At 34.5% G+C, this 72,089-nt stretch overlaps 5 protein-coding genes across 8 annotated transcripts in view; 2 read left to right on the top strand and 3 right to left on the bottom strand.

The window, feature by feature from the left end:
• LOC131661398 (protein translocase subunit SECA2, chloroplastic) overlaps positions 1 to 9,800 on the top strand; it is a 21,506-nt gene extending 11,706 nt beyond the window's left edge. Inside the window, exons 24-32 of one of the 3 annotated variants that reach the window (XM_058930933.1) lie at positions 150 to 229; positions 6,803 to 6,857; positions 6,956 to 7,025; positions 7,154 to 7,346; positions 7,427 to 7,550; positions 8,794 to 8,868; positions 8,942 to 9,136; positions 9,273 to 9,424; positions 9,506 to 9,800. In XM_058930933.1, coding sequence (XP_058786916.1) covers positions 150 to 229; positions 6,803 to 6,857; positions 6,956 to 7,025; positions 7,154 to 7,346; positions 7,427 to 7,550; positions 8,794 to 8,868; positions 8,942 to 9,103 — 759 coding nt within the window. In that variant the 3' untranslated portion in view covers positions 9,104 to 9,136; positions 9,273 to 9,424; positions 9,506 to 9,800. Of the gene's footprint in view, positions 1 to 149; positions 230 to 6,802; positions 6,858 to 6,955; positions 7,026 to 7,153; positions 7,347 to 7,426; positions 7,551 to 8,793; positions 8,869 to 8,941; positions 9,425 to 9,505 lie in introns of all 3 variants that reach the window. The other 2 variants (XM_058930934.1, XM_058930932.1) reach the window with 2 other exon arrangements.
• A 25,093-nt stretch (positions 9,801 to 34,893) lies between these two features.
• LOC131658044 (uncharacterized) lies at positions 34,894 to 35,709 on the bottom strand. The gene is made up of 2 exons (XM_058927380.1): positions 35,587 to 35,709; positions 34,894 to 35,509 (listed from the first exon to the last, which is right to left on the bottom strand). The coding sequence occupies exon 2, from the start codon at positions 35,506 to 35,508 to the stop codon at positions 34,894 to 34,896; it is 615 nt and encodes a 204-aa protein (XP_058783363.1). The 5' UTR covers position 35,509; positions 35,587 to 35,709.
• A 9,523-nt stretch (positions 35,710 to 45,232) lies between these two features.
• LOC131661397 (1-aminocyclopropane-1-carboxylate oxidase 5-like) lies at positions 45,233 to 46,850 on the top strand. Its single transcript, XM_058930931.1, has 3 exons — positions 45,233 to 45,438; positions 45,561 to 45,787; positions 45,952 to 46,850. The coding sequence occupies exons 1-3, from the start codon at positions 45,337 to 45,339 to the stop codon at positions 46,547 to 46,549; spliced, it is 927 nt and encodes a 308-aa protein (XP_058786914.1). The 5' UTR covers positions 45,233 to 45,336; the 3' UTR covers positions 46,550 to 46,850.
• Positions 46,851 to 48,561: 1,711 nt separating this feature from the next.
• On the bottom strand, positions 48,562 to 54,605 carry LOC131661396 (NAD kinase 2, chloroplastic-like). Its single transcript, XM_058930929.1, has 8 exons — positions 54,378 to 54,605; positions 52,287 to 54,188; positions 51,403 to 51,524; positions 51,155 to 51,296; positions 50,835 to 51,059; positions 50,620 to 50,694; positions 49,508 to 49,609; positions 48,562 to 49,197 (listed from the first exon to the last, which is right to left on the bottom strand). The coding sequence occupies exons 1-8, from the start codon at positions 54,549 to 54,551 to the stop codon at positions 48,994 to 48,996; spliced, it is 2,946 nt and encodes a 981-aa protein (XP_058786912.1). The 5' UTR covers positions 54,552 to 54,605; the 3' UTR covers positions 48,562 to 48,993.
• An 8,505-nt stretch (positions 54,606 to 63,110) lies between these two features.
• LOC131661395 (ubinuclein-1) lies at positions 63,111 to 71,063 on the bottom strand. 2 transcript variants are annotated; one of them, XM_058930928.1, is made up of 13 exons: positions 70,473 to 71,063; positions 69,864 to 69,950; positions 69,617 to 69,709; positions 69,429 to 69,505; positions 68,312 to 68,870; positions 67,563 to 67,662; positions 67,347 to 67,453; positions 67,186 to 67,269; positions 66,401 to 66,526; positions 64,997 to 65,131; positions 64,866 to 64,913; positions 64,592 to 64,693; positions 63,111 to 63,961 (listed from the first exon to the last, which is right to left on the bottom strand). In XM_058930928.1, exons 1-13 carry the CDS (start codon positions 70,650 to 70,652, stop codon positions 63,521 to 63,523), a joined length of 2,139 nt encoding a protein of 712 aa, XP_058786911.1. In that variant the 5' UTR covers positions 70,653 to 71,063; the 3' UTR covers positions 63,111 to 63,520. The 2 variants fall into 2 exon arrangements, with proteins under 2 accessions (XP_058786911.1, XP_058786910.1); XM_058930927.1 differs by having other exon boundaries at positions 63,111 to 63,967; positions 70,473 to 71,058.
• Positions 71,064 to 72,089: the final 1,026 nt, after the last annotated feature.

The raw sequence follows: 72,089 nt of genomic DNA, 5'->3' as shown, positions 1-72,089 counted from the left end.
ATTTAATTGCCTTTGTATATCTAGAAAAAATGGTATAGTTGAAAGAAAATATAAGCATATTGTCTTTTAATAATTGAACTTTTGGACTTTGTCTTCAATTATGCAAATAGTCTCTATCAACTAATTGCTTGTGTTTTTTGTTTAATTAGGTGCAACGAAAACATGTCTATGATCTAAGGCAGTTAATCTTAACCGGAGACGATGAAAGTTGTTCCCAACACATATTACTGTGAGTGCCTTTGAATTCTATTTTTGTTAGAGTTGATTGTTAATTTTTTGCATGTGTATAGTGAGTAATATTAGCTGTCATTTACTGCTTCACAGGTGATTAGTACCTATTAAGTCTAATTTAGGAGGTCTTTCCTTGCATGATTTTTTTTAAACCAAAAGTTAAAAGTGAAGCAAAGGATGAAGGCACAAACATCTTAACTATGCTGGCACCTCAGACACTCACATCCAAACTTCTCAATTCTAACCAAATACTATTAAAATAAAAAAGAAAAAGTTTGGGGTATTAGGCCAAAACCCAAGGTAACAACAATGTTTTATTATTTGGTGCACTCCTGGGATGTGAGCAACAGTAATAGTCTTGGCTATAACTTTCTCCCGGACAAAAAAAAGATCAATTTCCATGTGCTTGGTTCGAGAGTGCAGAATGGGATTATGGGCTAACATAACAGCAGACTGATTGTCACAGAGCACAAGAGGCTGATGAGTGGGAATGCCAAGTTCATGGAACAAGGTTTGAAGCCAGAGTAAGTCTCCAGTAGCCTGAGCCAAACTCCTGTACTCTGCTTCTGTGCTGGATCTAGCCACAACTGGCTGCTTCTTTGACCACCAAGAAACCAAGTTAGCACCAAAGTAAATGGCAGCTCCAGAAGTGCTCCTTCTGTCATCTGGATCTGATGCCCAGTCAACATCACAAAACACCTTGACAGTGGGCAGCTGACTTGAGGACAGAGGAGAAAGATGGAGACCATGAGATTTTGTGCCCTTAAGGTATCTGAGAATTCTCTTGACTGCAACCCAATGAGCCTCAAGAGGGTGAGACATGAATTGACACACTTTGTTAACAGAAAAAGCAGTATCAGGCCTGGTAATGGTAGCATATTGAAGAGCTCCTACCACAGATCTGTACATGAAAGGATCAGACAGTGCAGGAGAACCAGTTTTGGTGAGCTTACAAGAGGACTGCATAGGAGAGTTGACAGGACTGCAGTCAGACATCTTGGTTCTGTGCAGTAAATCTCTAATGTATTTAGACTGTGAGTAACATAGAGCCATTGGAGGCAGCTTTGACCTCTATGCCTAAGAAGTAGTCTAGAGCACCAAGATGCTTAAGAGTAGGGGTGTGCATGGTTGGTTATTTTCAAAAACCAAACCATAACCATTTTAAAACCATTTAAATGGTTTGGTTTTATAACCATAACCACATTTTAATCAAAACTGGTTATAAAACCGGTTATAAATTTGGTTATAATTATATAACCGGTTTTTTAAAAAAATCCAATTTTGAAAATTATTTTTTCCGAAATATTTTTTTTCAAAAAAAAATTAATATTTTGAGAATTAAAATATTTGGATTTGGATAATAACTGGATTATAACCGAATCCAAAATAATTTAACCGGTTAATAACCATTTAATTATATCCGGATTATATGAATGGATAACCAAACCATTAATAACTAAACCGGTTAATAACCATTCAATTATATCCGGATATTTAAAAGTGGTTTAAGTTTGGTTATGGATTTGGACATCAAAACCGGATATTTTGCACACCCCTACTTAAGAGAGAAGGCAGTGTTGAGTTTGGCAATTACCTGCTGCAATAAACCCGAGTTACTATCAGTGATGATAATATCATCAACATACACCAAGAGATAAATGATGTGCCCATTGGAGGAGTAGATAAAAAGTGAAGGGTCACATTTGCTAGGTTTGAAATGAAGATGAATCAGAGCCTGCAGAAGCCTTTCAAACCATTGCCTAGGGGCCTGTTTCAAGCCATATAGAGCCTTGTGTAACCTGCATACAAGTGAGGAATCAGTGGAAGCAAAGCCAGGAGGCTGCTCCATATATACCTCCTCAGTGAGTAACCCATTGAGGAATGCATTGTTGACATCTAACTGCTGGATGGACCATTTTTGAGAGAGAGCAACAGTTAGAATAAGTCTAATGGTAATGGGTTTAACAACAGGAGAGAATGTCTCATTGTATCAAAGCCCTGTTTCTGATGAAAACCCTTGGCAACAAGCCTGGCCTTGTACCTATTCACAGTGCCATCAGGATTCTCTTTGACACGGAACACCCACTTACAACCAATGGATTGTCTATTTGGAGGAAGAGGGACAAGGGACCAGGGTTGATTCTTACACAAGGCATCAAACTCAGCCTGCATAGCAGCTCTCCATCTATCATCTGCAAGAGCTTGCTTGACAGTCTTGGGCTCAGACTGAGTTAACAGTAAAGTAGGTTGCAGTTTTGGTTGAGCAAAACCAGCTTTGGCCCTAGTGATCATTTGGTGATGATTTGTAGGGATTTGGGCAACAGGAACAACATTATAGGGTATGGTGGAGGAAGTGGAGACACTCTCATGGAGTGCACTAGATGAACTTGAAGAGGTAGAGGAGTGAGATAAAGATTGAGAAGAGGAGGAACCCTCGCTGACATCAGTGGTAGGGGAAACCAGTTTATTAGACAGATTAGAGGATGTAGAAGCAGGGGAAGTAGTAACTGGACTTGAAGAAACAAAGGAAAAGGGTACAACTGTGAGAGGAACAGGCATAGGCAAATTGGAAGGCTGTTGAGAGAGGGAATAGGGAAGAGAGAATGTAAGGGAGACACACTGGAAGACTTGGTGGAGGGATGAGAATTGGACACAGTTGTCTTTGAAAACAACTCTAGAAAAGGGAATCTAGACTCATTGAAGAGTACATCTTTGGAGATGTACATTCTGCCAGAAGGTGAAAGACACCTATAACCCTTGTGAGAGGTGGAATAACCCAAAAAGAGACATTCATGAGATCTGAATTCAAGTTTGTGAGCATTATAAGGCCTCAACAATGGAAAGCAAGCACAACCAAAGACTTTCAAAAACTTGTAGTCAGGTACAGTCTTAAATAAAAGGGTATAGGGCACTTGAAACTGGACAGGAGAAGAGGGAAGTCTATTGATGAGATAGACAACTGTGGAGAAGGCAAATTCCCAGTAGGTTAAGGGTAAGGCAGCATGACTTAACAGGGTAAGTCCCATGTCCAAAATGTGCCTGTGTTTCCTCTCAACTACACCATTTTGGTGGTGTGTATGAGGGCAGATAACTCTGTGTTGAATTCCTAAGTCTGCCAAAAATTTGGAAAAAGGCCTGAACTCTCCCCCCCAATCAGACTGGACAGCCTTGATAGGATGACCAAGTTGCAATTCTACTAAAGCCTTAAATTGTTTAAAGACATTGAGAGCTTCAGCTTTGGATTTCAGCAAATAGATCCAAGTAAACTTGGAAAAAGCATCTACAAATGATATATAATAGGTAAATCCTTGAGTAGAGGGTTGAGGGGAGGGACCCCAAAGATCACAATACACAAGTTCAAGAGGATTATTGTCAGTAGTGTGTGAAAGAGGTGAATGTAACCTATGAGCTTTACCAACACAACAAGCAGAACAGAAAGTATCAAGAATTTTATTAGGATATGAGAGATTACAACTTTGTAATACAAGTTTCAAAGTATTAGCATTAGGATGGCCTAGTCTTAGATGCCATACATTGGACAGGGAAGGGGAAATAGTAGTAGCCTGAATACTAGGTACGACATTATTGAAACCGACTAAGGACTTAGTAGACTTAGAGACAGCAAGAGGAGGAAACTCACAGAGACCATCAGAGCCAACTCTACCAACCAGAAGAACAGCATTAGACACCTGTGATTTCACAAGACAAGTATCAGCAGTGAAAAGAAAATAGACTTGATTATCTTTACATAATTGACTAACACTAATGAGATTTTTGGTAATTGAGGGAACATGTAGAAGATTTTTAAGTGTGAAAGGTGTGTGAGGTTGACAAGTAGAAAGAAACTGACTAGAGCCAGCTGAATTGATAGTCAGACCTTGACCATTTCCTATAAAGATTTGGTCATGTCCCTCAAAAGGAGTGTGCTGTTGAAGATTGTTAGCATCATTTGTGACATGAAAAGAGGCACCTGAATCAGGATACCATGTGGCAGCAGGCTGTGCAGGAGCAGCATTGGCAATGAATGTGCTGGGAGTCAATGTGATGGCAGGTCTGGCTTGAGGAGTAGCAGTAGGCCTGGTCCACACATTAGCAGGAAGTTGAGCAAAAGCAACTTGAGGTGTAGTCCACTGAGCAGGTGCATAGGGAGTGCTAGCATAAGCTATCTGAGGTTGAAACTGTTGGTTAAACCTGTGCCAACAGTTCAAGGCAGAGTGACCAACTTTGGAGCATACCTGACACCGAATACCAGAGGTTCTGCCACCTCTACCTCTACCACCTCTATTAGACCTTCCTCCTCTGAATGTGGAGTGATCAGGTTCAGGATTAGATGAGGCAAGAACATAAGGAGGAGATTCTGTGGTGGTAGCTGGAGGAGTATCAGATGATGGAGGTTGAGACGTGGCTTGAGTAAGGTTCAAAGAAGCCAAATCAGGAACTGATTGTTTCTTGAATTTGTTCAACCTCAGTTCATGAGCAATGAGAAGAATCTCAACTTCATCTAGGTCCATATCACCAAACTTATTCTCTACAACAGAAACAACTGAAGCATACTCACTTGGTAAACCTTCAAGGATAACGTCAATGTGATGCGTAGCTGGAACAGGATCACCAATCGAGGCTAGGGCATCAACAATCGTACGGATCTGCAGCAGATAATCAGAAATTGACTGCGAATCAAGAGTAGCAGCACGTAGCTCAACACGAAGTTGTCTTGCACGCGCGCGAGTCTGTTTCTGGAAGTAATTGAACAAACGATCCCAAAGTTGATGTGAATGAACGCATCCAAGGACGCGAGACATGATTTCGCTCGAAAGCGTCGATTGCAACCACGACAACAGCAACTGATCCTTCTGAAGCCACGACGAGTACACAGGATTGACGGTACCTTGGCGGCGATCATCATCGGAGAGAAATTTGGGAGGAATACGCGAACACACAACGAGATCTGTGAGGTTGTGTGCGTTGATGTATGGCTCAACTTGTTGACGCCATAGGTGAAAATTCTTTTCATCAAGCTTGTACGCGATTTTCAACGCGAACTAGAGACGGCGAGATTCGTCCATCACCGCCGCAGACGGCGTCGCCGTGGACGTAACATGAGCAGAAGAAGGGGATCCCGGCGGTGAGTCCATGGATCGGAGAAGCTAAACTGATACCATATTAGAGTTTGACTTAACTCATCCTTACAAAACCGGTTGGTAAGGTGAGGAGTGTCCCTCTATATATACTCTTTCAATGCTCTATCTCCAACCAATGTGGAACTTTAGGATCTTCCTAATACACCCCTTCACGCCCAACACTCTTTTGGGCTTGGTGCGTAGATATTAACGGTGGGCGGCCCATGGTCCGATCGATAGGTTCTAATACCATAATAGAAACTAAAAACAGTTGAACTTTCATTTCAATGTAACTGATTTCTGTTTATGAAAAGTTAGTTACACAAAGAGTTCACAACTTGTTTATATAGCTACAAGTTGTGACTTACAATAGCAAGTTACTGCAAAGGGTAACTGCCAGCTGTCAGTCTAAAAGCTGACTAGCATCTATTCTAAACTATCACTCTAATAGTTGTATAAATTTTAACATGTGTGGATTGATTAGACACTATAATATGCCCTACCTTAGGTTGATTTATCTAGAAATGTGTGCTGAATATACTAGGTTTTTCAAGTCACAGATTTTTTACTGTCAAGAACTAGACCAAAAGTTGTTAGTGATCGTGGTACCTCACTTGGAAGTCTCTGCTCTGTTAAAGATGACACTGGTGGTGTGATATCTAGCTTGTTTCCTTGTTGAGTTGGAGTTTTAAATGTTTGGGCTTGCTTTTGGTTTTGTTTCGTTTTGTCTTTTCAGCTATTTGGGTGTTTTTGTTGTATCTTGTGTTATCTTTGTTTTAGTGAGCTGTTAAGTACATCTCGTGCTTTTTGATATCGCTATTATTGTACTATACTGAGATCTTTATTTCTAGATTTTATTAATATATTATTTTGCCATTAAAAAAAAAGAACTAGACCAAAAGGAACATGGTTATACAATGAAGTTCATATGGATGAAACTTTTTTAAAAAAAATATGCAGCTAAATGATGTCTTTGTTGCCATATATTCTATTCATGCGGAGGCTTAAGAATAAAATTTGACGTGCTTAACATGTAGAAACGTAAATGCTTCATTTCACTGTCATTTTTCTTTACTTGGGTTAGTCTTTAATGGTTTTGCATAAAAGAATGCACACCAGCCTGTTGCAAATGCGTGCAAGACAAGGTGGCCTACAACATATCTCCAATGGTCCAACCCTTTTTTGGACTATACCACGACAGAAGCTTTATGGCACTGGGTTGTTATTTGTACTATATTTACATCTACACGTTACACTATACCTAGATGTTTACATAGTAATACAGATTTCTCACATAATATTTGCCCTTACCGATATGCAATTTTGGTGAGAGTAATTGGTTTTTGTCCATTTTTCATAATCTAGGTGTATTACTTAGTTGTATATCCTCTTCTACTTTTGTTTTTTGTTTATTTATTTATCTCTTAAATATTTACTTGTACTGCTCATAGGTACATGCAAGCTGTGGTGGATGAGATTGTCTTCAATAACATTTATCCATTGAAGGTGGTTCATTCCCTCCTGCAATGTTTTTTTTTTTTTGCTTAATTTAAAATTTCTATCCACCATTTCCTCCTATTTATTGCTTTAAATGGGTTTTGTAGCATCCTCATAGTTGGGATTTGAGTAATCTCTTGAAAGAGTTCAAGACAATTGGTGGAAAGCTGTTGCATGGTAGGCTCATTTGCATCAACTGTGGTCCTTCGATTCTATCTGCACAAATGTTTTATTATTGTCTTCATTTTCTCGTTTTGGCTACTCAGCTTATGTTATCATTATTAATATGCTTAAATGGATTCTAGCAGAGTCATTTGGAGGGATTAATGATGAGACTTTACTAAATTCACTTGGTCTATTGAATGAAGTGAATTCAGTTGATGTTGTCAACGTTTGCCTTCCAAATTTGCCTGCACCTCCAAACGCTTTCAGGGGAATTCGCAGGAAGAACTCTTCATTAAAACGATGGCTTTCTATTTGCTCCGATGATTTAATCGAGTTAGTTGACTGAGTTCATTGTTTTACTGAATATATTAGAAATTTGATAGCATTCTAAAACTCATTGACTGAACATGTAGGAATGGGAAGTATCGGACAATTTCGAATCTCCTTCGCAAGTATCTTGGAGATTTTCTTATTGCTTCGTATTTAGATGTTGTTGAAGAGTCTGGTTATGATGAGGAACATGTAAAAGAGATTGAGGTCAGACATTCTCTTCAACTGCTATTTTCTTAATAGTTGCCCTTCTAGATTTGCAGATGTCAAGGACAGCTTCAGACCTACAAATCTAATGCTAGTATTAGATGTTAATAATTTAATTTGACATTATAATTGCACCCAAGAATTTCAAATCAAATACAAACGAAAAAAACATATTGCCATGTCTAGAGCTAAGAGGACCATATTTTATATGAAGATAAGAGAAAATATGAGTGCTTCAGGTTTTGCACTATTTGTGGCTTCAATATTGGCACGGCAACAAAATCGGACCTGGCTGAACCCGACTGAATCTACCCCGAGTTTAGTGGGGAAAAACCGGTTAAACTGACGGCGGGCGTGGGTGCTGGCTGGGCATCAACACCCCCGGCTCCGCCCCAACCCCTGTTTATGAAATTTTGGGTTTTCCCGCCCCGCCCCCACCCAGTCTACTCAAAATTGCTAAGTTACTCTTTTATTTAATAATCTTATTGCACATTTACTCATTTTAAGAGAATAAGCTGTTTTAATGATTAAATATTTAGAATTTTGGTTGTTAAAAATATAAGCTGTATGATTAATTTATGTTAAATGCTGCTATGAAATATAATACTATGAAAAATGAAATGCAAAGATTTGAAAACACGTAACCACGTTTTATTTTGATGAAAAAATTAAGGTTTTTGGGGGCGGGAAAACTGGTCTCCCATTGGGGGCGGGGCTGGTAATGCTGAAAACTGCCCCTGCTCAGCCCCGTTACAATACCTACTTCAATATGATATACAGATTTTCCAGTTCCACAGAACATCCACACTCGATCACACAATGAAATCTTGTTAGTTGACAGTCACTGGGTAATAGTAATCTATACAATTATGATCCAAATTTTTAATCATGGCAAAATGATTCTATGATGTATTTCTACTGTCCTGTGCAGTAATGAATATAATTAGCCCAATAGTTACTGATAGATACAGCTTGTTGTGGGAAATTCCCCTCTCCCTCTCTATTGGTTTAAGGGGATTAGGATATGAACATGACTCTCCTTTCACTGTGGAGAACCTTTGATGTACATTGTTCAAATGGTAAATCATGCATTGATACCATGTGTGTGTATTGATATTTTATGATTTTTTGGCTTACTGTATTCTAATTGCATCTTATTTACTCATTTTTTCATAGCATTCAGCTTCACCTTTTGTTTTAATAAAATTGAGTATTTATTATTTTAAATATTTGTTAACAACAGAGAGCTGTTCTTTTGAAAACTCTTGACTGTTTCTGGAGAGATCATCTTGTAAACATGAATAAGCTCAGCTCTGCGGTAATGTTTCCTTTTGCTCTGATGAATCTTTTTGGCTTTGTTAACCACTAAAGGCTTATCTGAGTTGTGGCAGGTGAACGTTAGGAGCTTTGGCCACAGGAATCCTCTGGAAGAATACAAAATTGATGGTTGTCGGTTTTTCATCTCAATGCTCAGTGCAACTCGAAGATTGACTGTAGAAGCACTCTTACGCCATTGGACATCTCCATTAGAATCCCAAGAATTATTTTTTTAATAAACATTTGAATGCTTTGTGCATTAAAGTTAGGTAATTCACCCACGAGTTTTCAACTTAGATCACAGTCTATTTCGCCCCCAAGGATTTATATGAAGCGGTAAATTTGGGGCCAATTTTTTGTATAGTGTGTTATTGATGTTTCACTTAGTTGGTTTGCATGGTCTAGATATCACAAAGGGGGCCTGTAGAATGGTTTTAAGACTCAAGGTTACTTCATCTCTCAGTAATGTTTATCATTTTTCCTGGTTTATCAAAGTTACGGAGAAGATACATATAGATGCTCACAAAAATGATTTGTATATTTGCTTCCTATTACAGGTAAAGCACTACAATTTTCAGCATCTCCTTTGATTGAGGCCTAGAGAATGGTTCTAACTTTTGGTTTTTTCTTTATAACAGGACAATCAAAGTAGCTGAACCAGTTTATTCTGGGGTTTTGCTTAGATTACATGTTTTTTGGGCTCACATATTGATAGTGCCTAGTGCCTAGAAGAGGTTTAGTAAGGGCTACACCAAACACATCCAAGTAAATATCCTCTCCGTGCTCTTTGTTCTACTGAAAGAATTTGTAGCCAATTTAGATGTACATTGATCTCTCGAAAGAGTTAAGAGAGTTATGGCCAATTTAGATGTACATGTAACATATGAAACATATTTCCATAATATATAATGAGATGTGATTGCTGTCTTCCTATTTCCAAATTTATTGTTCTTCTATGCATAATAGAGGATATTTGATCTCCTTTGTATAATTGTAATTTGTATCCCTATGTTGAATAATTCTTTGGATCCTTTGATCAAAGGAAAAGTAGAAAGTTTGATACTTTTCTCGTTCACTCTGCAATCGATTAGACAATAGTGATGCACTTTTTCAGTCAGAGATCTAACAATAGTACATAATTCTTTTACAAATATTGTCTAATTACTGTGACCCTGGAACTTTTGTAAATTTTCTCAACCATTTGTCTTCCTCTTTGTTTGTTGTGTGTCTGCTGGTGGTGTGTTTTTTGCAGTAATCTGCATTGAAGTTTTACAAGTTTCCATGGTATGGTTGGTGTTTGTTGATATGTGTAAATTGCCATGTGGGTCTAGTTTATTTTGTGGGAGGTTCATGAAAAGAGAATGGAGTTTTGTGAGTTTGATTTGGTGTTCTTTATCATAGTTTATTTGACGAGGGGGGATAATAAATTGACCAATCTTTTTGTATCTGACCGCCCTATTGTATTGTGGATTCCCTTTTTTTTCCGTTCTGTTTTTTAATTTTAGTTTCGAGTTTTGTTACAGGAATTACTGCACTGTAACTGATAGCTAATCTCTCTTTGCAATTTATCTCTTTTAATTACTCCAATTTCAGCTTAATTATTTGAAGTGTATCTAGAAACACTATTGTATGTGATGAGGTGCCTAGTTTATTTGAATTAGCACTGTCGAGAAAAAAATTCCACGTAGGCTGTTAAAATCTTGACAAATCTTGTTGAATAATGGAGGTACACACAATTTCCTTGATTTGGAGATTGCCAAAAAACTTGGTTGTAAACTAGAGGTTGTGCCACCCAAGCCTGTAACTACTAAAAATGGGAAATTTAAGTTCCTTACTAGAGGCTTTACCTTTCAATTGCTGCAAACCACTTTGTAGCTAATGTTGTGTTGTTGCATTTAGGTTGTTATGACCTCATTTTTGGAGGAAGAACCACACCAGGCAATATAATTGTTTTGCCACACCGTATCTGCAAATGCTAATGTTAGGGTACATTCACAAATTGATCAACTTCTTGCTCTTTATGCTTTCATCTTTGAGGAATGGAGGTTATGAGCGAACACCTTTCCAATCGTGGATGAATGAATCTTTCGCTCTTCCTTAAAGAAGTTTGTTATCATTTTCTTTGATGATTTACTTGTTTACAATCATCCTTCAACTCAAGAGCATACTGCATACACTTCATCTTGAAGTGGTTTTCAAACCCTCCAAGATAATCAACTATTTCTTAGAAAAGTAAAGTGTCATTTTGCCAAAGATGGAGTGTCTACTGACCCTTGTAAGATTCTAGCAATGGAATCTTGACCAATAATCAACATCAAGCAACCAAGAGGCTTTCTTTGATTAGCCGGTCATTATCGTCACTTTGTAAAGAATTATTGCAAAGCTTTTAATTGTTTTATTACACAAAGATGTCCCGTGAAATCAGTTTAGTTGATAGTTGTGTAGAGACATCAGATACAGGAACGCAGGTTCAAATTCGCAACAAACTAATATCCAATACGTCTTTTAATGAGCTCAAGTATGCTTTGATGCATTTTAAAAAAAGTTGGTGCTGGATTGTTACTTTTACTATTAAGTAATTCCTATGAGAATCTATTTGAGTTGATTAAAACTTTTATGGTCTCTTCAAAGAGAGTCTCTTGTGTCCAATTCCAATTTATTGTTTCTGAAACTTTTATTGGCATATAGGGGAAAACTTTTAACAAAAAGGCAAGCTTGTTGTAGGTATTATTTCTGAACTAAAATGCTTTATTTTGAAATGGCTTCATTATTCCCACTCTAGTGGAGATGCTACAGCTGCACACATTTAAATTGCATTGTCTGTACAAAAGATATTACTAACAATTGCAACTATTTAAAATATGATAGATAATACAATAGTATTTTAAATAAATTTTATGAATTAAAACTAATCATTTTTAGTAATGTTTAACTTCATCTTTAGATAATATCTAAATACATTTTAATAAACTCTAACAATACTAACTAAAACCTATTTAAATATAATAACAAAACCATACTTAAAACAATATGCACAATAATTTTTAGAAACACAGACAACAATTATATTTAGATTTACAAACAGCAAATATATCAAAAATATGTCAACAAATACTTTTATTTTAAATATTTATATATTTGACAATTTCATGATTAACAAAATTTATTTTAATAAATAATTCTAAATGAAGTAGTACATGCTATAATCGTGTTTCAATAATTGATTAGCAAAGACAATTCAATGTGGCATATATTTCTTTTAGAAAATTGGACGCCAAGTTTTTTTACTTTTGCTTTTCAAATGTCTTTTCCACATGTTTCTAAACAATATTTTTTAAACCAAAAATCAAATCTAATAAAAACAAAATGTCAAGAACATGAGTGACCAAACCATGACCCATTAAGAATAAAATCTTACCTTAAAGATATAAATCATGTCTAATAAGTAATCCTTTACAATACTCCTATAAACAAAAATTAAACTAGGAGAAAGAACTACAAAGGAGACCAATGTTAGTAAGAGAATTCGTGCGTGCGTGTGCGTGTGTGTGAAACCATGAAATTAATGGATTGAATAAAAATTATACAATTGAGTCATCTAGATTTAAGCTTTCACAACTAGGGAATAATCCGATTCAATCCAAATTCTCTTCCAATTTCTCTCCATAGCCAGCTCCAAAGCTAATATAGCAGCATAAAACTCAACCTTCAAAGCACATCCATAGCTCAAGAAAACACAAAAATTACCAACATGAAGATTTTTCTCTTTTTTGGATATACCACCACGAGTACTTAAAGAAAGAGTTCCCCTAGTCGTCAGACCATCTATGTTGCATTTGAACCACCTTGTCAAAGGAGGATGCCACAAGAACTCCTTTGTCTTCAAAGGTTTATGAGGATGGATTATCATGTCAAACTTTTTCAAGATATTAAAGTTTGATATGGAGGAATTGGATAGGTTAGAGGTGTGATTCCAACAATCTTGGCCTGAGAGGAAATGATAATGATGCAAGACTTCCAATGTGTAGACCTATCCTTAAACCTCGACATGTTCTTCGCATTCTAGACTGGATGGAAAACATTGATGATGCAGGACTTAACAAAAATTTAACATGTGAAGACCAGTCTATGATAACCACTTTCTTGAAATCCAATAAACTACATATATCTGAATGGATATTGAAGGATTCTATGAACCAATTCTAGATTTTATTTTCACAACAACATTCAAAGAAAAGATGGTTTGAGGTTTCAAATTTTTTCTTGCAAAGGGAGCAAACATATGGAAGATCAAAGCCTCTTATGGACATGTTTTCATCCGTAGGGAGTTTGTTGTGCGTATATCTCCAAACCATGAGAGATTTTGAGGGAGAAATATGAAGGTGAGAAAAATGCACAAGAATTGGGGGGGGGGGGAGGGTTGAATTATGTATTTGGTAAGCTTTTGTTTCTAAGAAAAACAACTTCTGAATCTGACCAAGTTCATTTTCTGAGCAAGGTAAGTTACAACGGAAAGATTAAATGCATAAGGAATAAGTAAAAGCACATACAAAAATTATCCTGCTTCCTTTCCATCCGAGATTAGTTCAATCCCCTTGTCCCTCAAAAGCTTTTTCACTATAACGAGAACCTGATTACAACCTGTTTAGACAGACCAGTCCAAGACTTCCTTGCTCAATCAAACCTGAAAGAGACTTCCTTTCCTAAACACACCCGTTCAGGACATCCTTACTCAATCAAACTTGAAAGAGACTTTCTTGCTCAAACACTCAGTATGAGTAAAAATTCTAAACAAAATGATTAGGATTTACAACAAGATCTACTTGATATACAATGAGAGGTACAAAGAATACGATACAAATAAAGACCTTGCTACTTGAGATTTCTAAAAAATACAAGTGTAAGAATTCTCAAGTCTATGGGCAATACAACAACTATGTACAAAAGCTTAGTGATCAAATCGATTCTAGTTCGTTGTTGTAGTTTCTTGTTGTTTGATGGTGTATCTTCCTTTGAATCTTCAATTTCTTATATAAGGGTAAGAAAAGAGCTGTTGGAGGATAACTTGAACAAGTGTCTTTGTTGAAGAAGCGATTTTCAAGGGAGAGAGACGTTGAGAGTTGGTACACTTAGGATTTTCAACATCTGAATAGTCTCTTTATGCATTGTGTCTTTCTCAAGTAAGGCGTCCATATGCATGTTGGAGTGGAATGAAGAAATCGTGTCAAACAGCCCGAGCCTTGCGCTAGAACCCCTAGTTGACTTTTCCCCTAATTCTGGAATTTGACAAGATGGAGCTGCTTTACACAGAGTAAGAACCAGAGGTGTTGTACTATGTTTCCAGCTCAATAGAGGTTGATTCACTAGACGCTGAGGTTCTATGTGAAAAACACATTCTGATCCATTAGAATCTGAGTCAAATGCTTCTTCTTCATAAGCTATTTTGACTGAGTCAGTACCAAGTTAATTACTAGCTTAATGATCACGCACACTTAAACAAATGTTAGTATACCTTATTGTTCTTTAAATACTTTGTTATCATTAAAATCCAAGCAATATGAATAGATTTTATTCCAACCATCTCACCCTTTTTGATCATGACAAACATAAGTATTTGAGAATAATGGTTGATCAGTTTAATAACTTTACAACTTTAGAGTCTGAGGTTTTTAAGCTCCCCCGAATCTAATAGTTCATAGGTTGAGTTTTGTAAGCTCCCTCTAAGTTCTATCCGAATTACTTAAACTTAATTTCATCAAAAATAATTAATCAACATACTTCATCATATAACATAAGTTACTTAATGGGTTAAGGTGCTAGTAAAAACATAGAAAATATTTTTATCATATATTCTTTAAATACTCTCATATTTCTCCCTCTTTTGTCATCAACAAAAAATAAAGAGTGGGGAGAGAAAAAGATACTGAGCAGAAAGTATATATAAACAGTTTAAAACTACTGAACAATAATCCATAATCATTTCAGCTTCCTAGAAACTGAAGAGACCAAAGGAAGAAAAACGCAAATAATTACTTCCCAAGGTAGGAAATCAATATTTTGTAATCTTTCACAAAATGGAAAATGAGAAGTGAAAAGATATAATAATGATTAGGTAACATGCGTTAATGACTATTGGTGTTTAAACTTCTAGAATCAAAGATAACAACATACAACATGATTAATATACCAACGTGACATTGAAAAAGCGGAACTCCTCAATTGTAAACCACAAAAATCATCTCCCAACTGCCTCTAAACCAAAAATGAGTACTTCAGCTGAAAACTCCAAGACCCGAATCACTTTAGAGACTACCATGGTCAAGGAGACCAAAGTAGTGAAGCAATACATTGAGTAGAGGCAAGGAGAGATCAAGCCCGCTGAAGAAAGCATAGCTTTTGAAGCTTTGATGCGTAAGGAATCTCTAAAAGCATTAAAAAAGGAAGTCAAAGAAGAGGAAGACCCCCGTGGAAGAAGACTATTTTGGTTCATATGGGCATAATTTTAACTAGGGAAACTTTCTAAACGTTTCAGATATTCTCTGTAGGGTGTTGTATCTGAAAAACTTATGTACTTCATTCTTCTATTTAATGAAAGTTTAATCTTTTTCCATTAACACATATTTACTCCCATTTCCACAATTTTCATAGTACTGTTTAATAAAATGCATGGGAAAAAATTGTAAGCAAATGTGATAAAAATCAATCTTAACTCATGGTATCCAAACAGATTATGACAGAAAATAAGTACATCTTCTCAGTACAATCAAACTGATTTTTACAACTAGAGCACAAACGTAGGAACCAATAATAAGTGGTTGAAAAGGATTACCACACCAACTTGTTTACAAAAACTGATTGGTCATAAAAAAAATAAGAAAAATAATATGTTATGTTAAACATGTTTATAAAGCAGGCTTTTCATAACACAAGAAGGACACATTTCAAAACATTAGCTTATCAAAAAATGATTAAGCTAACAAAAGAAAAAGATAAGAAACCAATAAAAAGTCTTCATCAGAAGCACATAATTGAAGACGACAAAGAAACTGAAGTATGTGAAAGTACTCAGGAGCTAACTACAAATGAGAGTGTCAAAACAACTGATAATACTACTCAAGACACAAAGAGAAATCAGAAGCAAATTTCACCCAAGAAGAGAACACAAAAGATGATGATTGAAAGTCCTTTTTAAGGTTTCATGGCTGGGAACAAGATCACTCATTGAGGAAGTTTTAATCGTAGCAACTATAAGAGAGATAGAAAAGTGTAATCTTCCTATATGGATGCTAAAAATGGGCGTTTTACTTGTAATAGACTCAGTTTGAGACCAATAAATTTTATTAGCTTCAGTTATAATAGAATTAATACCAAGATGAGTTAAATAAGATTTTTGATTTACCAGAAGTTAAATGTTCAATCCCAATCAATGTATCAGAGCTTAACACTAAAAATAAAGTCCAGAGCTTCAGAAACTGAAATAATTTAGAGGTTGCCTGATATCATATACTCTCTAATGGCTTCTTGATATGGCTACCCCTGATAATTTCTAGAGACTGCTACTCCATTCAGAATCAAGCACCAATATTTGATAAACACCATGTCATGATTATTTTTTGATAAAATTAAATCTTTCAACAATAAGGGGCTTGGTAAATATATCATCCCATTGATGATCAGTATCAATGAATTAAATATATATTACACCCTTCTGAACATAGTCTTTAATAAAATGATGTTTCCGTGGCCATGATGAATCCTCTACTTCTCTAAATAAGGGAAATTTTAGAGAGATGGTAGATTGGGTAAAATCTCATAACGAACAAGTGAGGGATGCTTTTGACTGTGGTAGAAAAAATCGCACAATGACTTTCGATGATATTCAAAAGGAGCTTGCAACGTGTTGTGCACATAAAGTGATCAAGGTGATTATGGAAGAGCTTGGTGATAGGAAATTCTCCGTGTTTATTGATGAGTCACGTGATATATCCATCAAAGAGAAAATGACGGTGATGTTGTGTTAGTAGTATTTTCTAATTTCCAATTTTCATGATCTATTATTCTCTATGCCGCCAAGTAAACTTGTTGAATTTGTTTTAGGTTTTTGAACGATAAAGATAATGTTGTGGAACAATTTATTGCTTTACATCATGTCAAAGATACTACATCTGATTCATTAAAAGATGCTTTTTATGGTATTCTTGATAAGTACACATTTTGTATTTCAAGGATACGAGGGTAAGGATATGATGAAGCTTCAAATATGAGAGATGAATTTGATGGTTTGCAAAGAAAGATTCTAGATGAAAACTCTTATGCTTTCTATGTCCATTGTTATGCTCACCTTTTGCAATTGGTTGTTGTGTCTGTTGCTAGTAGTTGCTCAACTATTCATGATTCCTTTGAGTACATCTCCTTGATTGTGACCACAACAAGTGCATCTTTTAAGAGGATGGATGCTTTGACGGAGGCACACCACCATGATATTTTGAATAAAATTGAGACTGGTGAGATATCTAGAGGAAAGGGCTTGCGCCAATCATCTAGTCTCACTAGACCCAGAGATACTAGATGGGATTCACATCATACTACATTGCTTCGTTTGGATCAAATATGGTTCTCCGTGTTAAAGGTTCTTAGTATGGTTCATAAAGATGAACATGAACAATCTTAAAAAACGGGATTGATAGAAAAAATGTAGAGCTTTAAATTTGCTTTTATTTTGAAGTTAATGTTAAAGTTGTTTGGTATCAGAAATGAGCTTTCAAATGTCTTGCAAAGAAAAGATCTTAATATTGTGATTTCCATGGAATTAGTTGATGATGTCAAAGCTCGGTTGGCCACAATGAGAGAGAGAGAGAGTGTGGCTGGGATGATTTATTTGTCGATGTCCTAGAATTTTGTGTTGCTAAAGGTGTTCAGTGCCAAATATGGTTAACAAAATACCGGTTCAGGGTCGTTCAAGGGTAGAAGGGAGGACTATCACTAATCTTCAACATTACCGTGCAACGATTTTTTATGTTGCTATTAACAAAATATCCGTGGAGATGGATCACCGCTTTAGTGAAGGAAGTAATATTATCCTTGATTGCTTCTCATGTCTTGACCCCAAGAACTATTTCTCTTAGTTTGATGTTGATAAGCTTGCCCCTCTTTCTGATATTTATCATGCAAGATTTTCAGATGATGATCGTGGAACAATAAGGGATCAACTTGAAACTTATGTTTTCAATTGAAAAGGCATGTTTCCTTTTCAACTTGTAAAGATGTTCAAAGTTTGGCTATGAAGATTATTCAAACTAAGAAACATTTGGTATCTTCATTGGCTTACAAACTTATTGAGTTAGCTTTGATATTGCCGGTGTCGACAACATCCGTTGAAAGAGCTTTTTCAGCAATGAAGATTATCAAGTCTAAATTGCACAATAAGATCAACAATGTGTGGTTCAATGACTCGATGATATGTTACACAGAGCAGGAGATATTCAAGTCACTTGATGATATTTATATTATTCGAATATTCACTGCAAAGATGTCCCGAAAAGGATTTTGCCTCCTGATTTTATTTAATGCACTATTGTAAGGTTACGTTTCATCTCTTTTATTTTAAATTATGCTTTTGTTGACAAAATGAGGAGTCTCTTTTATTTTAATGATGACTATTCATATATTATAAATAATGTGAATTTGCAGTCTTTAAATTTTTGTCTAGACTTCATAATTTTTCTTGTCCCGCCACTGATTATAGGTAACGCTAGTCCGGTTTAATTTATAAAACTTTTTTCTTCTATTTATATGTTGTAGGGTCTAAACTCTCGAGTATTTGATTGTGTATCTTTTGTTCATGTTCATAAGCAATATCGAATTAAGTTGAATTCTCGTAACTTAGACGTGTCTTCGTGGATTATTCTCTTAACAGAAAAGGATATAAATGTTATCGTTTTCTCTATCGGAAGTACTTTGCTTTAAAAATATTACATTTCACAAAAAAAATATGTTTTACTTCACTTATCTTCAGCCTCAAGAGGAGAGCATGAATGACTTGGAATCTGAATTTTAGATCCTAACATAAACTCTCATATCATCCTCGCCATTGTGTGTTGGTGGGTTTTTGTTTGGCGATGGCTTGCAAAGTCGACTGTTGAAGTTGATTCTTGGATATACTTGACTTTCTAGTTGCTTCCTTTGTTAAACAATGAATGAATAGTGTGGATGGGACAGACACTCAACCACTGAATTTGACCCATCAAATATAACAACTTTGAAATGAAACTTCATGCCAAAAGTAACGCATCATCCAAATGAAATACATTTTAATGCAAGTTTCAAGTTTGTTGCTTTTGCAATGACAAAGATATAAAGAATTTTAATGTCATTGTTATTAACCAACTAAATTAAAAAGTTGAAGAAGCAACCATAACTTCGTAAGCCGTGACTTTTTTTTATCCTATAGTAATCTACTTGGATTAATCTTATCAATATATGTCATTAGGCTTAATCAGAATGAAGATAGATTTTTATACGCTATTGATGTCACTGTATTTGTGATACTATTGAGTAATCAGAATGATTGACACAACACTTGGTTCATGAACAAAGAGTTTGTTATAAGTGGAGGAAAAATGGAATGTTGTAATAAAAGAAAAGGTGAAAAAAAACTCAAACAACAATCCAAGTGATGGAGCAAACAGTGCATTAATTGAGAATTTAAATGTAACAAGCGAAAGTTATATGCTTAGAAAAAGACACTTAGGTTAGGTATGGCACAAAACGTATTTGGAAGCTTTTGTGGCTCACTGTTTTATGGTGCATCGGGCTACAAATGAGAAACGTGTTTCTTTTAATTCTTCTCATCACAATTTAAAAGAAAGTAGTGCAAGTGATTATGGACTTAGGAGTGTTCGTGGTTGATTTGAGTCGAATTTGATCAAATTCAATATTTAATTTAATTAGGAGATTTTTTAGTGTGCCCTGTGAATTATTAGCACATATCGGAAAAAGATAACAATACTCCTATATTTTAGTGATGCACCTTCGATGGACCCCATTTCAACACATTTCTGATTTAGGCCCTAAGTCAATGGGAAAAAAATACGGAAATGCATCTCTGAACGTTGTTTGCTCAAAATCGCTCTAAAATCATTTTTTATTCCTCACTTCTAAAAAAACAACTCTAAACCAAAGTTTCTCAAACTCTCTCAAATCACATTGTCTCAAAATCATTCAACCAACTTCAAAGCTTCTTCCATCAATATCAAATCCTTCAAAGAGCTCATTCAACATTGATATCAAAACCTTTGGAAGAATTCATTGCCTTCAAAGTAACCACCATTGATAGAAGTGATATATTGCCATTTCCCTTTGTGTCATTCCTCTTCTCTAATGCTGGTATCTTTTCCCTTGACACTGACAATAGTTTCAGCTGTTTTCTTGAGGGGTTTCCCGCTCTGTGATGAGCGCTTCTTCTTTGAGGAGTCTTCTCAGTCTCTCTTTCTATCCCAAGTGTATTCAACTAACCATCCCTTATTAATCATCCATTCAATTGCATCATTTAGTTGAATGAAAACATTTGTGTTATGGCCATGAAATTTGTGGAAAACGAAAGTACTTGGACTTTTCTATCCAGGAAGACTCTTTGATTGGACACGTGTTCATGATCCTGTCTTATTTAAACTATGCGTTTTCAATTTCTTTCCAAAATTTTTCATGTGAAGGGTTTAGGGGAGTATTAGCACCAAATCTGGACCGAAGAGTGAACTGTCATTCTTCTTTATACCGAAAAACATCTTTCTCTAATGGCGGAGTGGGTCTGACGTTCCTTGATCCTCGGTTGATCCCTATGGCCAAGTGTTTTTCCTCAGAGTTAATGTAAGGTTGCACCTACTCACTAGATCTTTAAAACTACGAGCTTCCTTAACCTCTAACTAATCTCGAAACATGCAGTGTGACTTCAATCCTCTTTTGATGATCCATCACTTTAATCCTTCATATGTGTCCCCCACGACTACTATACATTAGTAAAGTAGTCAATGTACTCATGTAGTTGCCTTATTTCCTTGATTGATCCCACTGAGGAATACCATATTAGTGGGTTGATTCTTACTAGCAGTAATGTAGGTGGTAAAGGCTTCACAGTGGTCTCTCCATGAATCTATGCTTACCTCTGGGAAACTTTTATACCACGTCGTTGCATATTCGGTTAGGGTAAGTGCGAAGAGTTTGCACTATATGGTCCCATCGATGTAGCAATAATGCAATCGATTATCCACGTGCTCGACGTGTTTGTCTACACCCCAAGTCTCATCATTGCTTTGAATCTTAGGAGGTTTCTCTAGAAACCTTGGGATTTGTTTCTCGAGGATGGAGACAAACTGAGGATTTGTCTCCTGCTTTGGGATTGGAGCATCCACTTTATATCTCTCCCTTATAAGAGGACAGAGGCTCTTTGGGGGATGTGAATTTCACTTATACATTCACAACTAAGGGAAGGAATATGGTGTTTTTGATGATGGTGATGATGCGGTGATCCAGGAGCTTCCATTCGCGGTGTCGCCACCCTAATAAAGGTCGGATCTGGAATGACATCTTGATTTATTTGGGAGGAGGCTTCTTGTGTTTCACTTTTCTTTGTATTAACATGTTGTAGGCTCTCTTCAATGATGAGTAACCTTTATTCTATGGCGTGTGAGTTTTGCTATTGCACCATGTTGTAAACACTTTTTAGCAGATTGTTTGGTCCCAACGCGCTGGGATTAGCCTATAACAGTCGAAATTCGAGAAGCATTTCATGTTCAAGTATCACAAGCAGTGGAGAAGGTATGAGTGAAGGCTCACCTTAGTGAAATTTTTGTGTGAATCCGACAAACAGAAGAGGCTGGAATACTCCCTAGTCTTCTCTAAGTTGAATAAGATCTTGCCGCGAAGGAACAGGCGAAGATGTTACTAAGATTAAATCGTCCACTCTTTGAGGAAAATATGGTGGATCTTTGGCAGCTTCAGTAGCGATGATAACTTTCCGTTTAATGAAAGAGCGAGTGGATTTGGGGACCACCCTAGTTCATGAATCTGAGAGAGAATCTTATGAAAAGGAAGTTGAAATTCGAGGAAAATGATTGGGAACAGAGATTTGTACTTCAAACATAGGAGATATGAATTTCTAACAAAGATCTAAACTTTAAAATGAGCGGGAATTAGATTTCGATTCTCACAAACAACACCAATATTCTATAGTGGAACCATAGTTGTTGTGCTGCTCAAGAGCTTCTGATGCGCTAGAGAGAGGGCTAACCTGCAAGGTTAGCACTCCACCGCTTAAGTCAATAAGAGTATAAAACGTAATGAGTGAATGAGAATGATTTTGAATACATGAGAAATAACACGCTTTCTCTCTTAAATAAGAGAAGTGGTTGACAACTGAAAGTATAAAATGATACGTTAATCGTGATAAGTCGTTAAATTGATCTGAATGGTCAGGAGAATTCTCTTACACATAATCACTTGCTCAAAAGGAAAAGAGAGTCTACTAACTCGGCACTTTATTCTTCTCACTTCACTATTGAACTCTTATCTTTATGCTTTTCAGATGACACATAAAGATTATATTTATTAGAAACCTATATTTTATTAAATTTGAACCTATGAAGATGAATTCAACTTGGATTACCAATGAGCATATACCTAAACATATGTTCAGTTAAGAAGTTACTATGATATCAACTTATCAAATGACAAGTAGCACAAATGATTAGTATATCATCATCTCCCCTCAATAAAGGTAGGTAACACCGACAAGGCAACAACTTTGCTACCATGACGTTTCATTGTTTATCATTAATAAATAATATCACAAACAAATTGAAAGACATTATTCACCAATAAAAGTAAGACATATATATTATGAAGATGAGATAATATTTTCTATATATTTGATGGAAGAACTTAACAGTAAATTGATTAAGATATCATAAAGCAAATCTACATGTATATTCAGGCATCCTAGACCCATTGTTTGTCATCCTAATCATCATTGGTGGCTTGTGAGAGACACCATTACTCAGCACCATGTGTTAATCATATTCATTTATTTTCTGCTATCATAAACAGAACAGTATTTTTAAAGTAGCATGGATGGAATGGAATGCATTATGCAAATAATCACTTGTCCCTAGACACCATCAACACCACGTTTTGTTCATAATAATCTCTTATAACTTTGTCCCGGGGGAATGTATTAGACAAATTGTTTCCATGAATAGTGCCTCACACTACATTTTTGTATATAATATATTTTGGTGGTAACTATACGTTGGAAAAGTTAGATGTAACAATGGATCAATGTTATAGAAGTACAAAAAAATAGAATACTTAGTATCTTCATCCAAAATTTCAAAGCATTATATACAAAAATAATGTAGAAAAAGTATTTTTCATACAATTTAAAATTATAATTTACAATTAAAAAATAAATTAACTTAAATAATTATAAATATTAATCTAATGTACTTACTTAATAAGTCACATATTAATAAAATAAAATAACTATAAATATTAATATCTTTAATACTCCCGCTCAATTTTGTGAGTGAATATCAATCATTCTAAACTTGCAAGGAAGTTGGTTGAATCGTTTTGTTGGTAGATTCTTTGTTATCATCTGCTAATTGATGCTCAAAAGATAAGCAAGTGATAGTCATCAATCCACAATTTGTCATGTCATATTGATCTAGATTATGTGCAATGCTGATAGTCAATTTATTGTAACAAAATAACTTCTAGGGCCTTCACGCAGTATCTTCGAATCTTCTAACATTTGTTTCATCCATAGTAGTTCACAAATGCCTAATGTCATAGCTCTGAATTTAGCTTCAGCGAATGGTCGAGCAATTACATTTTGTTTTTTTTACTCTTTCAAGTTGTAAGATTTTTAAAACAAGAAGGTAGCCTGGAGTAGATCATATATCAATCAATGAATCTACATAATCAGCATCAGTGTAAGTCTCCATGATTAGACTTCCACTTTTTTTAAACAATATTCTTTTTTTCTTATAGTGGCTTTGAGATATTGTAGAACAATGTCAATCATATGCAAGTGTTTCAACCTCGGATCATGCATGAATTGGCTCACTACAATAGTTGAATATGCCAAATTCATCCTAGTGTGTGCAAAGTACAACTTTCACTACAATAGTTGAATATGCCAAATTCATCCTAGTGTGTGCAAAGTATAACTTTCACCTCTGATATTTACCCTTGTCAACTTTGACATTTTCCTTACTTATAGAACATCTTATGGTTTTGTTAAGTAGGAACATTAGTAGGTTTACGTTCAAGTTTTTCTATTTGCTAGATCTAGCACATATTTTCTTTAAGATATAAAAATATCTTTTTTTGAATGACCTACCTCAATTCTCAAGAAGTAGTTGTCTTGCACTAAGATCATCTCATCTAACAATAATATCGTCAATATAAACAAGAAGTATAGTTTTCTTTCCTCTTTGGGTATATTTAAAATATAATGTGTGATCTTTTTTATTTTGCTTATAGTCTAAACAAAATATTGCCTTTGTGATACTACCTTGTTGACTCCATGAAAGTAGAGCACCTCAGTTCTATAGTTTCACATTTCTCTTTGAAAGTATCCCTTTCCTTGGTGGAATTACTTGGAGCCAAGACGTCTCCCCAATCAGCAGATACAAGGGAGAATATAGAAGCAACTTTGAACACATCGCGAGTAAGCTCGGAGATGAGTTTCATCTTCTAACCCTCAAGGAGATTTTGAGCGATGATAGATATGACGCCGAAACAGTTGTGGCAATCTCCTCAATAGTGCGAGCAAATCGGGAAGAGAAGACATGTGGCATTTGCATAAAGGGAGTTCCCTCATTCGAAGCATCATCCTCGGTGACATGAGTTTGTTTTGGAAAACCCTTATCTCAGGGAATCGTTGATTTTCATCCCGGTCTCTCTTTGTTGAAACTGGAGGTGGAGACAACTCTCGCACAATCAAAGTGGTTGCAGCATCCACAAGTTGTTCCACCTTAAGAGTAGAAGTAGAAGTCTCTGTTCTCGAGATAAGTCTCTGTCGCCGAGATAATAGAAGGGGTTAGAGTAGAAGCAGTGGTCGTTGAAGGAGACAGGGCATAAATAGTAGTCCTAGTATTCACCACAACCTTAATACCTTGATCATTTTTAAGGTTGTAGAAAAACTTAGTCTTGTTCACCTTTTACATGTTATTTGGAAGACATGATCACGCATGTCAAAAAAACAAAATGACTTTGCTCTCACCAAAAATCATTTTCATATCTCCCTGTCTAACTTCACTCAGGATGGCATAGTTGTCAATCCGCCTTTTTCTCACCTCGATACAAGGAACCTAATCGGTGTCGAGCCTTTCCTTATATCCAAGCCATTGAAACCAAGATCGTATTTTTTCCTTCATTTCCATCTCTTTTTTAGAAAGAGAACCCAAATTGGTAAAGTAAGAATAAATGTCTCAATTAAAGTGGATTTTAGACCGGTACTTTAGGTATAAATTGTAAGTTCAGATTGCGCCTAAGAAGGGGTGTGAATTAGGCACTTTAAAAATTTTCTAATTTAAATGATGAAGGTAATTATTTTTCTGATTTATGGTAATGTTATGAAAGTAATAAGTGCAAAAATAATAAAGAACACAAGGATGTGTCTTGGTTCCTCTCATAATCTGAGAGTACTTCAGTCCATTTTGAACACGAAAGATATTTTACTATTGTTAGGACTTGTACAAGACTAACACAATCAACAAGAGCAATCCTCTTGTGATCAACCAAGTTGAAATGAGAACAATCCTCTCAAACTCAACTATCTTTCTCCCAACAATCCTGGACAACAAGGTATTATAACAAATTCTAGAAATTATTTTAGTAAAGAAAGTAGATGAATATTTATCAATCACTAGGATTAATCTTCTCTTTTAAACAAGCAACTTACAATGATATAATAGTGCTCAAGTGTTTATGAATGAAGGGGAATTTTTCTAAACTGATTTGAAAACAATATGCAGAAAAATATCTCAATGAAAGTTCAAGTATCAAAACACTTGTTTGAAAATGAGTGAGTAAATGATATTAAATTGTAATTAAAGAGGTGAGTTTTGAAATCTGAAAAAAGAGAGTATTTATAACATCTTAACACCCATCTGAAAGTGTATGAATCAATGAAAGAGTGATGCAAAAATAATTTCGTTTGGTTCAGATTCAAAGTGAAGTTATGCCATTGCTTCAATGTTAATCGATTACGAGAAAGGCTGTAACCGGTGACACTGAAGTGTTGCCTCTAGAAATTCAAAAACTCATGACCGTAAAAGGCTGTAATCGGTTAGGTAGGCAAAAAAAAGGTTTCCATAAGGTAGGATAAGAAGGCGTAATCGATAACTATATATGCTATAATCGATTACGACTACTGAAACATAAAAAATGCTTTTGACAGAAGTATAAAACCAGTAGCTACCACAACCAAATTTTCATGCATGCAAGTAAAAATGTTAAGGATTGAGCACTATAATATCAACATAATTTGCATGCATATACCTCAAAATAGAAAGATCAATCAAACATCAAAGTTAGTCTTCAAATTATATGATGATCATTGAACACTTGATGCTATAAGTTAAACTTGAAGATTTTTCCATTCTCTTGCTATGAACACTTGCTTGTCAATTTGGCTTCATCAAAACTCAAATTTGGAGAAGGCTTGACTTCACATAAACTTCGACAGACACGACGAGAATCGGCAGGGAGGTGGCAAAAAACGAGATGGGTCGCGGGTGTAAGGGACTTTACCAGCAAGACACTCCCCATAAAGTCTCCCTTGTCCACAATAAAGGGGTCAAACCAAGGATTGACATGATGGAAACTAATGAGCCTCTGATTACAGAACTGGTCTTGAGAGGTGCTCCTTAGATGGAACGGATCAAGGAATAATCCAAGAGAAGGTTTCCAAGATTTATGCTTGGCACATAGCTGAAATACCTTCATGAACGTCCAAGACCCTAGATGAAGTTGGGAAGAAGCAAATTTTAAATGCTTTAGCACTATGTTGTTAAAAGCGGTTGGAGCGGCCTCTATAGAGGCGCGGTGCAAAAAATTCGAAGAGGCCGCTTTCGGTGGTACTAGTATAACACGAAATGGTGAAGCGGCTTGAGCGGTCGTGAATCCGGGTCCTGGAGCGGTTCAAATGCGGTCCGGAGCGTCCAGTTTCTCTATTTCGCAAACTGGGTCATGTCAAATTTTGAGTAAAATCATAATAAAAAAACTAATTCTATTTTCGTTTGGTTTTGTTTTCTCATACCACGATGTTTTTCTCCTTCACACATCAGCATCGCAACTGCTATTTTCTCAATCCCTCATCACCATCATCAACTCTTATGTTTGCTCCATCGTTCTCTTCTCTCCATCCCACATCATCAACTTTGCTTTAGGTATCTTGGTTCTTCACCATCATCATCTTTATTTCTCTTATTCTACTGCTCTGTTCTTGTTCTTATATTTTTCTTTTTTTCTTTAATTTATGCTTCTTCCAACAGCCATGTCATTTTCTCCTCCTACTAGTTCTACTCAACCATCATTATCTAATGCCCAATTAGTTGCTTCTTTTGTTAAGCTACACAAACTAACCGGTGACATCACTTATTTCTTTTATCGGAATGGAATTGCTTTCAATGTTGCAAATTTAAAAAGTTTCAAATTAAATGTTGAAGCTATTGGTATGTATGGTGCACATTTAAAGTATAATCAAATGTTGCAAGACTTTGTTTTTATAAAGTATGATCAAACTTTGAAAGAGCACTTTGACATTGATGATTTGATTGATCATGTGGTCATGGATGATGATATTGATACCAATAACCCATGGTTGTGTGGAGGTGAAGATGAAGAGGATGAAGTTATAGATGTTTAAGTGTTTGTTTTCTTGAATTTTATTGTTATTTGGAAGTATGTTTCAATGTTTTTGCTTAAGGCTTATGTTATTATGTATTTGGAAGTGTTTTATTTCTAAGAATTCATGAAATTTAAGTTTTTTTTCTATTTGCTAGTATATTTTTAGCTTGTAAGTGCCATTAAAATATTTATTTTTTAGTGTCCGCTTCACTGAAATAATGCCAACGCCACTCCCCACTTCCACATTATTTTTCGAGATTAACAACATAGCTTTAGGACGGCTAACTCAAAGGTAGAAAAGGGCTACTACATCCCTATTCTTGTGAACAGAGACTCATAGAGCGGGATCACACATTCGCCAAAGGAATTGCATATCCTTTTTCTGGCTCCATTAGAAGAGTTAACCATTCCAAGGGACCGCCGACCATAATTACAACTGCATCTATAGCAACCTCGGTTCCCGTAGTCGATGAATTTCCATCTATTTTTTGTTAACCCAATCCTACTTCGTTGGGTCCTTCTAGGCTCGAAGGTCTAAATAGAACTTCACATCAGTGTAGTTGGGCTTACAATCACCGGTCTTCAGGAGAAGCTAAATATAATCCTTAGCGTGTTCTCTCCTCTGTTAATTGGCTTGTATATCTTCCTCGATTAAGATGGGAGGGGTAAAGGGACCTCGGTGTGATTAATTTCTCAACCAACATTTGATAAAAGGGTTTCTAGTGAGTCACATGAAGAAGTTCCTTCATCCAAGGAATTCCCATATACCTTTTATGAGTCATACTCGTCTAATAAGGGTATGATTTCAAGTTCCAAGTAATTGTGACCATATAGGATTCATAATCCCCACTACTTTTTCAATTGATTCTAGGCGTTTCAGTTCTATTTCACATCATCCTGGAGGACGACCAACATCACTTAAAGTTTCCCTCAGCATCTTTAGTGCCTGACAAAGCCTTGGGGAAAACTATTATGGGCCGACCAAGGGCCAAAATAACTAAGGCCCAATTCATCTCAAATCCACCTAATTTGACCCAAGGTTTAAAATTAGTTCACATGCAAATAGCAAGGTACATTCTCTGATCTCTACTTTTCACTATTCTCATATTAAATCTTAAATTGACTTAGGAGTTGGAGTTTTAATCATGCAGATCCGCCCTGCGCCACCATGAAGGAGATCAACACCACCATTCAAAATAATTAGTTATCCAATTGTATCTATTGGTTTCCAAATGGAATATATGGTATACAGACTTTCATTTAAGAACAAACTCTTCTGAATGAAATGACACATTATCAAAGGGAGTGACAAGAAGATTATTGGATATCTTCTTTCTAACTACAATTTTCTTGATTTTCTTATTGGGGGCAACACTATGTCATCCTGGTTGTTTTCAATATCTTCTACAATAAAGAAAAAAAAATAGGGGTTGCCTTTTTCTTTGTACTTGAATTTTCAAAAGCAACCACATATTTCTTCCTTTTATTGTCATCCTCCTTCATTGGTGTTTTTTCTTCTTAGCACGGGTAGTCACCATTATGCTGTCCCATCAATGACATTTCAAATTCTCCTTGTATAACACTAGCAAACTCTTTGTATAGAAATTCATCAATAAAAATAATATCTTGAATTTGAACTAATATGAATTTGTAATTTCTTATCCTTAAACTTTTTAGTGAGAAATTTTTTTGATGCAAGAAGAGTGTAATTAGAAAAAATTTTAATGCATCAGAAACATCATTTTTATGCAAATGAAAAAAATGAATGACTAAGATGCAAACAAAATAATTACTTTGGCTTTTTGAGATGGTCTAAGACTTAACTTGCCTTACAATTGTCTTAATTATCTCATACTTAAAGGAAAAAAATTGCACAATCTTTCCAGAACAATTAATAAAAGTTTTAAAATATATAAAAATTTAATTTTAAAAATTGGTAAAATAGGGAACAAAAATTGCAAATTTAAAAATAACAGGATTAAAATTTAGAAATTAATAATTGAAAAAGAATTAAAATTTAAAATTTAAAAATAAGATGATCAAAATTCAAAAATTGATTAAAAATAAGGACTAGACTTCAATTAAGACAAAAAATAATAATTAATAATGATAAAAAAGTTGATGATACATAAAGAAATAAAAACATTATTGTCAATAAAATAATTAATTAACTAATTAAACTAGTCGGACTAAAAATAGCTAATCAACTAATTAGTTAAATTTGCCATTAAAATTATTTATAACTCATATTCTCTCTTAAGCCAGAATACATTTACTATACTTCTAGTTTGAAAATTATAACAACAACTAAAAAGATGGAAAATTACTGAAATAAAAATATATGAAATGTCAAAAATACATTGGTGGAAGAGAATAAAAAAAACTTTCAATAAATATTTAAAAGTAATTCATAACGCAAAAGAAAATATTTTTTAAAAATATATTATTTATTAGTATTACTCGTAAAGCATAAAAAAAGAATTTTTCTTCACCCACCTCCTAACCTTCTTGGCCACCCCTGGTGAATTTACCACAATACCCCTTGTTTCGGAAGTTCATTTTCGAAACTGTACTTTTTTTCTTAAAAAAGGTGTTTTCGGAAATGTATCTCCGAAAACGTATTTTTTTTAATATAAAATATTGATTTCGGAGATGCATCTCCGAAATAAAGTTACTTTTCAGAAAATGTGGTGTTTCGGAAGTTCATTTCCGAACGCACCCCCCTTGGAGAATTCGGAAATGAACCTCCGAAAATATGTCTGGACAGAATAAAATGAAAAACAACAACAATTCGCTTTATTTAATCGGGTGAATATTACAACGATAATATTACATAAAATTAAAGTTACATATTGTTGAACACGGGTAGGTGGGGATGAGAGAGTGGTGGGGAGAAAAAAAGGCTTCCAAATTTCAAAAGGTGTACTACTGTAAGTAACAAATGACGGAGGAGGTGTAACCGGGGCCGGAACATATGACGGAGGAGGTGAATGTCCGGAGGAAGAAGAACCGGAGGTACGTCCACCGCGAGACAAAGGAGCCAATCAATGTAAGCTATAATTTATCATTATCATCAGGGGACGTCATTACAAAAAATTGGGAAAAAAATCTTATTATTTTTAATCTTGATTTTTTAGAAATGACGTCCCCAGATGATAATGATAAACTATAGCTTACAATGATTGGCTCCTTTGTCTCGCGGTGGACGTACCTCCGGTTCTTCTTCCTCCGGACATCCACCTCCTCCGTCATATGTTCCGGCCCCGGTTACACCTCCTCCGTCATTTGTTACTTACAGTAGTACGTATTTTTATTAACATGATAAATCCAATACAAAAACATTGTGCGATACAATCCGAAATCCGAACAAAACAAAACAAAACACGTCAAACAAAACAAAAACATGTTATTCTGCCCGACGAGCGTTACAAAATACACATCAAACAAAATAAAAACACGTTATTCTTCTCGACGAGCGAACTCCTCCGAATGAAGATAATTATACCAATCTTCATCCCACTCAGTATCAGAACCATCAGCGTTGATCACGCCTGAAGGCTGAGCCTGCGCGTCCGAGCCATGGACTCCCAGGGGACGAGAAGCAGAACCAGTCAAAAGCTTCTTCTTCTCCTTCACCTCCTTCACCTCCTTCACCTCCTTCACCTCTTTCACCTCCTTCTTTGAAGAACCCTTTCTTCCCTTAGCGCCCTCTTTAGAAGACGCAGTCCTGCGTGCTTGTTGGTTGTCTGACATGTTCCTGTAAACAGTTGAAATCGATTAATATGCGAGACAAAATAAAAAACAAAAAAATTTGAACTTCTGATACAATTCGGAAGTTCATTTCCGAAAACTGGGTTGGAGGTGTTTTCGAAAATGAACTTCCGAAACACCCCTGCGATGCACTTTTCTGCAACTTCCATGGCAGACCCCTAAACCAAACTTCAAACCAAATCAAAATGCTTCTAAACAACCTAAATACTACTAACAACCTAATCATATATCATTTATGCAATTAAAACCCTAAATAACATGCATTTCAATAATAGATCTAAAAATTTCAAAACTTACAAAGTGTTAGGATTGAGGGCTTTTGAATGTTGTTTAGCAGTGTGATTGGAGCCTTGATGCAGCTTTGGAATTCTGTTTGCACAAATTTTCGCCTTTGCCACTTTTTGTTTTGATTTAGGGTAAATGATTGGGGGAGGGGGAGTGTTTTGATAAGTCTGCAGAAATCGCAGTATTTCGGAAGTTCACTTCCGAAATAATGTTCCGAAATAAGTCAATTTTTTCAAAAAAAAAACGCTTTCGGAAATGAACTTCCAAAGCAGGGGTATTTTGGTATTTTCGCTGGGGGTGACCCCCATAGGGAGGTGGCCAAAGAAATTTTCTAAAAAAATATATAATTATATAATCAATGCATAAAAAATATATAATTATATAATCAATAAAAATGGTTATTTAATTAGTTAGATTAAAAACCACCAACTAATCGAATTAATAATCTAATTAGTTGGACAAACCATTATAATTAACTCATTTAATATTTGTATTCATATAATATAGCTTAGCAAATTATCTTCAACTTTTGATTTTCTTTTATTACTAGCTAAGGCGAGCACTCAACCGAACCAACTCAAAAATAGTTTGGAATTCGGTTTAATAATTAAATCGTTGAACTAGATTCATGCTTCAAAATGAGTTAAATGAGCAAAAAAAACTAAATTCGTTAAACTTAAATTATACGTAGTTCGACTCTTTAGATTTATGAGTCACCTCGATTATATAAGATGAATTATATTTGTGTTTAAAAGTAAGTTTAAAGATTTACTCCTATTAACTATTTTCAAGCTCTATATAAACTAGTTGATAAGGTGAGGAGTGTCACTCTATATAAACAATTTTCAAGTTCTATGTCTAACCAATGTGGGACTTCAAATATTTCTAACACAACCCTTCACGTCCAACACTTTTTCGATTGATAGGCTCTGATACTATATTAGAGTTTGACCTAATTCATCCTTACAAAATTGGTTGGTAAGGTGAGAAGTGTCACTCTATATAAATTATTTTCTAGCTCTATGTCTAATCAATGTAAGATTTAAAATATTCCTAACAACTCCAAATCTTAACGTTATATTTTTTTTATCTAACATTTTTAATTGATAATTTATACTCTCAAGTGAGAAAAATATTTTTAAAAATGAATTATATAAATAAAATCAACATTATATTTTTTAGGAAAATAACTTTAAAAGTATAACTTTTATTTTATTATATTTTTTTATTTAAAAAATATTAATTTAAAATGTTAAATATATTAAAAATATATATTTGAAAAAAATGGGTTTAAAGACCATAAAACAAACAAATTGAATCTAACGAGTTGAACTAAGTTGTTCGGGAACTTATAATAAGTCGAGTTTGAACTTAAAAAAAATCGTGTCAAACTCAAATCAAAATTTGAGATGAGCACATTATTAAGGAGTCGAGCCGAGGCAAATTCAACTCGTATTTTCCATCCCGACTTGCCACCAAACCATCTTTAAATATTCCTGTTTTAATTTTAAAATCGTTTTGAGATTTTCTTCTTTTCTTATTTATTTTGGAAAGAAAGAGTTTTTTTCTTTTACACTTTCTTTGTTTGTCTCCATCACACATGCCTTCTGGTACTTAATCAAATCAAGCTACTGCACCACCAAAATATTGAAGAAATATGCACACACGCTACCTTTAAACTAAGCTGTCATTTTAGCTCATGAATTATTTTCATTTTGCCCTAATAAATTATTGCATGCAACATTTTAAGTCATATACATTCATAAAACAACTAATCCTCTTAAACAAACAGTCATGTTAAACTTTTTCAAAAATATTACAGTTTATTATAGTCATTTTCGACTCTAGGGCTTAATTTTTGCAGTTACACGCACATGATACAAATATACTTTTTTGAAAATATTCTCGTGAACAAATATTGAATGCCACTTAATTTAAAATAGAAGAAGTATAGTTTATTATATATAATGAGTTGCTCAATTGGAGGCCGGCCCTAATTCTGTTTTATTAAGTAAATCACTTTCATTTTATAGAAAAATAAGTTGATTATGACTATGGTTTTTTTTTTATTAAACTATTTTATACTTGAATTTCTGTGTTCCATTTAGTCTTTCTCATTCCTTACACATGAGTTTTTGCTTAGTTGAGTTGACCTTCAATATATTATGATCAAGATGCATGCACTTGGGACATTTGGAAGGGAAGAGTGTTGTTATTTTAATTTGTGATAGAATAGAGTAAAATGGATAGTTCAGTTTTGGCTCTTAATGGTTGAAGATTTCCAATCTTTGTCTCAAAGTTTCTACTTTCATAATATAATTAGTTCTAACAAAGCTAGCTCCTAGATTTTCTCATTAATAAATTATTGCAAGTTGCTAAGTTAGTTATGCCTATAATCAACGGAAAAGATTGGATCATACAAAAATAAATAATCACTTGAAAACATTAATGGCAAACTCTTGACTCTACTTTGGACATTAATGGTATATTCCCTCTTTTTCTAAACATATTTAATTTTGTTGATTTTATAAACAAAATTTAATTGCACTTTTGTCCACTGACTTTTTTTTAAGTTGACAATTTTATACCTATGTTGTAGAAGGGGGAAAAATAGACTCCACCGAATTAAGCTTTGTCAAATTTAAGTTTGTCCTGAAAAAAATGTAAAGTTTAAATTTGGTTTATAACTTATCATATATTTATTTTTATATCTGAGTCTAACATTTTTAAATGTCTGGTTAGCTTTTTGATCTATTTAAAAATTTTATTGTATTAGAACATGTGTAATTAAGCAATCCAATTAATATTTGGGTTAAACCCTATTTTACCCCCTGCCATTTGGGAAGAATCTCAAAAAGGACCCTGTAAAAAAAACACAGATTCCATCCTTGCCAAATTCAGATTCCCTCATTTTAAACCCTTGGTGGATGAGATCCCATAAGTAGCTGACATGGATTTGACACGTTGGCAATTCTTATTATTTGAGGTACAGGTGTCATTTTTTATTATTATTTTTTAATTCAGAATAAACATTTAACTTATTTAAATTTAAAAACACTTAAACTAAACTTGATGAACTAGGTTTGTCCCCAAGCACCCTTGAAGGAACACACAACTTTATTTTTTTGGGAGACCTTAAAGTTGATTCATCCTTGTTAGCTCTTAACTTGTACCTAAGATTCTTACCTGCCACTTCAACCCTATTACCAACATCTGGTCTTTCAACCTCCACAACCACAAATCCTTCATTGTCATCATTCACTCTTTCTTCCTTGTTGTCCCCAAACCTTACCCCTGGAGAGTCATCATCTTCACTCACTTCACCAACATCAACTATATTTGGTTTCTCAGCCCACTTTGTGTTGTCTCCAACAAAATGTTCTAGCCAAATATGCCCCTCAACATTGTGCAAGATACAGTGCTTTGCAATTTCTGTAACATGAAGATCATCAGTCAAGTGAAAAAAGTTTTCATCAATACCTTCTATTTTCCTCCACATTCTGATTCGACCTCCATCAAAGCCAAGCTGGAGAACTAAACTCATTGCTTCGTAGAATGACCAGGTATCTGAATCTTGCCCATGAACAGTCAGTACATCTCCTCCTCTGTAGAATACGAAGTTATCACGCACGAACTCACCACCATGGTGAAAGATTATTTTGCACAGCGTCATTCTTGCAATAGAAAAACCTACCATTAATAACCATGAAAAATGGAATCGGGAACAATAGATGAACTGAAATAATCATACCTTACAACTGTTGATACTTTTCCTTTGAAGATGCGTTGATCATGGACGTTGAAGGGAGAAGATGGAGAAGATGCAAATGGAAGTTTTCTGTTTTAGGGTTGCAAGGGGGTGAACGAAAGTTTCATATGAAGATTTGATTTTAATTGAAATTGTTTCAATATTTAAATAAGTTAAATGTTTATTCTGAATTAAAAAAAAAATAAAAAATGACACTTGTACCTCAAATAATAAGAATTGCCAACGTGTCAAATCCATGTCAGCTACTTATGGGATCTCATCCACCAAGGGTTTAAAATGAGGGAATCTGAATTTGGCAAGGATGGAATCTGTGTTTTTTTTTTACAGGGTCCTTTTTGAGATTCTCCCCAAATGGCAGGGGGCAAAATAGGGTTTAACCTTTAATATTTACATAGACTAACAAATTTAAATATTAATGAAACTAAATTTTTTCTTCATTGACTTATCAAAACTTACTTACTAGTATAAGTTTTATGAGATTATTTATTTGAGAGAATTTATGAAAATAAGTTATGACGTTGTTCATAAAGTTTTTTTAGCTTATTTTCATAAGTTTTTCAAGATAATTAAACTTTCTTTTTGTATTTTAATTCAAAGTACAAAATACATCGTAACAATAATAAATTTATGGGTTAAATATCTATGAGTCCATATAAATATTTCATAATTCAATTTTAGTCTCTTTAAATTTTTTTTCAAACAATGGTGCTTCTAAAGTTTTTATCCACAATTTTGCTCTCTACCGTCAACGTTTGTTAGAAGAAGCTAACGTGACATGCCACGTGAAAGACAGCTTGGCAAAAATCTGATAAACGCCTTAGGTTGTGAGGGTTACAAATCTACTCTAAACAAACCCATAAATATCATCCTCCTTTAACAATACCTTCAAACTCAACTAGGGGTGGAAATAGGTCAAACCGATAACAGGGGTCTACAAGTTAGCCTACACAGGATCAGGCCAGACCACATATTTTTTAAATAGAAAAATCCTATACTTTTTTATAAGTCTATTTAGTTAAGAGTAATGCTTGATGGTACGACAAATCTAATATACGAATTGAAACGAATTAATAATAACCATAGGATGAAATATATATATAAACGCCACTGTTATGTTAATAACTATGTGATGAAACATAAAAACTTCACTGTTCTATTTTCTCGCTTCTGTGTATTTTATTATATCCCTTGATTGACATGTCGTTAAAATTCGTGGATGTACGGGTCGTGCTATATAGCACTGCTCTTTAGTTAAAAAGGCTAGGCCCGAGGCCCCATAAAAAGTCTTTTAAGCCTATCAGATCGACTTATTTAAATAAATATGAATAATTTTTTATCATCATTATGTTATATTTTGTACTTTTAATTAAAATACATAAATTAAACTTGATTATCTTGAAGAACTTGTGAAAATAATATGAAAACACCTGATGAACATTGTTTTCATAAGTTCTCTTAAACAAATAGTCTCATAAGACGTATGCTAATAGGTAAGTTAAAATAAGTCAATGGCAACAAATTTTTAGTCTCTTGGTCCTTTAGTTAGTTAGTCTATTTAAACATTATATTAACTGTTTATTTACATATGTATAAAACAAATAGGCTTTTATGTAGGCTAACAGGTTTACCAGGCCTTCGCAAAGGTCAGGCTCAGGCCTAAACATAAGGTTACATGTCAGACTTAGGCTTCTGTTTTTTAACAGGTCAGGCTTAGGCTTTACTAAGCCTAGCTCGGCCCATCCTATTTCCACCCTTAAACTCAACCCAGAATTCTCATTGTATTTGCTTAAATAGAAATTTTGACTTTTCATGAAGAATGATCCTTATTATGTGCACTGTTTTTCCAATACAAAACTCTCATCCACGCATTCATCTTCTAAACACTACTACGAAATATACATTTGGTAAAACTAAATTATAATGGTCTGACAGTTAATTGTGGTAATACCTCATTTTTAGACGCGTTTTACTTTTTACATTTGCGAAAAGACATTGCATTACGGTCAAAACAATTTATCGTGATTATACATTCATGGAGTGGCAGGGTTCAAATCTTAGCTCCAACAATTTTCTACTTTTTTGTTACAATGAGTGTTGTCCATATATGTATAATTAAAACACTTATCACCACGGTTGGTATAATCAACTGTTGTAAAAGGTATTACATTTCACCACTGATGATATTTACTCATATATAAGTGAATTAACTCTCGCTTTTTGACAGTATCATTGTATCTCATAGAAAAACCCTAACACACATTTTCTCTCTTCTTCTTCTTCTTCGTCGTTATCTTTCCTAATCTATAGTATAGTCGTCAATCTTGTTCTTCTTAATTAAAAGTATTCTTCTTCTTCCTTATTCTCTCGTTTTTCGTGTAAGTTGTTATGTTTCACATGATTTTCGTCTTGTTCAATAGTTTATGGTTTTTTGTTATTGTATGTTGGTGTCGGTGTTGATAAATGTAGATAAATGTTTGTTGACAAGATGGTCATATTATTTATTTCGATTAACACAATTTTGCAGCTTAGTGCTCAGTTTTATCATCCTTTCATTGTGAATGTCGTGGGTTTAAATGAGACAATCATTTTTTCAATTAAGGGTATGTATGTTGTCAGTAAATATTGTTGTATTTTGTTGATGTTGTTTTGTGTTGTTTGTTAATAAATGGTTTTTCATGTGCAACTAGCAAGTGGTTATGGTTCTTTACTTGTTAGTGATGCAGCTGGTTGTGTGAACATGGATTTAAGATAGTTGATTGACACACGCTTTCAAATACGGTTTTGCCATAAACGATGTAATAGTGGGTACTGCATTGATTGACATGTATGCTAAATCCAGTCGTGTAAATTCCGCTAGGTTGGTATTGGACCAAATGGATGTCAGAAATTTGGTTTCTTGGAACACTGTAAGTTGTGATAGTGCTTAATGGATGATGTCGGTGCAATGCAACTCTATTCGTTCTTCCAAGTATTCAAAACATGTGAGAAACAAATACCTTGTTGCAATTTGGACTAGTAAAACCCCTTAGAGAAAGACCACTTTTTCACCTCTCTGCCATTTTTCTGTCTTCTCCTCATTTACCACTTTTTCGCAAACCCTTTCCTTTTAGTTTGTTAATTCTATCATAAAGTTTGAAAATTGAAAAATTAAAATGAAGTATTTTCCATCTTGTTTTTGGGGAAAATGCAGTTCAGGTATCATATTCATCAACTTCAATTTATATACATTTGAAAAAAGATTTTTATGCTAAGAAAGAAAAAAATTGGTAAGAAGTTGTTTGGTAACAAGGTTGTGTCTTGTGACAATGGTAAAATGATGAAAGAATTCAGATATAATGTTAGAGTTTTGAATTTGTTGATGGATATGTATGCTCGATGTAGGTGAATAGATCTTTCTCGTCGGGTGTTTGATGGAATGACTCGGTAGAATTCAATCATTGTTTGTTTTGCTTAAAATGGAATAACTCGGCGCCAAAATGATATTTTTCTGATGTGCAATGCCTTTGTTTTATGGTTGATGTATCATAATCAAATGGAGACAATCAAGTGTAACATCCTTGATGCTCAGAAGTTGTTTGATGAAATGCCTAAGAGAATTTGAGGATTTAGAGGTTTATAACCCCCATAATCTAACTAGTTTTTTTGTAAGTTGACTCTAAGTGATGTGGCGTGGCATATCAGGTGGTGTGCCACACCGGCTTTCATTAGAGAAAGTAGACAGGAGGGACCAAAAATATGGACGAAAAACTTTATAAGAACCATTATTCGAAGAAAATTTTTAGAGGGACTAAAACCGATTTTGAGTTATTTATAAGGACGAAAAACATATTTAACGCTAAATTTACTCATATTTATTTAAATAGGCTAGCCGAATAGTCTTCAAAATATTTTTCTTGGTATGTGACCTATCTTTTTTATCTAAATAGACTTATAAATAAATTTGGGTCTTTTCTATTTTAAAAAAGTATGACCTGATTTGAGTCTGTGTAGGCTAGGCATTGGTCCCTATTAATTGGTCAGGTTTGTTCTCACCCCTATTGGTAGATAAAATATGTGCAAGTATGTATAATCAACTAATAGCAAGTGATAAGAAAAATAATAATCTCACAATGATCATATTTTAAACATTTTATTAAGCAGAAAGTAACTTATAAGCTAAAAAGTAAGGGTGGCAAACGAGCATGTCTGCCCTATTTAGGTCCGCCCCGCAAAAGCCTCCAAAAATGGTGGAGATTGGTTGAAAATATACATGTTGATACTCTTTACGGTGGAGTGTGATTGTTAGTGAAGACAATGAAAGCTTATGTATTATTTTCAATCAAGGTGGAGATTGTTGAGTTTGGTTGAAAATATATATGTTGAAGGAGTTCCACATCGCTTATTTTTGTGAAGGAAAAGAGAGTCCACGACTATATATAGGATTCAAGTTTTTCTTTTTAAGATGCACCAGTCAAAAGCACTTTAAGCTTGTATTTGACTTTCTTTGTTCTCTTATGCTTTTGCATTAGAGTGTTGTGAGTTTTAGTTAAATATTTGTTTTGGAGGGTGTGAGTATACCGAAGGCCTGTGGTATTTGAGGGTATATTATGTGTTGTAACAATTTCCACGTAGTATTATTCTCTGGTTGTCATTTGACAACGGCCGTGATTTTTTTTCGGTTTTGGAGTTTCCACGTTAATCTCTTGTGTTGTTATTGTATTCCTATTTTTTTTCTCTATGCTTGTTATTTTTCCCAACAATAGCCCCCTTTCATTTCTTTCCCAACATTTTTTAGATATAGCAATTTTTTGTTGTTGTGTCCTCACTTGACTTGATCATAGTGGTGAGCAATAAAAAATAAAACAATGATAAAAATGTTGGGTTGAATATAGGCGTAGAATGGTCTAAAAGGAGGGGTTAGATAGACCTTTTCTCAAAATTTATTTTCAAAATATTTTCAAAAAATCGGAGTTTAAAAATGGACAGTAACGGAGGTCTAAAAGGAATTTTGCGATTAAATAGATGTACATGTGAATTCAATGGTGGCAAACAAATGGTGAATCAATCAACTAACAATATGGTAATTATTCTAATTAAATTCAAACAAGTATGTGTAAATGGAAAGAAATATTCTAATTACTGACTTCTAGAATAGTCACTGAAAAGAAATATTTAGCATATTAGATCTAACCCAGACGTGGGCTTAAACATTAGGATAGAAAAAGTGTACACAGGATTTATACTTGTTCGATGTGTAGTCCTCTCCAGCACCTAGTCCAATCTCCAATGACAAGCCATAGTAAATTGATAGTATTCCACTAATTTGAAATTTACAAGTGTCTTTTGATACAATAGATAATCACAAATAAATTGAAAACTTAAAGTAAACTATTAAGCAACACATATATGAATCTTGATTCTCCTTTTGTTGTACACAACTTGCTAGGTTACAAATCCTTCAAGATTTTCAAGCTTGAATGGAACCATATTTTTAGAACCAAAACACTCCAAGATTCTATCTGCAACGATCTTCACTCGATCCTATTGAAATTCACTTGTACGAGTTTTTGAACTTGTTGGAGGAGTTAGAAACTCCAAGATTTCGTCTGAAACAATCTTCACTTGATCTTATCAAAATTCCTTTGGATGGTTAACTCTTCTTTTCCTTCACTGGCTGTCAATCTCCAAAAAAACACAATCACACTATAATTCTTCAAGCTGAAAACATAATAAAATTCACAAGAACATTATAACACCTAATGAATCCTTTCATAACTAGATCTCACAGTCTTTTTCAAAGTCGAACAACAATCAGCAATGGTGGTTTTGGCTAGAGGGTGAAGATGGAGTTTTTAGAAAAGAATTTATGACAATACTTGTTCACAACTCAAGAAAATAACACTCAAAGAATTTTTTCTTCAAGGTTAATTTGAGAGAAAGCTTGTGTTATTGACAAAACATTCAAAAAAATTCAAAGATTATAATGGTATATGCTATAGAGAGAAATAAACTGATTTATATATGTGCTTGATATAAGACACAAAATAGGTCTAAAAAGTCTATTTGATTCGATTCAAATGCATAAGTGATTATTCAAATCTAGTGAAGGATTGATTTGAATCAAAATGATAAAATCATAATTTTTTCTTGTTTAATTCAAGTCATGACTTAAGGCATGTGATTCGAGTCAAACCACTCCATGACTCAAGTCACATTTCCATAACTGAGTTCCAAAATAAATTTCAAGACACCTTATGATTTGAGTCAATGAGCCTTATGATTCAAGTCATATGAGACCTTGAATTGAATTAAACGTTTTCAGCTCCAAATTCAAATTTTTACTTACTCATGATTCTAGTCAAGTTTTTGCATTATTCAAACCATTTTGTAAAATATTAATTTCAAGTGACAACCTTGTGATTCAATCCATCTTGTACTAACTTTTGTCAAAGGCTTAATTTTAGGACACTTCAATTGATTTCAATCTAAGAAATAATGAGGGGGGCTTTTGGATCATGTCGGAAATATCCATATATGCCTGAGCAAGTCATGCACGGGTTCGCGTTTATGCAAGTTGTTCCAAGAGAATCCTTTAGGCATGCTTTTCCTACTATGGTCTGCAGAGATGTAGATATCGTGTATGATGAGTTTCGTAATCATTTGGTACCGAATGAAGCATGATATGTCGTAGCTCTAGTGAACGGAGCAGTGCACTCGACTAAATTCAGTGATATTTTAGACTGTCGCATCTTTACATGACACCAGATGCTCAGGAAGATCCACCTAGGCTAGCTCATTAAAAATATTAAAGGAGAAGCAGGCTATGGATAGTGCACGAGAAGGCACTTTTGGGAGGATCATTGTGGATGTCATTATATCTGAGACAGTGACAAAATTGCAATATAGGATGCAGCGAAGGAATATGGGGACTGATATACCTAGTAGGATAATACTTATATTAGGAATTATGAATAGTATTATCGTTTTTAATTTGTTATTTTGACAGTATTATGGATTATGAATTGATTCATTTTCATCTTATTACATCACTGTATAGTTTAATTGATAATAATTGCTATTATGATAGTGTACTTATAATACATGGAGTGTACATAATATTATTACAAAGATGCATCTCCGGTCTAAGTTACGACAAAATGAGGGTGTTGCTCAGTTAAACCTTGACTTTGTGTATAGGGATACGTCCAAAGATATACTTAACTTTGACTTTGTGTATAGGGATACGTCCAAAGATATACTTCTGAAATTTGAAGAGCATTTTCGAATTTTCATAAGATACTTTTTTACCACTAGGGGTGAGAGAAGTAATGTCCTTCTTAAATACTTAAAAGAAACTCTCCATCTTTGTTGTCCTTTAGTAGAATAACCCAAATCTGTGTAATAATGTCAATATCATGTTGAACAACCACATTAAGTGTTTGATTATTCTTATCAACATAATCTGAGCCTCATGAATACTGTACTAGAGGTGGTAATTTGTTCAACAAGGTGCTCCATAGTAGAAGAAATCTGGAGTATCTCCACAATATCATCACTTGATACATGATATTAAGAAATAATTAAGGCAATCTCTCCATCTCTATATCTGATATTATGTGTATCTGATTTATTTTTCTTTAATGAATTGTCATGGATCAATCCAAATAGGTTTTGATTTCCATTATATCTTCCCCATACATTTTAAAACAAAGGGATAAAAAAGAAAACCAACTGAATTTCACATTAAAAATAACTTAAATGATTGAAGTTAGGGACCATAACTTCAAAGCTGGCACAAAAAAAGTCATTTGTCTTCATACAATAATGCCATATATGGACTGTGGCATAATACATGCAATAACCCTTAAGAATGGTCCCATATGTTCTATCTACAAAAGTCATGCCAGTAATGCAATCTCAATCTCAACCAATTTTTGATATTTAGACATATATTTGAATTCAAGTACTAAAAGTACAGCAATTTATGAGCTAACATTGTAAAACTCTCAAGTCTTTGATCATATGTTTTCTCAGTAATGTGTCCTAACATTCAGACATTTGGAATCAAATCAAAACTCAATAATTCATTTAATTAATGTATTCATTAAGCAATAATGTTAGTTAATTAAAATGTTGCCATGTTACTTATGCATAGAAATAAGAAATTAATGTCAAATGAGATGTTGACAATGTTAGTATTAAATTAGAGGTGATTATTGTGTTATTATTATATAGTATTGAAACTTTGACCCTATAACTATGGGTGGAAATTTGTGTATTAACGGTATATAGTATTGGAAATTGTGAGTTTAAAGGAAGAGCATGTCATGTGTGAAAGTTTTTTATAGTGGTTATAAAGCAATGTAGGACAGTCAACTTATGATTAGATAATAGTCGGCAGAGATTTTAACCATACGCTAAATTATCATTTTTCAAACTATACAAAAAATGGTGCTTTGACTAATTATAGTGTCATTAAGAAAAATAATAATTTGCCTAAAATGGAAAAAATAATAATAATTTTATAGCAACTTTCCGTTTCCTACTTTATGTGAATGAATCATTACCGATATAAACTAGGTGATTAAGTTTCGGCGTCGATTAGAAATGATAGAAAGGTTGAATTTATAAGAGAAATGAGACACAATACCTTAAAGTTTTGGGATAATATGTGTCGATGTCTCTTGGATCCTACACATTTAGATCATTGACACTCTCTATCTATGCAGCACAGACACACTGAAAACGACCCTGACATTGACACAATAACACCGGTAATAATTTTAAAAAATTAATTAATTAAATATAATCACAAGTGTCAGTACAGGTGTCCTACACTGATACGGACACGCCTTTTTTCAAAAGTGTCGGTGCTACATAGCTCTCGATGCTTTCCGGACTCTCTAACATGGTCATAGTTAGGCTCGGTGGGGGAGCGGAAGTAGGATCGTAGTATAAATCAAGACTAGTGATGTGGGTGACTCACACTTATACAAATGATTGTTGAATTCAAGTGTTAGTGATTAAGTCTCACATCGACTAGAAATAGTAAAAATGTTAGATTTATAAGAGAAATAATTCATATACCTAATATCTTAAGATTTTAGATGAATATGTAGTGTCGGACTTATAAGAGATATGACTCATATATCTGATACATCAAGATTTTAGATGGATATCTGGTATCAATGACTCTTATATCGTAAATATTTAGCTCATTAACACTTTCGGAAAACATTTTATCACTGCTTCGCTCCTTTCATTTTAAAATATTGCCTTAAAAAATAAAATGAAGTCAAGGGTAATGGCTGACAGGGACTGATTCAAGATCTATTAGTAATTTCTAATAATAAAAGTTGTAAGAGAGAAGCAAAGTGTGTGTGTGTGTGAGGGAGAGATAAATTAATGGTGGGAAAATGAATGTGATGTAACCTCCTGAAAAGTGAGGTTTTGTGTTGTGGACATGTACACTACAAACAAGCAGTTAATCACAAAAGCAAGCATTGACATTGGATAATTTAATTTAATTAATCAAATCTGTTACCGTCCGTTACCTAACTCTAACGGCTGCTTTCTTTAAAAGGTAACTTATTATAACTATTTATTGGTTGACATCCAATATGGTAGGATATGTTTTCTTATAAATACCCTAACCTACAACTCTAACAAATCACACCAAACACAAATCTCAAACAGCCTTTCATATTCACACACTTGCATACTCATTTTCTTATAATAACTTTTCTGATCTAAATGGCAGTTCCAGTCATTGATTTCTCAAAGCTGAATGGTGAAGAAAGGGCCAAAACTATGCAACAGATTGCTAATGGCTGTGAAGAATGGGGATTCTTCCAGGTACTTCAATCATTGCACCTAATATCATTTTAAAAGATGAATGGATTTAGCTTCTTTGAGTATAATTTTTTGGTGCTATGTATATTGTATATGTATGTTAATGGTTATAGTATGCTTTACAGTTGATCAATCATGGCATTTCTGAGGAACTTCTTGAAAGAGTGAAGAAGGTTACCACTGAGTTCTATAAGGTGGAAAGAGAGGAGAACTTCAAGAACTCGGCAACGGTTAAGCTTCTGAATGATATAGCTGAAAAGAAAAGCAGTGAAAATTTGGAGAATGTGGACTGGGAGGATGTTATCACTCTGCTGGATGACAATGAATGGCCAGAAAATACACCAAGTTTCAGGTACAGACCAATTCAATAGTTTTTTCCTAGTAAAAGCTAGTCACTCTAGTCGGGTATATTGATATCAGTTAGAACATTGTCTTTCATTTCATACATACTGTCTTATGTTATTCTTGCTTTTAGTATTACGAGAATATCGGTCTGAGTTTTTATATAAATGACAGGGAAACCATGTCAGAATATCGGTCTGAGTTAAAGAAACTGGCGGAGAAGCTCACTGAAGTTATGGATGAGAATCTGGGCTTACCAAAAGGATACATTAAGAAAGCACTGAACGGGGGAGAAGGAGACAATGCTTTCTTTGGCACTAAGGTCAGCCACTACCCACCCTGTCCCTATCCAGAACTCGTGAACGGACTACGAGCTCACACGGATGCAGGAGGTGTCATCCTACTGTTCCAAGATGACAAGGCTGGAGGCCTTCAAATGCTCAAAGATGGGGAATGGCTTGATGTCCAACCTTTGCCAAATGCCATTGTGATCAACACTGGGGATCAGATTGAGGTACTGAGCAATGGCAGATACAAGAGTTGTTGGCATAGGGTTCTGAGCGCTACAGAGGGGAACAGGAGGTCAATTGCTTCCTTCTATAACCCACCACTCAAAGCCACCATAAGTCCTGCACCACAATTGGCTGAAAAAGAAAACCAACATGTCGATGATACTTATCCTAAATTTGTTTTTGGTGACTACATGTCTATCTATGCTGAGCAGAAGTTTCTCCCCAAGGAACCAAGGTTTAGAGCTGTTAAAGCCATTTGAAAGAAGAAAAAAAAAAACTTGCTTTTATATAGAAATCTGGAAGAAAAAAAATTGTCTTTTATTTTATTTCCGGGTCTCTGTTTTATAAGACATGGTTGACAATAGCAAAGAATACCACATGGTTGTAATTCTATCTATAATGGGAACCATTGTGGGTATTAGTATATTTCGTTTTCTAGAATGTTTGGCTTTATCTTTAGCTGTCATGGTGGGAGATTGTATGCATTTACCTGGGCTTGCTTTGTATAATACTACTGTTACATAAATTCTAATCTAAAGTTATCCTTCGTGAGTTTCTCTCTTCCTCTTGTATACTGTTCACATGACGTAGAATAAATGCATATATCTCTTTAATCATGGAATATTTTCTGAAAAATACACTCTTCCAAAGCCACTACGAATGAGCAAATACCTACGTTTTCAACACGATAAAGAACTAGAAGTTTTTAGACAAGAAACTATCACTGACTATCAGCAATGTTAGGGAAATATCGAAGTGCAACATTCTTTTTTTCTTTAGAGAGGCATTACAGCAATTATATTTAGCTGAAGCTACACTCCATTAGGAAATCCTCTTGTAATAAGGCTTATATTAGGAAAGAACAGAGAGAGAATCAGTATTAACCAGTATGACTACAGAGAATGCAGACAAACAAGTAGCGGTAACTGAGAAAAGCAGATAAATAAGTAGCAGTAACAGAGAATTCAGGGTCTGTCAATAATAAATTGAAAAGATGAATAAATTCAACGTAATCACAAGTGTCGGTGTCTTGTTTGTGTCTGGCATTGACACGGACACGCTTTTTTTCAGAGGTGTCGGTGCTACAAAGATGTCAAGTCCCTTGTAGTATCTTTTTAAATATTCCTACTCCAGCCTCGAATATAAGCACACAAAAATACTGTCTCATGTCCTTTATAAAACATAGTTAGTAGTATCATTTAAGTTTTCTAAAAGTAATCAAAAAAGTAATTGCATTCTCCAAATTGCCCATCATTGAAATTTGTTTGATGAGAATAAAAGAATGATTAAAATGTAAATTCAAATTACATAAAGGGTAATTCTGAAATAATATCATTAAAAATGGTATATTTAGTTAATATTTGCTCATTTTTTATACCATCTAACATGATTTTTTTACTCATATTCGAAAACGGAGAGAATAGCATTTAATACAGCATTGGTACTGCTGCACTCTAATATGTCAGTATTATCTTAGAAGTATTATAGTAGATTTACTAGAGGACGAACCTTGACAGTTACAGATCTGCAAAGTTACTCCCTTGTGACCCAGAAGTTATGGGTTCCAATCCTGAAACTGCCTCTCTGCATGCATGGGCAAAGTTGCATAGATGATAAATTTGCAGTACCCTCCCTGCCGTAGACCCCACTTGGCAGTCTCGAGCACTACGCTGCCTATTACAGTAGATATGGTCAATTTAAAGCATTTTGTACAATTTCTGAGGCACTCTCTTCTGTGTTCTAGAAAATACAGATGTCTTCAAATAGCCATACACTAAATCTTAGAATCCTTGCAAGAATGATACACTAATAAGTCTTAAAATCCTTGGAAAAAGATGATAAATTTAGATAGCAGTTTTAAGATTCACGTCCATTGACACAATCTGTAAGGTGGACATTATTCAAACCAGGACAAAATGCTGCATGAAAATGAAAATTTGACTCCTTGAAACTGAACTCCTTAGTACAGAGAGAAAAGTAAGATGTTACATGTATGTATAAAAAAAAATAGATGATAGATTTATTAAAATCTAATCATTGTTCCTCTCATTATTAGTTGAGATATTTTACCTTTCTATTTTAAAGTGAATTAATAAAGCAAATTCTGAATGTACACTTTCAATTTAATTACTATGCACTGAAAGCATAAAAGAGTTTTACAGACATCCAATTATAATCTATATCTCACTACATAGAAACATGTGCATGTATTTTAGGAATTTCTGCATATATTTTAGAAAATAACATTATGATACAACACAACGGTCAAATATGATTGGAGGCACATTACTTCTTTTGCACTAACGGTGCATAGTTATTACACGGTTGAAATAGAGAGAAAAGATTCAGATTCCAAATAGCAATAGTAGTACAACTATCTTACAAACTACAAAAACTATAACTATTACTAGTATATGAGATAAGGAAGTCTGCAGTCTGGCAAACTGATAAACTTTGAGATGAGCCAATGAGCTGCTTTAAAGATCAAGTAGTATATATAGCTTTCAATGTCAGCGTACAACAGAATCTTGCTACAATAAAGTGTGGAAACCATTAACAAACCCTATATTGGCATGGGAAGCCAGTGTGAGAAATTTGTATATTAAAGTTCTGCTATCTTAATGTATAACTAATCTGTACCATGACAACACAATCAACTCTATACAAGAGAATAACGCATATCTGATTGTCGTTCTCGCATGCTTTATAGGGCCTTTTGGTCAAGTCTTTCATTCCAATTTAGGCAGCGAATCAAGCTATGAAACCAATCACCTGTTTGGTCAAACTTGTTAACTGTTGGAAGAGGATGCTGACTCATTGATATTCGTACAGAATCTCCTCTTGAAAGCTGTTGCCTTTTCTTCCCGTCAAATGAAACCCAGGCATTGCTTCTAGCATCCTCTGGAATCTGCAAACAATAAATTGTACATTACTCGATACGGATATCATAATTATAAATCCCAAAATCATTAAATCATCATTTAACCTCTAAATTCCAAATCATATGAAACAAATGACTCCCTAAATTGAGTGGTTTTTATAACTGTGATTTTAACCATGTAGCCTTTTCCAATACATGTTTGAGAGACAACAAAATATAGCTAAAGAATAGAGACATTGCTGGCATAGAAGATGCATAATTAACAATGAAACATGTAATTGTGGAAACAAGATCATCAAGCATGATATGGTTGCCGCATAAAGAATGATAACTTCACCTTTAATTCAAGTTGGGCGGAATCTGGAAGTATAACTGGTCGAAATGAGAGTGAATGTGGACAGATTGGGGTAAACAGCATGCATGGAACGTTTGGATGGACCTGCAAATTCCATTTGTCATTAGAAAGAAAACATCTGATGAAAGGAGTGATTGATTTGGGGCAACTTAACACTGACACAGCATATATCATGAAATTCGAAGATGTATATATCATAGAACTTAAGAAGTCATAATAAAGAAATTAATAATTATGCAAGGTGACTTGTACGAAGTTGCTACAACTTTGTTGTTTGCACGGAAATTCCTCAAAAGCTGGCTTGTTCGGTAATCCATAAGTGGAATAAGAGTTTGTAGTATGACATATTCTGAGTGACTGACAATTCTACAGATGTTTGTTGTTTCACTTTTCACATATAGAAGGGATGTTAGTGTTGAATTTGTTTGTGTCTAAATCAGTCTACACTCACCTCTATTTATAATAGCATATAGAATAAATACAATAAATATTAATTGATATTAGTTGCTAATTCTAATCCTAATAATAAATATTTGGATTTAATTTTAACAGTTTAGAATAAAAAAGAAGAAAAACTTAATTTTAAGGGATAACATAACGTGAGTATGGGTTATATGAAATCTCTTTTAGGGGAAGGAAGAAAAGAAGGAAAAGATTACTTTGGGTTCTTAATTTCACAAAATGGGCAAACAAAAAAGAGGGTGGCGAAGAACTATGTTCAGGGGCAGTTATCTGGAACTCATTCAGCATTGTTGACCACTTACATTTGCAAAGTAGGAGAAAAGTGGCTGCTGGGTAGTCTACAACTTAGACCAAAACGCTAGTTTAAGTCTCTTCAGAATATAATAAAGAATCTTATCAAGTTATCTTTAGCTCCCATGTGTATTGCAATGCAGAATGAGTATAGGAAAATGTTCAACTGCTTTTTCAGAAAGTGCAGGTGAGAAAGGCTTGGATAAACCGCAATAGCTTAACCTTATAATCATTGTTTATCAAAGTATTCCAAGACACATATAAGCCAAATAGCCAATCCATCTACCTAATTCAATAATCAGTATAGGCTCCAGACAAATACAACTCTGGGACAAGCTTACCATGGAACCTCCAGCAGCTGTAGAATAAGCAGTGCTTCCGGTAGGGGTGGCTATGATCACTCCATCACCTTGTACCTGAAAGACATAACCATTGTATATAAGGCACAACACTACTTTAAAAAGGTGTTTAAATTTAGAATAGTGACGGCTCTCATCATAGAATACATATGTATGCAAATTTGCAGTGCAGACAACAAATACATAGTGAAGCTCACTTTTGTTATAAGCCTGTCATGTTCATAGCATTCAATCTTTGAAAGGTACGGATTAGAACCCCGATCAACAACAACTTCATTGAGAATATCAAATACTTTCCCTGGCATAGCTTTGCCCTTACGGAAAATTTCACATCGGAGACGCATTCTAAGAGTGATGTATACACCATCTCGTTTATTATTTCCATGGATGATTTGTCGTAGGTCCTGCTTGTAGTCTTCAAACTGAAAATAGAAAACAGAATTGAAGTCAAACAAATGGACAAAAATATACCAGCATTTTTATATAGTAAAATAAATTATGGGTTTGAAAAACATACACTATGAGTAGTCAGAAAACCAAGGGAACCAAGATTAAATGACACAACAGGTGGAACAGCACCTCTAAATAGATTTGAAGCATGCAATATAACGCCATCTCCCCCCAAACATGCCACAAAATCTACTTTCTCGTGTAGATCACTGAATCAAAGGCATTATATAAGTAACACAATCATTTAATGAAGGAAAGATTTTATATAAAGAAGGGAAAATGAAGTCATTGCATATAATTTATAAACTCCAATACCAAGTATCTTGTATATAGAAGGTCTGAACGAATCCAAATCCTGTAATTCTAGCAAATATATCATGCACATCCGGTTCCACGAATACGTTCATTTTCTCTTGGTAATATAAAAAAGAAGCAACCTGCATATATTAGATAAAGAAACTCTGCTGAAAATGAATTTAGCCAAATTAATTGCAAAATTCTAAATAAATACTCATTTTCAGTAAGAACTACAGAAGCACCAAAAGTGCTGTTCAAATACCGGTTATAGTTCAGAATATATTTGATTCCAAATTTCAATTCATGTGTTACACATGGAAGACCTAAAAATCAATCAAAAGTTCTATTTGAAATATTTTAATTAGAAAGTTTTCAAAAATAAAAAATAAATAAATGATGAACCGGATATTTAATCATTAAACTACAAAAGATATGAAATTCAAAATCACTAGTGTTATTAGAGGCAGAGCTCTGTTCAATAAATTTAATATTTCTACATGAAGAACTGCGACTACGCTAAGCTGAGCAAAGCAAATCCTAGCTTAAGTGGCAGAAGCCAATATTGATAGGTTGGAGTTGGACGCCATCACCAGGGTTCAAACCTTGGTACTCACAGTTGTGTGTGATTTTCTAGCAGTTATTACCACTTCGCCTACAGACCCAAAAAAAAAAAAAAAGCAAAACGTTCAACAAATTTAATATTTCTACATGAAGAACGATTTTTCTATTCAGCGTTTTTATAGAGCAACTAGCACCCACGCTGAGCCTGACCTCAATACCTCTCCTTGCCACCACAACAGAACATATCCCACCATGCGTACTAAAATATAATTGCTTTCCAATACATTAATGTTAGAAACTTTTAACAACTTGGATGCTTATAGGTGTCTTAAAAATATTACCTCTTTAGCTTCTTCCATGAGATGCTTCCCAGGCTTTTTCAACAATAAAACAGTCTTTGGGGTAGATTTCCACATTAACATTTGTTGCTGAATGCTAGGATGCGTGAAGGCCAAAGAAGATTCGGTAACCTTCTCTCGCACACAAGAAAATCCATCTGTTCGTACTAGGAACATCTCTGCTTTTTTTCTTGATTGCAGCCTTACAACTCCTGTTGAAGATGCACACATGTCCCCTTCAGTGAATCCCAAGCCTTCCCCCGCCTTATCCTCATCGGCTAAAATCCTTTGAGAGTTAGTTGTATTATCAATATCGTTGGCATCAGGCATGCAATACATTTCTCTTTCACTAAAAGCATTTACTGTTGTCCTTACAGAACTGGATGCATTCATATTCACTAACTTCAACTTGTTACCAACTGCAATCTGAGCTGACCCATTGGAACTTCCTGCTGGACCCACAACTTTAGGATTATGACCACTGTTGATAATCACTTGCCCCTGCTGTCTTCTATTATGCATGCTCCTTGAATCTGGCAAGCATTCCAACCTTTTGACTTGATTACTGGAACAAGAGAGTTTTGAAATCTTCTTACTTTCAAAATATCTGGCCATCTCTTTTTTGGAAAAGATGTCATGAGGAGGAACTTGAGCTTCCAAAGGGTTAGTTTTGCTTGAGAAAGTTGGAGAGTAACTTTCCCCGTCAGCAGTCATGGCTTGTGATGAAGTCCTATCATTGGGGAAAATTCCACCTAAGGTCCTATTACTTTGTGTTTCTTCATTAATCTTATTTGGAGAGGTACTCGGATCAAATGAGTCAACAGAACTATGAATTGCACCTAAATCCTCTTGCAACAAATCAGTATCTTTTTCCAGAGAGGATCTCTCAGCAGGCTCTGAATCCTGCAGTTTCCCAGCATCATTTGTATAATCTGATAACATGTCATTGGAAATAACTGCTTGATTAGAAACACACTGTGATGCCGAGTGGGCCATGTATTCCCTCCATCTGGAAACCATCGCAGACGTTCTCCAAACTCCTTCTTTACTGTGCAGATAGATTGGCCTTTTGCTAACATCAGAAACAAGAGATGCAAACCTCATAACCTGTTCCATTTTTGGCGCAGTCCCAACTTCAACCGGGATTTTCACCAATTCAATACTTCCAGATGAAACAGCATCACGCACAGCAGCTTGATAAAAATCATCTTTTACTGTCTCTTCTCTGAGATCCACAATAGTTTTATATCCTCTATCCAGTAGCCACTTAAGACCTTCTTCGGTTACCTGGCTACCTATCCAAAAATCAGCTTCAGATTCTTTTCCTTCCAAGTCCTCTTTAGAACTGGACAAATATACAGGACACCAGTTTGCAAATACTGCAGGACACGGATAATCCTCTTCACGAGAAAAACCAGAATCATAGCAAACATTCTTCAGTCTCTGAAGTTTCCTCCACACCTCCAAACCCCGATCATCACCAGCAACCAAATAGTTCTCAAGAGCAACATGTAAACTCTCACAGCACCTTTTCATCTCACTCCTAAAATCCACAAGTGGGGGTAGCGTTTCCCCCACAACGCTAACCTCAGAAGCCCGAAAGCGAGACATAACAGAAAATCTCCCAGAAAGAACATCCTCTCTCCCACCCTTGACAAGTGCAACCATACATCCAAGTACAGAAACTATTTTATCTTCTAGAACAGGTTTCTCATGAGACGGAACATCATCCGAAACACTACATTCACCAGTGAAAGGGTTACATAAAGCATCCATTAACGCAGAATGAAGGCTCTCAGAATTTCTAAAAATTCTACAATATGCCTCCACTTCAGCAATATCACCCGGAACTGGACCAATCCAAGGTAACCTTGATGCATCATGGGATTCAATGGACTTCAAATTCTACAAACAAAACATAAAATAAATAAAAAAATAATTAAAAAATCAAGCTTTTGAAGTAAAAACAAAAACAATTTGACGTAGTAGTAATAATCCTGTTGAATTGGAGGATGAAAATAGGGATTTAGTGAATAACGGTAAAAACGGGAACTTGAGTATTGGAAAGAGTGTAGTGTGAAGGGGAAAGCTGACCAGAGAATCGAAAGCGGAATGAAAGGAGAAGGAGTTGGAGAGTTGAGCGGTGGCGAGGTGTGTTGTTCGTGGAGTGAGGTTGGTGTGAAATTGGAAGCGGAAGGGAAAGATTGTGGCATTGTTGAAGGTGGCGGAGAATGCCATGTTACAGGCGCAAAGACTACATGCCAACATGAGGGTTGCACGTTGTTGTTGTGATTTGATGTACTTGTTGTTAGTAAGAGTATCTCTATGTTGTTTTTTTGTTGATCCTTGTTCCATTTTCTTCTCTTATATGGGAGACTTCAAAATAATATATTATTATTATTTATTTATTATATATAATTTAAATCAAAATATTTTGAATTAAACTTAGACTAAACATATTTTAACTTTAATTTATATTTAAGACTGAATTTAACTTTTGTTTTCTTTTTGGTTTTTTATTAATCAAAAGAAAATTTATTAATTGGGTCTGATGTTCATTCAAGATTTAGCTTATATATAAGTAGGATTCTCTTCAATTCAAATGAAGTTTTTTTTTTTGATACATTTATATTTTTGGCTATGATTTGAGCTATTTGGTTTCTATCACAACATACCCTAGCTCTCCTCAGCTTTTAAAGCTTTTTCCGATTAGTGTTTCCTAACATATCAATGTCGTTCTCGGTTTCTCATCTTTGTTCATCATTTTTGTGATTCTTTGATTGTCCGTCACTTCTATGTAGCAGTATTATATAGCAACATGAATGGCTTATAGTTTCTGCAAACATGTGGTTTTCATCACTGTTTATGAACTCGGTACTTATATATCGTTTCTCCATTATCATTTCTTAAGATCACACCAAGAACCTGTTTGCTTTTCGTATTCATGCAAGCATCAATATTACACTTGATTCATTTACAAAAGGTTGTCATTTTGTATGCGAGGTGTTCTTATTGTTTTGCATTCAATTGAGCTTATCTTCCTTGTTAGTTTGATCTTTTTGCATGTCGTCATGGATCTCGGGTATCTTTGTAATATGAGCTTTTCCTTTATCTCTTACGTTGAAATCATTGATCTTGATGTTTCTTATCATATCCTTCCTTTTGATTTGCGATTTATCATGTTGGTTGATGATAGTCTAGTTGTGGTTCGCGATATGCTCGTCTCCATCTTTCTTGTTGTTGCTACTAGGTGTGTGATTTATGTTCTTATAAGTACATTTGCTTCTAATCTCATAGTAGATTTAATTGCTAATATATTTCTGATTGTTGATCTTTCTCTCATGATTACCTTGCTCATTTGGGGATCATTCTCGTTAGGTATCGTGTCTTCATCTTTTTGAAGATCCTTATTTTCCTTGTCGTGTATGTCTACTTAGAGGTAATGATTCTTCTAGGATTTTTTATAATTTGTTGTATCCCCCTTGTCAACATTATTCTTTGTGCTTTGCTCCTTATGATTGTTGCTCTGATGTGCTTGCAATTATTGTTATCTTCCCGGCTATAGTGGTAAGAGTAATTTCTATTGTCCACTATCTCCATGTTATCCAATTTATATCCTCATTTGTATCTGCTTTTTTTGTAGCTTTGTTGTACTTGTTATTAAAGTTACAACGCTTCATACCATAACTACACACAATTTTATAAATTAGGTGATTATCTTTAGCTTTCAACTTTCCAACTTCATTATTGATGTTCTCATATTGTAGTTCACAATGTTGATCACTTATGTGTCATATATGTGGGGTTCTTTCAATAAATTTTCCTATTTATTATCTTTGTTCTTATCTTGTTTGCTAGGATTGTTGGCCTTGTTGTAATTATAGACCCCTTAGTTGCCTCTATTGATTATATATTCTACTATTATGTTCGTGTTCTCATATATCATGGAGTTCATAACCATCCATAAACTATCAATAATATTGATGATTAGTGATATGTTGTAGTTATTCATTTAGTTATAAAGTTGAGTAATCAGTCTTAAAAGGACTGAGTTTGATTATTGTTAAAGTTTAGGGTTAATTGAGACCAAGCCAAACTCGGGATGCCTAAATGCATCTCATAAAATAAAGGTTGATGGACTCTAGTTTAGAGTTCCATCCAGGACATAAAGGATCACATGTGATTCCTTGTTAAGAAAGGTTTTATCTAGTAGGCCTAGTACTTTTAATCATTATCTAAATGAGCATTTGTTGTTTTGGAGTGGCTTTAGATGTCCATATCTTTTTCCATGCGTTATTGTCCTTTCCCTCTCTGAGCTTTATCTCTCAGTGTCCTTGAGCCAGTCGTTAGTACATTGGTACCTTATTTTCACATTGTAGTGTTTATTGTTAGAAGCCATCCAACTAGATAAGTCCCTTTCCTTAGAGTTGATTAGGGGAATTTGGAGCATTGTCTCAATTTCAATTGGAAGGAAAAGGTTGTTATAATGTTAATATTCTAACAATTATTTTCCACATAAAGTAGGTCCTTGACTCCATGTATCCTTGTTCTCAAAGATTTCCATGTCAGGAGTTTAAAACCACATTAATATGGGATCCAATTGTCGTTCCAAACATTGAATTTATTTCCTTTTTCCTATATTTCAACAAATGCCTTTATTTCTTATCCAATTTTTTTGTTGGAAGCTTCTCCATGTATAGATAAGATTATTTCTCAGCTTGGCTTGCAGTATGTCAAATTTAGGGTAGTATTTGGCCTTTAGCATTTTGGAAATTAAGGTGCTGGGATGATTATGGAGTCTTCAACATTGATTGGCTAGTAAGGATTAACTGAAATCTCTAATGGACATTGAATTTATTTTCTTTTTCCTATATTTCAACAAATGCCTTTATTTCTTATCCAATTTTTTTGTTGGAAGCTTCTCCATGTATAGATAAGGTTATTTCTCAGCTTGGCTTGCAGTATGTCAAATTTAGGGTAGTATTTGGCCTTTAGCATTTTGGAAATTAAGGTGATGGAATTATTATGGAGTCTTCAACATTGATTGGCTAGTAAGGATTAACTGAAATCTCTAATGGATTTGAAGCCTAATCCACCTTCACTTTTTGGTTTGTATATTTCATACCACTTTTTCCAATGTATCTTCCTATCTTTATCATTTTCACCCACCAAAAATTGCACATTAGATTTTCAATTTTCTTGCAAATGGGTTTAGAAATCAAAAAGGAGTTCATGATGTATGTGGGAATGATTTGTGTTATTGGACAAGTGACTCCAAACGTAAGAAAGGGATGAAATGTTTGGGTTTAAAAAACCGCTTCCAATTAAAAATTCTTTATTAAAAGCTATTGTTTTAAAACAAATTTTTAAACCAACCAAAGAATAGGAAACAAAATAAATAAACAAAAGGAAATCATAGTAAAGGAAATATGTAAGCCTAGTGTAAATAAATAAATAGAAGAAATATAAAGAGATAATGGTTGATAGAATTATACCATATATTTATAAAGGTTTGACCTAACCACTTGGCTTACTTCTGTTCCCACGAATTTGTGCTTGAGATTATCCAATATAGATGTGAGTTTTTCACATGTTATCCCATGAACTTTCTTACAATAAAACCAGAGTTTTACACTAGTTATCCTTCAAACCAAACATGAGATTTTACACCAGGCTAATATTGAAACCAAGCTAGAGCTTTTGCACCAAGCTAAGCTCACAAACCAAACAAATATTTTGACAGACAATCTCATAACAAATGAAAATTATAACAAATGGAGATTATAACAGACAATCTCATAAACCAAATGAGAGCTTTTATTTACTAAGATCACAAACAAAATAGAAACTTGTCACAAGAGATATTACACAAAAGATAAAAAAAAAATTCTTGAGTAAATTACAATAACACCATCAGCACCAAAATAAACAAAATAAATCCTCATTGATATTTTTTTACTCTTAAAGCACTAAGGCAATTTAGTGAAAAGAAAGAAATGAGAAAGGAGAGTGGAGAGTGAGAAATTATTATGACATATGTTTCTAGTGTGTTATGAAAGTAAGGAGAAGCCCTTTATTTATAGGTAAAAATATGGCTTAAAAAGGAAAATGATATATGAGTCTTTTAATGTCATAATCGATTATACCATGGGTTTAATCAATTATCAGCTTCAAATATATTACAAACCTAATTCTTGAATAGGAAAACCTCCAATAGCTAATGTCTTAATCGATTAGGAGTGTTCTTAATCGATTAAGAAGCTTTATGCCTTGTTCAAATTGATTACTAAGGGTCTCAATCATTGGGCGGTGTATACAAGCTTCCTAAAAGATTAGGAAAATCCTTGATCAATCCCAAAAACACCTTGATGGCTCCTCTAAAACTTTTAATAAGTTTTATCAAATTTAGAGAGGCTAAAACACTTTTATGTGGGTGTGTGCATTTTCTTAGTAATTTACGAATTAATCTAATAATATTACAATGCTCTAATTACTCAAGCTCAAGCTCCTTTGCTAGATTCATCATGGATTCATATTTTTCAAAATCCTTGAAGCTTTAATCTCCTTTGCTAGATTCATCATGGATTCATCACTTCATCAAGGAAATGATGATGTTAAACCGGGTTCTTGACCTATCGTTGTAGAGGTAAATGTTCGTGCACAATTTACAAATAACGAAGTGTTTTTTGTTCGTGAACATATGCTACAATGGGTTCATAGGGAGGTCAGAAAATTGAGGTTTGAAATTGTAATTGAAAGGTCCGACAATAGTTTGAATAGAAGACAAGCATTTGTAACAATGTTATGCGAAATAAGTAGCATGTACCAACAAAAGATTAGGAAGTGGAAACAGTATGACACGGGACCGAGGAAATGTGAGTGTCTATTTAAATTGCGTGGAAACCGTATGGTGGATGAGACATGGAAATTTAATGTGATTTTCGGTATACATAATCATGGCTTAGATGACAAGTTTTAGTCACATTGTTTCGGAGGAGAGGGAACTTGTTTCGAACATGACATTAAGCATGGTGACGCCGAAAAATATACTTGCATCTTTGAAATGAAAACAAGTATAGACTTCCTTTCCCTTCGTGCTCATAATTGACTCAACATACCAAACAAACAAATATAGACTTCCACTCTTGAAAATTGTTGGTGTCACTTCTACAGAGATGACTTATTGCATTTTTGGAATCCTAAAAAAAAAAGTTACATGGGCTTTGGAAATGTGCTAAACTATGTAAAAGGACCGAGAAAACATGTCACAAGCCATAATCATTGATTGCGACACCATACTGGTGAATTTGGTTGCAACGGTGTTCCCTACTTTTCGGCATTACTTTGTAAGTAAAACATAACCAAAAATGTGAGAAGTCGAGTAAAACCTGCGGTTGGTATGAAATAAGTCAAAGGTGAAGATGGTAAAGTCGTCAAACCTGGTATGGTTGTGAAAAAGATAATGGATGCATGGAATGGTATAATAAATTCTTCCACGAAAGAATTATATGTCGATTATATTCTACATTTTAGGAGTGTGGGTGCAATATATCCAGATTTGTTGCAATATGTTGAGGGCACGATTTTGGATCAGGTTAAAAAGAAGATTGTTTGTGCATGAACCGATCAGGTCCGATACTTTGACAATATAACAACTAATAGAGGTGGATCTGCACATGCTAGACTGAAGAATTGGTTGGGAAACAGTATAGGTGATTTTTGTCGAGATTGGGACATCATGAACCAAATGCTCTGAAACCAACATATTGAGATACAAACATCATTTGGTTGGAGCGTTACTGTGTTAGAACACTGATTCAAAGACAACATCCTTTATTCACACTGGGTTGCTAATGTATCTCGGGCGACACTGAATTTTATTTTCCACGAAGCCAAACGAGCGGATAAAATAGGTTTTGATAGCTCAAAGTGTGGATGTACACTTAAGAAGACTTGTTGTCTTCCATGTGCTTGTTTAATTTCAAAGAAGCTAAAGCATGAAAAACCAATACGTATAGACAAAGTTTGCACTCATTGGACCCAGCTCCATTTTGATCATGATGGTATGAGGAAGGATGATAAATCAACCATATTTATCATGACCGAGTGGAAAGTGGTCCAAAAGAGATTCGTGAAAGCTAGTGACATCATGAAATTGCACATCAAAGAGAAACTTAGGAATATTGCATATCCAGAAAATAACGAATTTGAAACCACCGTCGGAATCGGTTAAAACAAAATGTGTCCCTAAAAAGGTAAAACCGACTCAAAATGACGATTTCACGGGATAGTCTCCTTCATATTTGGAACATGTTGACTCATATTTTTCGGATTCTGCGACTCCAAATTCCAAAAAAAAAAAAAGTGTTTTCAAGGGTTTGCACATTAGTAAACCATCTCATCCATCGATGTTACCAAAAAAATCAAATTCATTGAAGATATGTCATTTTTTATTCACTAATACATCGAGCGGATTGTAAATGTTGAAAGTGACGACAATTGTGGTTTTTGAGTTGTTTTGGGTTTACTCGGTAAGGGAGAGGATAATCACCAATTTGTCTGTCGTCATCTTATATAAGAGATGTCGACGCATATGGAATCATACACAAAGCCATACAGGAACAAAGCAAAATACGATACAATTATCAATGCTCGTGCTCATCGTCTTAGTGGTTTGACTCCAATTTACAAATGGATGTGCTTTCTAGAGATGAGACATCTTATAACAAATGTTTATCATAGGGTGTGCATTAATTTGACACGATATGATTTCTTGGAAACATTTTTTCCAATTCGAAGTAAGCCACCTCATAATTAATCTAAATGCATCATATGTATTGATTGGTTATAAAAAAATAACATTTTGTTCAGGTTTATTTGAAAATGTGATGTCCTATACCAAACACATCACCGAAGTGGATGGTACATTTCACACAAGATGGTGAAACATGGTCGGATCACTTTCTTCAACGAATGGAAGAGTTCACCAAGTTGAGTGACATTGAACGAGAAGCAAATAAGGAAAGGTCGAAGATTCAGCCACTAATAGATTTAGGTAGTGACTTAATTTTTTATGTCTTTTAGTTGTAATCTAACATTGTAACACATTTTTTTGTAAGTAACGCAATGCATAATATGATAAACTTGGATGGTATCTTTTGAACTTTTTTCGTTTTTCAAATTTTGCTCTACATAATTTGCATGGTTCTGTTATGCATAATTTTTAGGGGGATCCGGAGATGCATCTCTGGATACCCCTTTATTAATTTAAAAAAAATAGGGGATCATTCGGAGATACATATCTGGAGAGACCCTTAATTTTTGAAAAAATAAGGCGAATCTGAAGATGTATCTCTGAAGTATTTCATGCATACATTATCATGTATGTAAGATCCTTATTGCTCTATAATTTTTATAAATAGGGTCTTTCAATCTATTTTCTTTACGCAAACCAGAATGACTACATATCCCCGTCTTGCTTTTATATATTTCAACGGCATAAAACCCCTCACTTCAGTTTCAAATCTGCGATGACATACTTCTCGTTGATATGAAAATCAAATTGAATACGCTCCTGTAATATTCAAAAAATCATAGAGTTGTCAAACTCGAGTACCGTTCACCCTCGATAGACAACAAAGGAAGAATACAGTTTACAATGCTTGAAGTGGAGACAGATGATGATTTGAAGGTGATGCAAAGTACCTTTTCCCGTTACTCAACAAAGGTTCTGATTGGATGCAACAATTCAAAGATCAGCCAAAGATATTATAAGAATGTTGCAACATTCTGAACCATCTGTTTTTAGTAACATGTAATGTTAAATTTATGTAATGTTTATTTTGGAGTTAGTTTAAGTTTGTTCAATTCCATTTTGCCATTGTTGTTTCAACATGTTTCAACTTTGATCTAACAGAGCATATTCTAGAGATGCATCACCTGATAACTCACGTACTAATCATTTAAGGGACATTTTGGAGATGCATCTCCGAATCACCCATTCGTGCATACGGAGATGCATATTCGGATCAATTTTTTTTACAGAATAAGAGTTTCTCATCATTTTCACTTCAGTTATGTGTGAAAAAGATACGTCTGGAGATGCATCTCGAAACACAAGGGACATTTTAATCTTTTCATGATGGTGTGGAAGAATTCCTAGAGATGAAAAGAGCATTTCTCAAAACTTATATGGCTTGGGCCTAATGTAAGATAGGTTGTAGGCCTTTCTTAGTCGGTCTAACTTATTATCACCCTTAGTTTTTTTAGTAGAAACCTTGCGTTTTATATAGAAATGAATTCTCTCCCACCTAAGTGAATGAGATTGAGCAATAAGTGAATGAAATTGAGCAGAGAACTATGTAGAGGATCATCTGTTTTTTAAATGCATCCTAGGGATTCAACCATTTACCAAATGTTAATAGAGTCAAAGTATGTATTGTTACTAATGCCACACCATACTGATAAACTTGTTCCAAAATCTCACATATTCAATACTTAACAACATGGTGTGACCACATCATTGATTGAACATCTGGAATAGACGTTTTTCCTACACACAAACTAGAATGTCGTCTGGCAGCACCACCCCACAAATGCTTGTGTCATACAACCTGTCCTCTGGCAGCACCACCCCACAAATGCTTGTGTCATACAACCGCATAGATCTTCATAATGTCGTCCATTCAGGTGCTTCTAATGGCTAGGGGTTAAGCTGATTCATTATCCACCAAGGAAATCATAACAAAAACTTCAGGTCACCCGGTGTCACAACTCCAACACATACAATGGATGGTAGAAAACACATAAATGAAGCAACAAGTTGGCTTGAGATTGACATCTGATGCATAATTTTTATTAGTTATATATGGAAATTTGACAATGTTTAATTTTGAACCTTACAATTCAGGTCACAGCTTACACGTGAATAACAATACTCGTTCCAGTAAATAAAAACATACTTGCTCAACTAAATAACACCATATCTAATGGTTGTGATAGATGGCGCTACCAACCATAGAGAAGCGGCATAAAAGACCATTAGACTTGACTAACAACAACTAACAAATCTACTTGCCTGCCTAACTCTTGACTAACTACTAACACTTGAAGGACATTTACTTACAAAAACCGTAACAGTAAGCAGGAAACAAATCCATAGACACAGAGAGGGTGGGGAAATTACTAATAAAAAAATCTTGACAAACATTCTGATGTGGACATCCCACTCGTATTTGTTAGCTTGACAGTTCAAGACCTGGGAGGGATGTCGGCTGAACATTTGATTTGGTGGGAACACCAGAAGACGGCTTCTGGGGCCGGGGCCTTTCTTCTCCCTGCAAAGAAACCAGCCTCTCAGGCCCACCATTTGCTCCTTCAAACTCAAGTTCTGGCTTTCTCTTCAGCTTCTTTGTCAAAATGCCATCAGCAACACGGACATCATCCAGGGAACTGCTTGAACTTCCCTTTGCTTTTTCTGGCTTTACACCATTCATGTGAATGGGGACCTGGACAGTGCTCGTATTAGATATGGGCTTGTTTGTTGAAGTAAAAGCATGACTGGTTAATTCTGGAGCTAATTTCTCTTGTTGGTTCTGCTGTGATGTAATTGAGCCAGTATCAAGTTGAACGCTATCCTCTTGCCTTGATGCCAGCAACTTCTTCCTCTTAATTTTTTCCTGATCCTAGTAACAAAAGTAAACCAATGAGATCAACTAAAAAACAATTTTGCCCTGACAAATACCAGATCCTGGTTATCATCTGGGCATAAAAAGAGTCAAATGTCATTCTTCCATTGTAAATTAGGTTTACGACGTTATTTGCTATCTTATCGACAAAACATAATATTAAAATGAATTTTCTATTTTTAAAAACCAAGATAATTTAACTCCTTTGTAACCATACATGTTGCCTTGCACAAAGTAGAGATTAAGCAAGACTAAAATTGAAACCAACAATGTGGCGCCATGAGGGAAGGTCTATACAATTTTCCAAACAGAGGGGAAGGTCTAACTAAAACCTTATTTTCCAAAGATTCCAAAATAGGTATGATCTTATGGTCCATGTATCAATCCTACAATCCACTCACTACTTGGACCATCATATGTTCTTGGGTAAGCTTTGCTACTTAGAATACCTCCCATTTAGATAAACATACTCAAGAGCTAAAACAAGTGCCGAGACTCTTTTTTCAACTTTCTTAAAAAAATTTAGAGCAGGGGAAGGTTTTTTTCTTCAAAAGAAAGAAGATAAGCTTCGAACAATTGTTTATTAATATTTAAAATCCTTATTCACTGCAAAAGACATACCTTATTTTTTGTGTACGATGCTCTGCGCCTCTCTTTTGCCCTGCAAATTCCACGTTTGATCCCATGGTTGTCCATGTAACCAGTTGGCCATAATTCTGCAAGCTGATAAAGACAGAATTCAAAAAGGTTAAAAAGAATAAATATATCTGTTTATGGAATGCAAACAGATTAACTTAGACATATCATAAACTACACATTCAGTACACACATGCACCTGCAACCCCATAGAACTGCTAGGCCAAAATTGCAAATACGTTTTAAAAATTTGACCTACCTCTGCATATAACTTTCTGATCTGTGGACCTGCATTTTCATCCAAGCCCTACAGCCATTGCAAGCATGGTTCCATTAAGTTTTATCACAAAACAGAAATTTCGCAATAAGTATCTGTAACTCAATACGTACATCAACAAAAATATCATAGAGATCACAAATCTTGTCCTCCAAAGCGGCGTCCATACCAAGACTCCTTTTAGTTATTGCTTTTCCATCAGGACCAAATTCTTGAACATCACCTGATGCTCCAGCTTTCTGCTGTTGCTGATGTTTAGAAAAACACCATACGTCCCAGGTTAAATAACCAAAACATTCATTAAACAAAAATATTTCTGAAAAACGGTTATCAAATAGTGAAAACATTAAAAGATAAAAAAAAAAGGAAATGTGATCGGGTATCAAATTACAAGAAGCAATGGAAATAATTCATTGCTAAGCTTTCCATATGTAGTGTTTGCACTGCAAAAACAAAATCGCATTGGACCCAACAGAAGCGCCCAATAAAAAGAAAGGCAGAAAACATTAAGTGCAATTTTACTAGCTTATCTACAACTACAACTACAACTACAACTACAACTAAGCCTTTTCACATTATGTGGGGTTGGCTACATGAATCAACTTTCGCCATAATGTTCTATCAATGATCATACTTCTATCCAAATCATTAATCTCAAGATCTTTCTTAATAACTTCTCTTATAGTCTTTCTGTGTCTTCCTCTTTCTCGAATTGTTTGCCTTCTCTCCATCTAGTCTACTCTCCTTACTACAGAATCTACATGTCTTCTCTCAACATGCACAAACCACCTATGTCTATTTCCACCATCTTCTCTACTATAGGTGTTACCCCGACACTCTCTCTAATAATTTTATTTCTAATTTTATCCTGGCGAGTCTTACCACACATCCACCTCAACATCTTCATCTTTGCTACACTTACTTCGTTCTTGTGTTGATTCTTAACCGTCCAACATTTTGTCCCTCACGAAATCGCGGGTCTTACCGTAGTCCAATAAAACTTTCACTTTAGCTTGAGCGGAACCTTTGCATCACATAAAACATATGATGCCTTTCTCCATTTCAACCATTCAGCTTGAATTCGATGGTTTACATCCTCTGTTATTTCTCCATCATTCTTTATTACTGACCCAAAATATTTAAACCGTGTGACTTGAGGGATAATATGGTCTTCAACTTTCATCTCTAAGTTAAAAACACTTTCTTTCCTGCTTCATGAAAGAGATTTACTATTTCCCCAAAAAATGCACCGAGCCAAACATGGTATAAATTATGATTATGATGGGGAGAACAAAAACAATAACGAAGAACCAACAAAGGTAAACTAGGATGGAACATGTGAGTGTATCATACGATGCTGACTGATGCAACAACCAATTTATATCAGCTATCTCGTGCAGTAATTTTGGAGGTATTATGAGCTCATAAGAATTGAACATGAATTAAAAGAAAGCACATTGAAGTCTGTCTACCAATGTTTTATAGGAAATGTTATAACAAGAGCAACTAAAATAAACCTTGGATTCCGAAGCTGGAGCCTGCATCTTAATCATATCAACAACTTCCTTTTTTATTCGTTGAAACCTATCGTCATCATCCTGCTTTGCTGACAGGCCCATATTGATCATTATTTTTAAATTTCTCTGCCGTATGAAAACATTGTATGAGAAGATTTGTAGTTTTAGGAATTTAGAGAACCTAAATATATCAAACTAACAACCAGTAGAAACAATGAATTATGCAGGATAAACTACTTAAGATAACTGTAGAATTCAAAATATCCAAGGTACATTAGAGGTAGGATTTTTATTCCTTAAAAAGAACATTTTTAGTGACATGAAAATCCGCAAAAAATATTACCACTTACTGTCAGATAATAATGTCGTAGTCATAGCCTCATAGCCACATCATATTGAAGTACTCAAAACAGAAGGAAAATTTAAGCACTCTTTCCAAAAAGTCACTCAATCCACAACCTAAACTAAGCATGCATTTGATTATGTCAAGAATATATTACTTAAATTAAAAACATCTCTCTATTATTTTCAAGTCACGTTCTAACAATAAAATCACCCAATCCACAATCTAAATTAAGAATGCAAGTGGTTAGGTCAAGAATGTTCCAATCAAAGAAAAACAAGGGGATTTCAAAGAAAAACAAACATGCTCAAATCTTAACACCAATCATTTTTGGACTGCAATAGTATATATCAGCTGGAAGAGGGACAAGAGGAGACCGAAGTTGGAATTGGGCACAATTGAAACTGAAAGGCTATCTATTTATATTTAACAGCAGCAATACCTTTAATGTTCTGAGTTGCATTAAGTGCCCAAGAATACTCATAAGGCGGTTAATCAACTCTTTTGATACTTTTCCATGGCTTGCCTGTTGCAACAAAAACATACAGTTAATCTTATAAAGTTCAAATCCCTTGAGAAAAATTATATATATACAGCCAGTACCGCTATTCTAGCAACTTTAGCAAGCTTTAGCTTTATTTCTCTAGGCAACCTCCTTTTGACTGCCTGGGATGAATTATCGGCCTCCACGTCCGCTGCAGGGGGCCTTGCTGTAATATAATTCAAAATGCACAAAAAGAAGAAAAGAAAGGAAAATACAGTGTTAGCAACAAACTTCCTACATTTATCTGTGAGTGAAATATCAAATTTGAAACTTACACTCTGCAACCATTTTCTCTAACTCGACAAGAGTCTTCTCAAGCATTGAAGATTTTGGCCTAACACTAGACCCATCTTTCCTGTGCATGTATTCAGATTTCTGCATGATATTAAAATAAACCCATTACTCGGACAGGAACTAATACTACAAACATAGTTTCATGCACAACTTTCATCATCATTGCTCAAATTAGATGGAACAGGTAAATATATAGTTTACCAAGAGCGCAACATGAGGATAATTTGCTTAGCCCTTTCTATTATTTTTAAATATAACACACCTGGTACAGTGTCTCTCAGTTCAGTATCCTTAATATTAAGTGGCTATCATTTTAAAAGAAACATCATGTGATTGTTGTGATTCGTGCAAATGCAAAAAGGAAATGAAGTCAGCAATGCATATTCTTTTTTTCTTTATTAATTGGCTAATTGCTGGTGGAATCTGATTCAATTCATCTAGCACACGGCATGTAATCCTTCACTGTCAGAGTAGAGCTATATCTCTCAATGACAACACGAAGTGGTTCGGCAAAAGACAAAATAGCATTTGGAAGACAGTTCCTGCAAGCATGATGGGGTCCTTATGGTCGGAGACTAAGAGTAGGAGAACATTTTTTGTTTAATACCAAAAGAAATTGATAAAATAACCACAATACAGAGGACCTCTTTTATTGATATTTATTATTAAGTATTTATCAAATCAAATTTGAAAGAAAAAAACATATAAAGCAAAAGAAATAAAAACTTACTGCTGCTTTAGTAGCCCACTTTCCCACAGTCAGGTTAAGATCCGGCAGTTGCCGCATACCATTTTTTTCTTTCACCCGACTGTTATTTTCTAAATTATCAGTACTCTTCGAGGCTCTTCCAGGCTGGGATTTGGATTGTACATAAGCACCTTTTTCATGGTACTTCTGATGAGATGCATCAAATGATTCACTTGTGTTTTTAGATTGCAAAGTTCCTATCTTCTTCTTATCAGCATCTTTGGCTTCTGACATGGCAGCAGGGACATCATCACTTGAAGTTTTCAAAGAGACGGCAGAGACCAATATGGGTTTAGTATCAGCAATTTTCTTTTTGGAACTAACTCCATAGATATCGGAATGATTATGAATTTTCAAGTCTTCATAGTGTTCATCGGGTACATTCCTTGCCTGTACGAAAGTTGTTTTCCCAGATGCTGCCTTGCCCACTTTAACATGTTTGTTTGATCCATGGTCATTATTATTTTCACCTGGATTCTTCACTATATCTTTTCTGCGCCTTTTCTTTGGTTGCTGGTTGGGTATTACAGGAGGTTCATCACTTGTAGTATAAAAGAAACAACAGGAAATCAATAATAATAATTCATAATAGTAAGACTCAATTTTTTTACTACAATCTTCAACTAAATATGTACAAAAATTTGTAGACAAGTGTCGAGGAAAGAGTATCTAGCTATGAGCCAAGAAAACTCAAGAACACAAAGAAAGAACATGAAATGCTATGAGTAGTATTTAAGGGTTAAAATAAATATATTCTGATCCGTATAAATTTGGCAAAATTTGACGGTGGTATTTATGAAAAATTTATTCGGTTTCAGTCTTTACATTTAACAAAATTAGTGTGTTTAGCCTCACCCTATTGGTTAATTATCCAACAAAATTTTTTTATAAGAATCTCAAAATTGCAAAATGTTACAAGTGATGACAAATTTGAGACAACTAAAAAGAGAGAATACTTGATAGCAAGTACTACAAAATGATAGCAATAGATCAACCTCATCAATTAAACAATATCAACAATTAAGTAATTTGAAAATAAACCTTCCTACGAGTAAAAAAATGAAATATTCAAAATATATTTTTGAAACATTATACTTACGTGCGTTCCAATTTCCCCCTATTTACAAAGAATCCATCATGTTTGACTTTGGAATGATCAACCTGAAAATATTCGTCCTGCAGAACGAACAGTTAAATAACATATAAAAGTAATATATAAGCAGGAAAAAATGCCCCAAGGAAAAATGCTATTCCTATATATCAAGGTCAAGGAGCATAAATACCGACCAGCTCTGCGTCATCTATAAAAGAATCTTCAGTATCATACTGATCATCATCAGGCACATCAGGCAGATCCTCATCGTCACTGCTATCCTTCCCCTGAAAATGATTCCAAATCTAATTCATCAACATTCAAGAAGCTAAAAGTTAATACTTAAACAAAGCACCTACAATTTAAACCAGTAGTTTAAAGAACAAATCCATGCTTACTCAAAGAATATAATAACAATCTCAGCAAGCAACATACACATACCATGTAAAGGCGTTCAATCTTCTCTATTACAGCACTGAAACGATGTGGCTGAGCTTCATCATTTTCCTCAACCTCTGCGGGTTGCCCCTAAGAAAGATAGGCATAGACTTGTCAAAATATTGAAACATTACACCACACATATAGCTCACATGAGATACTGGCTACTAAACCTTACATTACATGTTTTTCAAATATTCAAGACTCCATAAAATCACAGTCACAGATGGTCAAGTTGTATCACCTAATCTAAATATACAACTGATCTCAGATAATTTTCAATTGTCAAGTTCTCAATGCTCACAGTTGCAAATGTGCATTAAAGAAGAACGTATTTTAATACTCTTACCAGATCATGTTACATCTATGCAACGAGAATAACACAAAAATAAAAACATCTATTAAGTTAAACAGATAATTAAAAAACAAACACCGATCAAAACAATAAAATTAGGTCAAAACCCTCAGAAACCCAAAACTCGATCCAAAAACCACACTCCACTCCAATGCAAAACATCGCAACAGCAAAAACCTTCAGCTATAGATGCAAATCAACAATGCAAACGGAAATCAAATCCAGAACGAACCACAGTAAAATCATAAAAACCTCACCGGAACAGCCTCCGGCCGGGACTGTTGCGATGTGGAAGCCGATCCGTTCGACTTGGCAGCATCCTTCAAGAGCTTCTTCCACGACACTATGGTGGTCTCTCCCGGCCGGAGCTCCACCGTAAACAATTGCCGGTCACCAATCTTGACGAACGACGAAGAAGGTTTCTTCTCTTCGGTCATCGTAACCGAAAATTCCGAAACCGCTATTTCGAGAATTAGGGTGACATGTAGAAAGACGAAATTGAAAATTGGGAGAACATTGAGTATAAGCCCTAGATGGAGAACGAGAAAAAAAATTGCGCGGGATTGTGAAAATAATCGGGGAAAATAAAAGAAAATGGAAAAGAAATAAAAATAAAATTGAAATTTTTTGACACTGTCTCTCTCTGGTGGTTTTAACTGAAATTCGAGCTAGTTTGTAAAAAATTTCCTGGTTTTTCTTTTCCGAGAAAACACGAGAGGGGAAAGGAAACAAGGCGGGTAGTGTTTATGGACCGGGTTAAACCCGAACCGAATTGGAACCGGGTTTTGTACTTGGTTTTAAATCAATCGAAAAGACAAATATGTGCTAATTAATGAGTGTGAGAAAAAGTATAGGCAAAAGAGGACAAGGTTAAAGGCATGAAGAAAGAGACTCCTCAAGCATCTGTTATATTTTTCTGTTATGTGCACACGTTTTTACTTTATTTTACAGGATTTGATTTGATGTTTGTATTGGAAAATAATTGGTCATATGATTTGGACTTGGAAGTGATTAAGATGAAAGTAGGATTTGGAAAGGAATGCAAAGTAAAGTGTGTCATCTTAAATGGTTGGATTTCATGTTATTAGTTGAATTGCGTAGTTCGATTTTGAAATAACCTAATATTCAAACGGATAAAAAATATAACGATTGATTTTAATTAAAGTTTTATATTTTTATGATAAAGTTCAAATTGAATCAAACCGTAAAATAATTGATCGGTTTGAGTTAAATTGATAAGTACATTAAAAATAATTGTGAAATCATATTTAAAAAATAATTTATTTACGTTAGATAATTTCTTAAAAACTATGCAATTTTTCATAAATAGATTAAAAATTATGCAATTTTTCATAAAATAATTAGAATTAGATTTTCTTAAATGTAGAATCTGTGTTTTTTTTCATATAATATGTGAACAACTCAATTTTTTTTCAATTTGAAGTTGAATTTTTTATACAAATTTCTATGATAATGACGATATGAATATACAAATCAATTATGATTAGTTTGAATAGACAGACGTATGGATAGAGTATTGGAAACCTTTGTTCAAATCAATTAACATCAAATTTTATTGGGTTGATTTGATTTTTGTCTCAAATGAACAAATGTTCGACACAAATACTATAGTTTGGTTCATATTCCATTATTGGTTTGGATTTGTACGAACAACGAAATATTCCTAGTGTTGGTTTGATTTTGGTAGTGTTTGATTGTTCTAAAATAAAATTTAGGAAAAATACCGTTTCTAGTCCCTTAACATCACCTCGGCGTTCATTTTGGTCCCTTAACTTTTAAAAGTGTCAATGTAGTCCCTTATGTCTTCAAACGGCGTCACTTAGGTTATTTCCGTCTAATTCTCACAAACGACA

This window comes from Vicia villosa, linkage group LG3 (assembly GCF_029867415.1).
Source record: "Vicia villosa cultivar HV-30 ecotype Madison, WI linkage group LG3, Vvil1.0, whole genome shotgun sequence".
Classification (NCBI taxonomy): domain Eukaryota; kingdom Viridiplantae; phylum Streptophyta; class Magnoliopsida; order Fabales; family Fabaceae; genus Vicia; species Vicia villosa.
This window is presented reverse-complemented; position numbering and strand designations above follow the sequence as displayed.

Bases quoted from the DNA above. Each gene is read 5' to 3' on its own strand.
- LOC131661396 (XM_058930929.1), bottom strand. From the start codon at position 54,551: ATGTTGGCATGTAGTCTTTGCGCCTGTAACATGGCATTCTCCGCCACC. The intron at 51,525-52,286 runs GTAATATTTTTA...TAATATATGCAG, and splicing joins TCATGGAAGAAGCTAAAGAG to GTTGCTTCTTTTTTATATTA. The intron at 50,695-50,834 runs GTGAGCTTCACT...TATGTCTTTCAG, and splicing joins ATGACAGGCTTATAACAAAA to GTACAAGGTGATGGAGTGAT.
- LOC131661397 (XM_058930931.1), top strand. From the start codon at position 45,337: ATGGCAGTTCCAGTCATTGATTTCTCAAAGCTGAATGGTGAAGAAAGG. The intron at 45,439-45,560 runs GTACTTCAATCA...TATGCTTTACAG, and splicing joins AAGAATGGGGATTCTTCCAG to TTGATCAATCATGGCATTTC. The intron at 45,788-45,951 runs GTACAGACCAAT...TATAAATGACAG, and splicing joins GAAAATACACCAAGTTTCAG to GGAAACCATGTCAGAATATC.
- LOC131661395 (XM_058930927.1), bottom strand. From the start codon at position 70,652: ATGACCGAAGAGAAGAAACCTTCTTCGTCGTTCGTCAAGATTGGTGAC. The intron at 69,506-69,616 runs GTCGGTATTTAT...TTCGTTCTGCAG, and splicing joins TTATAGATGACGCAGAGCTG to GACGAATATTTTCAGGTTGA. The intron at 64,914-64,996 runs GTACGTATTGAG...CAATGGCTGTAG, and splicing joins TCTATGATATTTTTGTTGAT to GGCTTGGATGAAAATGCAGG.
- LOC131658044 (XM_058927380.1), bottom strand. From the start codon at position 35,508: ATGACGCTGTGCAAAATAATCTTTCACCATGGTGGTGAGTTCGTGCGT.